The following is a 58,790-nucleotide window of genomic DNA, read 5'->3' as shown; positions in this document are numbered from 1 at the left end:
GGGACAAATGCATTCAGGCTGAGGCCCACCGATACAGGAAACGCTTGTGAGTGGACCAACAGGCTTGTTTAAGGTCAGAGGTTACACAAAAAGTCAGATTGGTTTAAACCGTGTCATTCGATAGACGCGAGAGGGAGTTTGAATGCCTCTCAGTGGGAAACCCTAAGCGGCTGCCCGAGATGTTTGTTTTCGGTATTAGCGGGAGGTTAAACATGACAGGCAGACGGAGAGCGCCGGAGATGAAATCCAAGGGTGTTAGAATGCAGTCGATCTCACCCCCCATGTCGCCGCAACCCAAACAAACAGGGCTGACTCACCAGCACCTTTAGACACCCAGCCACGGGTCGGATCGCGAGACGCTCACCGCTGATCAGAAGCACATGAGCGGACGACAACCTCTCCTGAAACTGTGGAAAAGATTTCACAGATTATTACAGCGATCAGGTGTCATCCCATGTAATCGCAGCTCCCCTGCGCTGTCTCCTTTCATTTGAGCGTCCTCCGTTCTTTCACAAGCTTTCACAAGCGTTTCCACGGTGGAGATGGAAGTCGCGCAGTCGCAGCCGCGTTGTTCCTCGTGTGACGGCCTGGTTTCAAGTCTTGATGACAAAGCATTTTTGACATGTTCCTTTTTATGAGCCTCAAAGGTTGAAGGGTGTTTTTCTTCTTTATATGTTTATTTTCCCCTCAGCCAGCAGGGAAACACATAACTCTTAACACTTTCATGTCTGTCAGTCTTTGCCCGTGAGCAACACAATTTCATCTTAATTGTTTAAAAACATTTCAGATAACAAAGTAAGAAGAAGGAATGCGGAGCACATTCATCAAGTCCAGCGCTGAAGGAAACCACAGGAAGAACGCTGACAGTGGCAGAGGACAAAAGAGTTACTCTGCTTTAGATTTTACACCACTGCTTGGTCAATATATGAAAAGACTCTGGTTGTAGTGGCAGACGACAGTGTGGTTATAAATACTGTATCTGATCTGTGAACATTTCAAGATCCTCTAGTCCTAAAAACTGTAAATGAATGTGCTTTATTATATAAATTAAATATGGATAAATGTGTTTTGAGATCACATAAATGCAGAGTAATCACGGACATATTTTTATCCCTCAAAAATATATTTATAAATAAATAAAAACAATCCTGTTTATCACGTCAGTTTCGAGTTTCCAAAGCAAGACTGTGCCTTAAAAGTAGTTCAGGATGTTTGCTTGCGTTTACACACAGTAGCTAACTGTGTTAAGGCAGACCTTCCATTGTACCTTATTTAATTTGATTTATAGTATGAAACTAATGCAATAAAGTTGTTGCAACAAATCTTGTTTGCAAAAACTTTTGTTCTTGTTAAATCAGGGTGGGGGCTGAAACTTGAAAACATCCCTTTATATATATAAAAAAACAAAACGTGTTAAAGCAATTTAAATGTAAACTTTAAAAGTACGGATGCAGGATTTCAGTTTTACCACTTATGTGCGTTAGATGGCAGTATTGAGTGACTGTACTCGGTCTAACTTTAAGTTTGGGGTGTTTGCTTTGAATTGCTAAGACATTCAGCCATAATCATATTCACATGTATATGGTTTATTTACAGCCTGGTGTTATTCTCTTGCACAAACTACAATCGAAAGTGACCTGGTCCACCATCATGTGGTAAAGAGTGGTATTACAGGTTTTGTTTTGTTGGAGTGAATTACCACTCTCACAGGATTTGGTTGATGTCCCTGCAGCACAGCTTAAGTGTCTGATCACACCCATTTTATTGGTTTTCCTACACTGTTTCTTATTTCAATAAATAGTTTTGATTAATGCTGAAAGACGATTTTACAAATTGTTTCTTAACTCAGAAACACATTTGTCAATCCACATTTATTACCCATGGTTCACACAAGCAAAATTCTCCACAAAAAAGTGGAAATAAATCCACACAACGAGAAGTTTTCTAAATTGAAGGCCTTGTTTACACAATGTTTTCACGTGAAAATGGAAACATCGCTACTGCACACATGTACCACGATGGTAGTAAATAGCTGCTCTTCACATGAGCGAGTAGATGGACGATAAACAACAATGGTGGCCTTCAGTGTGTCATGACTCCCGGTCCATATTCTCCCAGGACTTGATAGTTGACAGTCACCTTGATAACAAACCAACTTCATTGTTCTAGTGTGCTTTTGTGTGTGGTTTCATTACAAAAACAACATTAAATCATTTTCAGCGTTTCGAGGTAAACAGAGATTGCCGTGTAAATGCGATATAAAACGATTGTGAAATAAAAATTCAAAAATGATGCGTTTTCAAGAACGCCCATGTAATGAGAAGGGATGATCATGTTTTCAACATGGACAAGTCACCACATCTTACAGAATCTGAAGCACTTTTGTGTCACATTCACAGTCAATTGCAAGGCTGCAGCAAACAACATGTTCCCAGCAACGAAGGAAATGAAAATTACCGTACTGAACAGTTTTAGAATATATTAACTTTAGCCCAATCTGGAGGCTGTATCCTGTGGAAAAATGCATTTGAAAGCTGATGATGTCAGTTTTGGCTCAACAAGGCTCTTCTAATTGAAGAGGCGCTTCTGCAAAATGCAGCCCAGAAAAGTGTCATTCAAGACAATGAAGGAGCCAACAATTGCATCCTCACTTATAACTATTCACTCAATAAGCATGAGCCATTCGATAAAAAAGAGGAAAGGGAAACATATCATAGTGAGGGGAAAAAATGTCTTCTTCTATAGCAGAGATGTACATTTCAAGAAATTATTGGATGATTTATGGCAATTAGAGCGAGTCGTTTAACTTGAAGAGACAACTGAATGTCTGTTCACTAAGGCCCTTTAATGTTGCTGAAAAGTGGAACTTTTTTACAATGTTTCAACTTTACATTTAAACAGGGGAAAAATGCAACTTTTTGAAAACTCTCAGGCTGTCTTCATGTAGATGACGGAAATGTTGCTACTGGACCTGCGTACTATAGCTGTAGTAAATAGTTATTCTACACATACGTGACCAGTTGGACAATAACGACAATGACGGCCTCCAGAGTGTCACGACTCGGTAGTTTTAAAGTTGTTAAGTGCATGAGGTATTGTTAACATGCCATTGTTAATGTTTACAGAATATTGTTCTCTAAATGTGTGTGTGGTTTCATTACAAAAACAAATAACAGCATCCTGCAGGTAAACTTCATTGTTTTCAATGTTTCATCTGTTCCCAAGGAAACGGACATCATTTTCAAAATGTTGCCGTGTAAAGGCGACATTTTTCCGAAACAAAAATGCAGAAATTATGACTTTTCCCTTGAAACATCATGCAAAAAAGGTGTTTAGTTTATTTAAATACATTTCTTAAAATACGTTTACTTACGTAGAACTATGGAATTTATATTTGGTATGAACTAATCTATATGTTTGTACTCAGTCGAGTATCTCGTGGGAAGATGCCACTCAAAAGAAGGGCACAAAAGTTTCCTCCAACTATGAGACCTAAAAGGTTCCATAGCTTCCTTCGTTTGGTTATCTTCAATAAGCAGTGCAGAATAAGATCCAGCCCCTGAACCGAGACTCAGGCTCAGCTGTAAGGACTTTGGGTTCCTAAAGGAGTATCAGGGGTTGATTGTGGCGCGCTGAGCAATCCTCAGGACTCATGTACTCTAATCTTGATTGATATTTTCAAGGTAACTCAAAAAGAAAGTTTGGCAGAAGTTGAAGCCAGTTACAAACTGGAAGGTTGCTGTTGGTGACAATGATGTCATGAAACAATGTTTTTAGTCCAACGTTAAGAACTAAAAACGGAGAGGTCGGAAGGTCTCTGAACAAAACATGTCAGTATCCTGCGCTTGTGTTTGTCTCAGACTTTAACAAGCCAGAGATGGCTAGAAAAAAAACTAAAACCTTTGGCTCTTTCTTAAAGGAACAATTGTGATGCTAAATTCCACTCTGGCCTACAAAAGTACGGCGCCTTCTCTGCGGCGCTCTTTTGGATCTCACATGGCTTCATTTTAATCTAAAACTTTCCCTATTAGGATTTAATGGACATCTTGAGATGCCGTGAAGGCAGAGGGTTGACCTGTTTGTGACACCGGATGAAAAGTAGAATTGAAAAGTTTTAAATTCTCAGAGGGATCACGAGTTTTTATCAAAGTTCATAAGCCCAGCCTGTTGTTCTCATGCTGTTCGACTCTGGATGGAGCTGCTAGAGCGACACTTCGACCAACTTCCTTCCAAAAAAGACTTGGAGGAACGTTTGGATGAAGCGAGCCTCTGTGTCTGAGTCTTCTTGTGAAGGCCTGGAAGTAATCCACCCCCTCTTCAATCAGAGAGAGAGAAAAAAGAAAATGTGGAGGAAAATTATGAAGCCGACACGTCCCAAATGTGCATCACTTCCCTTCTGCAGCCCGTTCAACCCCCGGAGGGACATTTAAAACTCACATCTCAGGATGAAGGAGACTTTTCAGCTTGTGAAAATATTTTAGAGGTAAATACAAAAGCATCTTGATTGAACAGCTGATAAGAAAAAAGAATTGGCATTCTGGGAAATGTCCAATGAATGAAAAAGACCAAAAGCTTTCTTCCACTCTTTGAGAAAGAGAAGGAAATGAAACATAAAGAATAGACGGATCAGTGCGGGATTAATGGATCCCGAGTATGTGGACCTCCCCAGAGCTGGAGATTTGATTCTCCTCCATCCACCCGGGCCTCTTTTCATCCCTCAATCCACATTTAAACCTCCCTTCATCCCTTGATCTCATATTCTTCTTCTCCTGCCGCCTGTCATCGCTCCCACTTCGCCGCAACCTGTTCCCTTCTTGCGGCCCGCCGTCCTCTCAAGAAAGACATTGATTAGCCGGGGACTAACTGCACTGTCACCGAGGGACTCATGAGGGTTCCATCAGTCAATTGTTGTCGTATATTTATATCTCTGAAGATTAAAAATGAGAGGTGGGGTTGGAGAAGAGAAGGAGTCCTGGATCTCATATTGGGTAAATTACCTTCCTCCCACTGATACTGCAGTACTTTCAGCACACAGATGGTCCGTTGGATTGAGTCAGACTGAAACAAGATAGAGAATGAGGCACGTGCCTGTAGCTTGATACTATCTGTACATCCTGAAGCAGGAGGAGTGGCCCCTTTCTCTCACAGTGGGAACAACTGGACATGACACCTTGTTCATGGTGGGACACGCTGCTCTCACATGTTGATGGATTGTTACTGAGATCTGAGCTGGTGCAGGCTGGATGGAGCCAGAGCTGCCCAGCACCTCTGAAGGGGGAGGGTTTCCTTTGGTTACAGCGCCACACTGTGACAGCAGCACAGAGCTACAGTGTCAGCTTCAGCGGTCAAAATATTGTGTTTATATGGGGCAATTTTGAGAAACTAAAGGGACTTGTTACAATCATGTAATGGGTTCAATGTGTTCATAAAAGAGGATACAATGAGATGTAATTGTTTTAAACTCAAAATGTATTCACAATCAAGTAAAATGACTAATGCAGTCCAGATTGACCTTAAATCGGCCAAGATGACAACTTTAAAATCTATATTTTTCAATAATCCTAAAAGTTGTAACTTTTTTTTATTATTATTATTCATTAATTTTGTGCATGTCACATTTCAAACATTTTATGCATACACACACACACGAGAGAGAGAGAGAGAGAGAGAGAGAGAGAGAGAGAGAGAGAGAGAGAGAGAGAGAGAGAGAGAGAGAGATCATATTAACATGCAGGGGATTAACATGCCTGAAAAGGGGGAGGATGAAGTAAACTTATCAAGTTCTACTCCCTTCTCCAATAGTTAATTGTTTTATTTTCTAAGGATCATTATCATAATTATCAGCATGTTGAAATGCAAAAGATAAAATATTTCATGAAAAAGAGAAGCAATGTTCATCATTCCAGCATGGAGTTTTATTAATTTCACCCTCCAATTGAGACTTTGATTCTCATGTTACTCACTGCTGAGATTGTGTATAATATAATGATATTTGGCCTGTTTTATTTTTTCATTCTTTTCAATTAGCTTTTATTTTTTAATGTATGTGTGTATGTAATGGAACAGTGTTTTCATTTAGTGCTTACCCTATAAAGCACGTTGTGCTACTTTTTTTGTAGAAAAAGTGTAGTAAAAATCTTTTCTCTGCCAAAATTGTTTTTTTTTTATTAGTAATTATGAATGTCAGACAGTGTGTTATTTTGTGTGCTATTTCCATTCAGTGTGTTCTAGATTCTTATTTCTATTCTTCCATCCCATAAAAACTGTTGTTTTTGTTTAGGTGCAGAACAGGTGGTTAAAACATGTTAGTGCACATTATACTATGTGTTATTGTGACAAATAAAGGACTTGACTTGATTAACTGCTGTATCAGGAATTGGCTTGGGTCTGTAGGTTATGATCTCCAGTAAAGACATTAGAGCTTTCAATTAAGTGTGTCTTACGCTTTGTAATGTCATCTCAGAGGCCAGAGAAGACTTTGACTCTCCCGCAATAGAGCATACAAAACACATTTTGTAAAAGTAAGACATTTCACCAATAAATGCAGTTTTACATAAGTTTGATCAAAGCCACACATCTTTAAAATGTTAAAACAAGCCAAAGCCATATTTACCATTGTGTAGAAGCTCCCTTTTCTTTTTAACGACTGCAGATAAATGTTTTCATTTGCTGAAAAGTGTTAAATTTAGCAACCAGAGTTAAAAGAGTCTAAAGTGAGGCCATGGTGTTGGGATATAATTAATTCCAAATGTATTCATTTCAAGGCAGAGACAAACTCAACAACTCCACATGAGCAAGTGGAGGAGACGCTAGAAAGGAAAAACTCCCCGTTAACAGGAAGAAACATGCAGAACCAGAATCAGAAGAGGAGACCTTCTGCTGTTCACGTTGCCTCATCCAGCAGTTTTAACTTATACAGCAGCTTCACTAGAAGTTGATCCTGAACGAGCCCTAAATGTAAACTTTAGTAAACAAAAGTCTTAAGTTTAACCTTAAAAGCAGAGGTGTTGGCCTCCCTTTCTACTTTTGTTTGGAATTTTGTTTTTGTTTGTTATTATGTTTGTTGAGGTATGTGAAACTTTTCCACATACACTGTGTCTGTGTGTATAGGAGCAGATGTTGTTTAAAAGCCTTTGCATCAAGTTTCTTTCAAGAGTTACTAATGTAACTTTGATTCATTGCTGTTTTTTCAAACTGTGTTCTCCTATTAAACCAGAAGCTTCTCCCTTATTCACTTTGCAGAACACGGTGCCTGTGTCTTCCAACAATTCATTTAAACCTTTGTGTGATCTGATCACAGGAGGGTTCTTCATGTTTCCTCAATCTTTTTAAATAAGTTTGAAGAACGTTCAATGTTGGATTACATGTGGATTAAACTTACATTTACAAACACAAATTTCCAAAATGTTCCTGAGCCCATGTTCCTCTAAAATGCTTTTATTTTTTTGTATATATGTATTTTTTTTCTTACCATTGATTTAATTGTTCCATTGATTTAATTGTTTAAAATAATAAATAATTGAACAATTTAATTGTTCCCAATTAACCTCAATATTTAAATATCCCAGTGTTCATTAATATCTTTACTTTTCCTATTCGAGTTGCCACTGTAATAATTTTTCTCCATGTGCCATTGAAATACAATTGAAAATGACCTCATATATTTATAACATACTCAAATCTTTCACTTTTAATTGATTGTAAATCATCAGTTAAGAGTTGCTGTATCGTAAACTGTTGCAACATTTTCTGTTACTGAAGTTGTTCTTGAATCTATTTACTTGTGATTTCAACTTTATACATTTGTTGATATTTATTGGTATTTTTTCACAATTTTAATTCAATTTCAATTTCTCTATTGTATAGTCACATCCTGAAATCCTTAAATCAGTGTTGAAATCTGCGGTGTGGACACAAGAGTCACTTCAAACTGGAAATGTAAAAAAGCTGCAGGAAATAAATTACAGGTGACTTTAAACACACCAATGAGCCAAGTTTGTCTTTGGAGTTTGTAAGGAAGCAGAATTACCTGGAAAAATCAAACTTTCACACCGGCAGAACATGCACATTTCACAAAGTAAATCTCAGTTCAGTTGGAACCACAATATGAAGGGATTTTTGATGTGGAAAAATCGATAGAACCGCTAGAAAATACACATTTCAATCCAAGCACCTATCCATCCACTACACCTGTTTTTACCCAGTGAGGGTCAAAGGAAGGTTTTTTCCTGTCTGAGCTCACATGGAGTGAAAGGTAAATGAAACCTGAGGAGCATCGAACACACAGACGCTATATCTCACACCTTCCACTAGCCTCCTCTCATCAGTTACATAACATGGTCCCCTGGTACATGGACTGATGAGCATGGACTGTTGTTTGCAGTCTCAAAGTATTTTGCATGGTCGGTGATACTCAGACATCAAGAAGCTTGAACACTGGGGTGCATTCAATTGGTGCATTCAAAACTAACCTGTAAGATGGAGTAGTAGGAGGTCGGAGCGCCACGTGAGCCGGAGCGCCACGTGGATTGCCCATTTCTCCAGACCACCAACGTGACATTTCAAATGATTTTATCAGTGGTTCTAAACCTGAAGTCTGGGAACCCCTGGAGGGGCACTCGAAATTACAGGGAGAGATCCAAGGGATTTACTGCTCTGATTTAATCAAAACAAGATTTTCCCATGTCAAACAACAACATAATAAGACACTTTACTCTTACCTAAAGAGCAGACATGTTAAGCTTTCCACCACTCTTCACTTGTAAGGTGAGTGTGGATGAAGTTTTAGGAAAGCACAGTTCAAAAAAGGGGCTTCAGAGCCTTTCATAGAGGCAATCTGAAAGGGGTTCAGATGTTTTACTTGGCTTCAGCAGCCACTGACTTTCCCAGGAGGCCGTGGAAGTGAGGACAGACACTAGAGGGCAGTCGATGCCCGTGAATAAAGCTGCTCCGCTCAGGGTCTGTGACACCTCACCAGGCTGTCTGTTGCCTCAAGCGCCGCGTTCAAACTGAATTACACTGTGAAATGGGATTACGTGTCAAGCAATGCAATGATTGAGCACAATTGTTGGGAGTTTGGCAGAAGAGTGGAATGGGAGAAAAAAAAAGAGACACACACAAACACGCGTTCCTATTTGTCACACTGATGTGAGGCGTTTGGAAAAAAACTAACAAAAAAAACCAACATTAAGATAACTCGATCCAGGATGTCAAACGATGGGTATCTTGCATTCACAATGCTTTCTTTCTTATCCCCCCCAATGAGTAAGCTCCCGAGAGAGTATACGGACTGAGTTATGACCCTATAATTGTGTGTGTGTGTGTGTGTGTGTGTGTGTGTGTGTGTGTGTGTGTGTGTGTGTGTGTGTGTGTGTGTGTGTGTGTGTGTGTGTGTGTGTGTGTGTGTGTGTGTGTGTGTGTGTGTGTGTGTGTGTGTGTGTGTGTGTGTGTGTGTGTGTGTGTGAAAATGAATGTGCTCCGTTTTAAAGAGGAGTTTTATTATTGGTTGCTGTTTCTTCAGATTGTGGGCAGGGGAGTGGATTCTCCCTTTATGGTTTGCTGTTTTTCTCTCCCACAGAGCTCTCTCATGGCCGGGGTAACTGAGGAGGCTGGCTCAAATTATACAGAGACACGTTTCGGCGTTTGGAGTAATCTAATAAGAAAAAGAAAGAGAGGGAGAGAAAAGGAGATCAAGCAGCCTCCTAAGTCGATGAGCTCATTCCCACCTTTCATCAGCATCTCCTGCATCGTAATGAGCTGCAGATCTGTATGTGTGCATGCAGGCAGGAAGCAGACGGTTGGGGAAAGCAGTCAACTTGGAGAATTTCCTGCGCCTGAACACTTTGATGTCTTAGTCACGCTGGACCGGGCTGATGGGACCTCCTTGTGACCTTCTTAGCCCTGATCCTGCACCCCTAGAGGTCAGAGCCCTCCTCAGCATGGGACAATTAACACCTGAACCCAGATCAATTAACCCTCTCCCTGCAGCTCCAGCAGATAAACACTGCATGCATTATTAGCTGGTGCAAGAAGACAAGACACGCGAGTCAAAGGGTTTAAGTGTGTTGATCAAACAGGAAACAACAGTGGTACAAAGGGCTGTGACCTGTCAAAGGAGACACGTTGTACAGACAGGCTCCCTGCTTCCGGTGCTTTCTGCTGTAAAGACAGAGGAGAACAGAATGTGAGGGGAGCTCATCTATAAGTCTAATTAAGCACAAATTGAGCTGTTGGGAGCTGGGGGACCTGCCTGGTGATATCCTGCATTTCAAGTCCATTAACCTGCTCCTAATGAACTGTGCATTATTGGGGGGAACGTCTTTATTAATCACACCTTGCAGGAGCGATGGTCACCAGTAGTCACTGTGGACGTCGATACTCTTCAGAAGGACTGCGGATGGTTGACCTGTGGGGAGAGAAGAAAAAATACAATCTTGCTATATAATGTGACCATGGGCAAAAATATAAGTGATGGGGGGGGGGTTTGTGGACCCTCTGTCTTAAAAATAACACAATGCAGAATCATCCAGATTGGGTAATAACGTTACCCAACCACATCTGTTATAACTGCCTATGGATCAGTGGAAGTGTGTCCATCCATCCATCCATCCATCCAGGAGCAACTTAGTATCACCAATTAATCTTTCTTTTTTTTACCTAGTATGACACAAAGGTGGAGTAAATAGAAAACTCACAGACATAGGGAGAACATGCAAACTCTATACAGACTCAAACGGGATGTGAGGTTGGAACACTCACGACAACCCTACTATGTGCCCACATGTAGCTTTTATTTATAGATGTATTATTTCTTAAATACTGATTAAGCAACTTATTTTATTTAGTTCACCAGAATAAGATCTAAAATGAGATTTGTTTCATTTTTGTATCAATTTAGTTCACTCAAATTATCACAAAAATTTAGAATCACACACTTTTTTTAGATTTACTTCTTAAATATTATTAAATCTATTGTATGTGTATTGATGGTGTAATTTTTGTTCATGATCTGTGGAACAAACCTGATTTTCATGTCTGCAGCTTCTATTATCTCAGGTAGGGTCATAGAGCTGATCAATAGGTAGATAACACATTTTTGGACACCTCAAAATGACAAGATAAATGATAAATCTGACGGATTTCCTTCAAGAAAATTGTTCTTCAGAGGTTCTTCCACAAAAAAATGAATCTCCACATTTCCTGCTATGTGACACTGGAGCTGTTTTTTGTTGTTAGTGTGAAAACGCATCCAAAGGTTTACTCAAATCCACTAAGATAGTGATATTTAATGTCAGCGTGGCTGGTGAGAAAATGCCCACAAAGTTGTCAGTCAGTGACGCTGATGTCCAGAGACTTTGGTAAAGGAGAGGCAAAAGCGCCCATAGAAGCGGAAATAGACTTTAATTGTTTCTTATGTGATTGCAAGGCAGATGATTGAGATCAGAGAATTAAACTAAAGAGAGAATGAGTGAGATGCTGGACTAGTGAAGAGAGATGAAAGCAGAGGGTGAGTGGAAAGAAAACGGGTGGGGGAGGAAAAAGAGGGGGGACAGGCACCCCCACAGAGAGAGAGAGAGAGAGAGAGAGAGAGAGAGAGAGAGAGAGAGAGAGAGAGAGAGAGAGAGAGAAAGAGAGAGAGACGGCGGGAGGGGGAGGGGGGAGGGAGGGAGGGAGGGAGGGAGAGAGAGAGAGCGAGAACTGTTAAAACGTCTGTTTGCGCTTTCCAGTCTCAGCAACACTCAGTTTGTGCAGGAGGCTGCAGCTCCATCCCTCCTGGATCTCCACTGGCACCAGATATGATCTGCCCGCTTCCCTCTGAGCTGCATGGGATCTCTAAATCACTCTGCGTGGATGCTAACAAGCCCGATGGATTTCTCACTCCACCTTTAATCTGACTCTGAAAGCAGGGGATTGGTGAAAGACAGACAGGACAGAAAAGAGGCACTCAAGTGCTTTCCAGCGGTGTTTTCTGTTTCTTTTCTTTCTTTTTTTTTTTTTTTTTTTTTTAGTGGGGGAGGAGGTTTGTGGAAAAACCTGCCTTTGGAGATGGGACCGCGCGTCAGTCGACTGGGAGCCGGTGCGTCCTCTTGAACGAGGAAAAAAGCTCATCTTTGGGAGCTTTCTTTTTTCTTTTTTCTTTCCCCCTAGTTTTTACTTATTTTAATTTCCACCCGGGGAGGGGGAGCCAGGGCTTTTACGCGCCGGAATGATGCGTCCCAACCGCGGTTTCATCCTGCTCCTCCTCAACGGAACCGCTTGTTTGGTAAGAAGAACAAAAAAAGTGTGTGTGTGGGGGAAGTCACACTGACTGTCTTTATGCATGATTTACCTTAAACCACCCTGCGTTAACGTCTGCTTTCTGCACAAATAAAACTTCCAAACTCGTTGATACAAGTACACAAATAAGAGGGGGGGAAAAAATGCGCGTAAACGTGAGTGAATTGTTATTGAGAGTCGAGGTGATGCTGATCATAATGATGCGCTCCTGGCAGAGATCAGCGCCGCTTCGTTCCTTCAGATGTGTGTGCAGGTGTTTCCATCATTAACCCGGTATCTCTGCGCTCTGGCTGCGCCGGGTTCAGGTGCGCCGCCACCGCTTCCTCCCTCCCACGGGGACGCGCGGAGAGCGCACCGTGCAAAGCGCACCGAGCCGAGCACACCGTGGCCCCCGTCGCCTCCGGTGCTCACCAGAATGTTTCGTTCGTGCATCACTTAACATGCGTTAAGTGATCACATAAAAGTGATCAAAAGTTTGTTCCGTGCAAATGGCAAAAGATGAATGAGATTAAAATAAGTTGTATTCATTTGACATTTGTTAATTCATCGAGCTTTTAGAAACCTTTCATACATACAATATATTTTTATTCTCACATTCATTTAAAGACATTTTTTTAAAGTCTAAACTCTGTACAAAAAAAAACATTTGTGTCAAATCCACATATCAGTGTAAAATCTAATTATTTCCATAGGAAGATAGATCTAAAGTGAATGAAATCTCTCATTACCAATAATTTTTTTTTTTTTTTTTTTTATAAATGCTTCAACATCTTCCTTAGGACCCTCACTGACCTTTAACACCAGCAGGTCTCGTTCTAACAACACTTCTTCCAGGATTATATAACCTTACAATCAAATCTGGCATCAACCCCCTCTTGCCCCTTCTCTCTCTCTTTTCGTGTGCAGCTTTGCTAAAAAGCAGCATTTTAATGAGAAGTGGAATTATGAGAAAACTTGAAAAACATCCGTGTCGGCTGTGTGCGGCCCGGAGACTGAACCAGCTCCAAACAGGGAGCCACGAGTGAATGAAATATTCAAAGAAAGGCTTTTTCACACAGCCGGTCGTGACGGTATCTCTTCAAGTGTGACCTTGTGGTTTTTCTCTTCCATTACATTAAGGTATTATTCACGTTCCGAGCGCAAAGTAATGACCCTTTTGGCAGTTGGGCGAGTGAAAGACAGCAGTTGTAAATGAATAAATACACACATGCACATGCTCTTACAACAGAGCTCTCGTTTCATCTGTGAAAAGGGAGGAGACCACACGCTGTCTTAAAATACGGGGGATGAGTGTCTTTTCAGCCGTTGTGTAAGTAGATACAGGAGGAAGGATAATAGGCTTAACGCTCACTTGTTGGCTCGGGTCTGAGAGCATTTGTGTGAGCTGCAGGGCTGCAGCCGATCGCAACCCAGAAGTTCTGTGGCTAATAGTGAAATTAATTGGGACTTTCTCTCTTCTTCTTTAGTACCATGTAGTATCTACGAAAAACCATACATGACACCCCTCAGCAGGGGATCCTGGGTAATTCATTAGCCCTGTGACATTGATAAAATATGGAGCAATTAATAAATGAAGTTACTTTTTATTATGCAGCAGAGCAGAGCGATTAATGGCCTTATAAGCCCACTACGCATTAAAAATTCGATTTGGCTGATTTTCTGTTGTAATAGCTCTGCAATTCTCCGAGAGGGTTTAATCTCCTGGGACCTTTCGCAAATGGCTACTAATACAGATGACTATTAACACAAGGTGCCACTCTGGTTGTTGTTTATGTGATGAATGATGTGTTTCAAATGTTAATTATTCGGCGGATTTGAATAGAGCACTATGAATAATATAGAAACCATCTCGGGTTGTGTAATTGACTGCTTGAGAAATTGTGTTTATTTTTGGCCGACGTTGGAGTTATTTTTCATCAGCGAGGCTCGGCGAGGCTGACTGGATTTGTTTCACCAAGCTCAACAGCCAGCGTGCAAATATCAAGGGAGTCATCTGTGGAATATTTAGGGAGGTGGAGTAAATATTAAATGTCCTTTCGGTGTCCTTGGGATTTTTAGTTATAGGAAGGAAGGATCCAGTGCAAAATAGTATTAAAAATCACGACTGCTTTCAATATTCTTCTCTTGCTTTCTAATTGAGATAATTATAGTTCATAAGACACTGGAGAAAATAAGAGAAAATGCACTCGTTCATCAGTTTTTTACATTCCTTGTCAACTATTCTACAAACTTCAACATGGACCTAATGTAAAACAACAACACTTGCCAATTTTACACCCAAACCTGTTAATAAAAGCTATTTTGCACGAGTATTCCTCCATTGGGCCGGTGATGAAGCCAGGAAACTGTTCTGGCTCTATATTGGAAGTCATAATCTTTGTCACGGTATACCCGATCTCCAGGCAGATTCAGATTATGTCACATTGTAAATAGGCAGGCAGACAGGTGTAAAGACGGAGGAGAGAAAAGGAAATGAAAGAAGGTGTAGATAAAGTGCGAAAAAAATAAATAAAAGGAAGAAGGCTGGTGGGGGGAACTAAAGTATCTGCCTTAAAGGTGTGTGCACCTCATTGACAGTCATCACGGATTCTTTCTTCTTGTCGCTGAAAAAAAGAATAAGAAGAAACACGATTATGCACATGTGAATTCATCTGCAGCACAAGGTTGACAATCTGAAATGGCCCCGCACCGACAAGCCATTCAAATCTAAGAGGTGTGAGGTTAACTTGAGTTGGGCTCTTCGCTCCCTCAAATAACCCAAATAACTACCGTTGAAAGAATGAAGTGCCCTCGAATGGGGCATCAAGCTCCACTGCTCCACTGACCTGTAGATTTTCCTCCGCCCCAGCAATTATTTCAAGACCACTCAACTTCTTTTTTTCCTTCTTTGTTTTGATTCAGCAGGCCAAGTTAAATCGATTCAAATAACAAAAATCATGAACGTTAAGTGTACCTGTGCTGATAAGGACACAAGCGTGTCTCCATTTTAATACAATTCAGCAACGTAAACCATTGTGTGGTGCAGATCGGCCCTTCATGCGTGCTCTTGTCGAGCTTGTGGATGCTCTTTCTAGAAAACGATGGCCTCGGGTAGCCTTCCAGTGGCCGTGAGAGGCAGAGGCGCTTTATGCTGTGTTTGATTGCTTTCTGTACAGACGCAGACGTTGGCCATCATGCTGGATGTCTGCGTTTCACCTCCGTAGCTGAGCACAGAAACACTCCCTTTTTTTTTTGCAGATAGAATTTTCCATGACCACTTTTATACATATTCCAAGGTCAGCGGCACATGCCACTTCCCTCCCATGTGCATGTGGATATTTTAGAATACAGTAGCACGCAGGAATGCCTTGAAGAATTTGCAGCGCGAAATTAGAAACTAAAGTTTTGTCTTCGCTCAACTTTCACCATCGTCCTCTGCTTGACTTTGCCATCAGCAAGGAAACACTTATTTAACACAGCACATCAATTAAGAACAAATTATGCTTTTACATTTAAAGTTTCACACTCACAAATTCCTTCACACAACAAAGAGTGGATTCTGCGCCACGGTGTGCACACCTGACTTGCCTGAAGTAACACAAGACAGCACACGCACACAATCACACACACACACACACATTAACTTCTGTTGCAATATATATATGGCTTTCCCATTGATATAATCCATTTTCAACCCTTAAACCTGAATCAGTACTAACTCTCACCTCAGTTTGATTGTGATCTCAAACCAACTGAAATCAAACAATGACTAGTTAGAAGACAAAAAGACATGACACGCTGTCTTTGTGAGATTCCAAGCATTAACAGCTTAATTAGTCAATCGAAATGCACATTTAATTACTTTGATGCAAGGATAATTGAGACAAATCTAAGATTATAATAAAACTGTAAGGTCAACAACAGCTGCAAATTACCCAGTTCAAATGTCTCTGAGTAGAATTAAAACATGTATTCACCTGTGTCCCTAAAAGTACATCATAATTATGAAAAATGTGGCCCACAAGTTATATTGGACCCACTTGATGTAGTGTATGTACCTTTGGAGTTTTGTAATCAAGAAAAAATAAAAATAAATTTGAAATACAAAACCATACTTACGCAGGCTTGAGGCATCATTTCTCTGCCCCAGTGTCTGGAAATAATCTGGAGCCTGACCCTTCATCAAATCGTTACCTCAACTGTAAACTCACATCTCCCCCATATATAACAAAACCTTCTTGACCGGTGTAGAGTTGAGTATTTCAGGCCATACAAGGTGGGTTTAACCCAACAACACCACTTGTGTGACAGGTTTTAGGTAAAAGAAATTACAGAAAGTCAAGACAGGTAGACATGTAATGCTGAGGCCCTGTTTACACAATGATTCAAGTAAAGACGCATTGTTGGTAGGTCATTGATCACACATATACAGTAGTCTGCGCCAAGTTGTCAGTCCCCACAAACAAGAGAATCAAAGAGAGAAAGACTTGTCTGTAAGATCATGTGAGGCTAAATCTACCCACACTGGACACCCCCCCCCCCGCGTTTTGACCTGTCACACACCCTCAGATTCATGTTTCTTTGTTACCCGTTCCCCCTCATGGGGTCGCTGGCCTTGTCCACCCAGATATGTCCCTGACTGAGCAGAAATACCACCTTAATCCCAGGCAAACAAATAGAAAAATAACCTGTGATGCTGCAGTCTGATAGAGCAGATACAGTATAACCCGCAGACACCGATGCGAGGCGGCAGCAGCAGACTGAAAACTTTTTTTCTCCCCTCTGGCTTTCTCATCTTTTTGTGTCATCTTGTTGCGATCTGCATGTCAGATATGATAAACACCACCCTGCCTCCTGTCCCCCTGCATGATTAACATAGAAACTCATTCATAATTTCTCCTCTACATGCGGGTGGAGCAGCTGACTGTACTGACGACTTCTGCCCTGCTAAGTCTCTCCAGAGGTAACGTAAAAGATCATGAGGTGGTGATATGAAAGATACAATTATCCTGTTATTACATTTTTAACATCAGCAGAACACTATGTACCGTCTTAATTAGCTGTCATTTTAAGGAACGAAACTCATTTGCCATATTTCCCAAACATCTCTCCAGTTAAATAGCTAAAACATCACATAAGACTTGAATAATGAACTGAGTCAGATGTCTGAATAGGTCGTTATGAATGAAGTTTCATTCAGTATTGAGAGGGCACATTTCATTTTATAAGGGAAACCAAAGCTGTAATTGCTTTGACAGGTCTATGCCATTGGTGTGAGACTGTAATGTTGAGCTGATAAGTTCAAATGAAAACCATGAGTCACTGATTCCAGCTCGGATGTCCAAAAAATTGACAATAATTGTTAGAATTTTTTTTAAGAAAAGATTGAGTTACCGGTATTTGAATGTAAGTTGTACCTAAAAGGCACATTTGACGAATTCAGCAGTCTCATCCGGTCTTAGAGGGGGATTCACTCATTCACACACATCAATGGTGGCAGCTGCCACGTGAGGTGCTCGCACAAGCTTGGCAGGGTTGAGTGTCTTACACAAGGACACTTGGACACATGAACAGAATGAGATGAGATCCAATCACCACCCTTGTGACTGGAACAACAACCCTTCCAACCGAGCCAGAGAGCCGAGACTGGAACTACGTCCCTGGGATAAAAAGATAATTACCGCTTTGTCATTTTGTAAAACCCCGAAAGCACTTACAGCAGTACATATACAAATGGATTTATTTTTAAAGCTCAAATCTCTCGTGGCCTTGATGGGGGCTGCGTTGTGTATCTGATTGACAGAATCAACTAATATTAGTTCTTTCGCCTACTATATGTACTGCCGTCTTTCATAAAGCACACTCATGTTTAGCCATTGTGTAGCCGTTTCTCTTTATTGTTGGTGTTCAGCCGTTCTTATGGGCAGCTGCAATATTAGTTTATTACGTTTATTACAAACAGTACACTGCCTTGCTTGCCACTTCTACTAGACCAGCATTGATAAAGAAAATAGAGGCTATAATAATCTAGCATAATTTCAGGTCCAAATGCAATGCAATATGGGAGATGATCCGTCAACAAAGAAAAAAAGAAAAAAAAAAAGAGCTTTCGAAGACCTTCAGGAACAATTGCAAGACCTAAAGAGGAGAATACAAGAAATGTTTGGATGATAAAGCCACAAATAAAAGTTGTTGGGAGCCACCTGACCTGAAGAAAAGCCTCCCACACAGTAACAGCATCTCTGCTCCACTCATTCACACCTTTTAAAAACAGACGCACCCATGAACACAATACGTGAATCTATCAGCTTTAACTCCTCCCAGTATTTTACGATATAAATATGTAACATTTACCCAATGTTTCATATTCATGAAGGACAAGAAGATAAATCAATGATGTGTGTTAATTTGCATGTCTGTCATCCTCAATGAGTCTCAGATCAGCTTCCACACGTGTGCATCTAATATTAAACTCATACCTGCAAACCTTTAATACTAAAGGTGTCAAAGATAAAGCCTACGTGCTAAATGTGGCCCACAAGAGGCTCCAATCCAGCCTGCCAAACCTCCAAGTAAAATGTGACAATTTCAAAGGAAACATTGACTTTTTACAAATTTCTTAAGAGTATCAGACACAACACAACACTGAGAACTGAGCTGAGATGTCCATCCTGCTGACATGGTTTTTTTTTTAATGTCACCGTGTTTTACATCCAAAATTTCATTAAACCTGGCTTTATGTTGAGATTCTCATCATTTTGAGTCGTAATTGTTTGGTTTTGTGAAAATATAGACATTATCATCATGTATTCTCTGCTCCACAGCAAAGTAAAACTTCAAACTTTAAACCTAAAGATTATTATGACACTATACAACCGGTCTGACCCAGTCAAGATGAACTTGGCTTGCATGCGGCCCTGAACTAAAACGAGTTTGCTTTAATTCCAAAGGGCCATAGTGACTTTTTGGGCCCGTCCAATTTAGAAATGCAGTATTTGCATTCAAGTGCAAATAGTTCTTTACAGAGGTATTTCATTAAAATCTGAACATTTTTCAAGTATAAAGGTGTTAACCAGACTTAGCCTGAAGTGAATAAAGATCTGAGAGTTTCAGGTCTATTAAAGGATTAAATGTATAAATACAAGAAGCCCCTATAAAATGAAAACTATTGAGAGCTCTTTGCGTGTACAAAACCACAACAGTGGTCGAGTGCTGTCCGTCAGACTGCTGCAGGGAGAGGAGCCGCCCAGACGGGTCACAAGTGCCACACATTTGCTGGCTGATGCTTTTATTTTTTAGATGTGAAAATGTGCAGTCTTTCTTCTATGGTTCCAGTAGAATCTGTGCTCTTTCCTTCTGTAGACTTGGTAGGATAAAATGAGCAGATAAATGAATGTTATTTTGAAGGTAAAATGCAGCTGTATCTTGAAATGTATGTGATGCTGCTGCCACTAGTTTTCCCAAAGTAATAAAATAGAAATTGCTCTGTTTAGCATTTTGCTGGATGTTAAATTTAGTGTCAAAAGGCCATCAACCACTTCACTGGGGTTCTTTTATGGAGAATACAATCAGAAGAGAGGGTTTGCACAGTTAATTGTGTGACTGTTGTTTACCGTTCTTAAATGTGATGAGTATGAACGTAATTGGCCGGCCGGTGTCGGTGTAACACTGTGATTTATCCCCTCCTCTTCATTTGAATCTGCTTTGCTCTGAAGTTTATCTTCCGCATTTGTTTCATCTCGACAATAAACCCCGCAATGAGCAATCTCAGACACAATATATAAACATGAGGAAGCTTCAGATGAGAATAACCAGACAATCTTCTCTTGCCCGTGGGATAAAACAGCTTGAGTAATGCACAACCATAGCCTGAATGACCCCAGCAGGGCCACCTATCACCCCCGGCTCCCAGCAGCCGGGAGTCCGGCTGAAATCATGCTCCCTGACACGATGCAGACAGCAGTTCGTAGCTGAGCAGCGAGCTGTCCTGAGACAGAATACGTTCGTCTGCTCAAAGGCGACACAATTTACTGTGGCATCGCTCTCCGTCTGCAGGGGGAGAGCAGGAGCCGGCCCTGGGAGGGAGGATCTGCGGGCTTGTCGGCTGGTTTTGAATAGTGAAGGGTGGATTACAGTGCACAGCTTGAAGAAAAATGACTTGCGGCCTCGGGTAGATGGAGTGGGAGGAACTCCCCAGGGAGCCGGATAAAGACGCGCTTGACTTTCACATAAAGGAATGACTAAGGATGGGAAAAATCCATAACATACATTTTAATTTTACAGAGCTTCTGCCGAACCTCACTTAAAAAAAAAAGAAGAAAAAAAGTCAGTTTTCTGTACACTACAGCACAAATGCAAAATGTCAATAGAGAGTGAAGTGTTGAGTTTCATCACATCAACACTAATAGAAAAAGACGACGTGGGAACGGGGGATGTTGGTTTATTTGCACGGGGAACACGGGGCTGTCAAAGTGGTTTACCACTTAAAGAAACTTAAAGTTTCCTCGCCGCCGCGGACTCTGATGTTCACGCTGACCTAACCACAGCGTGACCGGAGCCGCTGGAAGCCACGGCAGAATACAAGCAGCACATTTCTATTCTGGATCCTCACACAGTCTGTAAACAGTCTGTTGTGCATGAATGAACGTTGAGGGTGCAGTTCACCAGCAGGCTGTTGCCCGGCGACGCTACACTGATTTTCAGGGTCAGAGTGGTGCAAATGTCCAGACGAGGCCTGCTGAGGGTCTTTACAGGGGTTTCCAATTAAAGTCATGCCCAGCCACAGGGATGGGGCCATTTTGGCTGAGTACAATGAATGGAGGATGGGAACTCTTTTTTTTTTTCTTTCAGAGCACATTGATTCCAGAATTGAAGAGAGAATGTATCGCGGTGGAATATAGGACAGCAATTATTTCAACTTTTATTGCCCAGCTTGAGCTGTCATCCAAGCTCCATTTTGCAGTTACCTCTGTGGCGTTTCTTATGTAGACAGAAATTTGCGGAGATCAAATTCAAAATCATGACAGGCCTTGCTAGGTTTTGGTGACTGCAGCTCGTGGTCCAAGAAAATAGGTGATAAACAACAAGCAGCTTTTTGAAAGGCACAGGATTTTTGGTTTATTGTTACCGCGAGGTGTTGTTGCCACTCGGTGGCGTCTCCATGAGATAGATCATTTTATTTCAGGATTCCAAATTTAAGTCATGTTGTTGGTTCCCAATGCTGAATTCACAGCTCTGAGTTAAGTTCTCAACAATAATGTGTGATTAAAGAAAGGCAACATAGAAAATGTTTTTTATACGACAACCTTTTTAAGTGAAAATGGAAAACTATCATTGTATCTTCAGTGTCTGTTTACATGGCAATGGTGCTCGGAGCCACTGAAAATGAAACCGTGAAAACAGCTCCCAAGGTGGAACCTTTCGCAAATGCTCCGACTCCGTCTCCATGGAAACGTGGACACTTTTCTGAAATGCTGCTACTGTTCATGCACACCACACCCATAGTAAATAGTTCCAAACACTCTAGTCGATGGACAGTATGAACAATGGCGGCCTCCACAGTGTTAAGATTCCCAATCCATATTCTCCTGTGACTTAGGAGTTTTATAGTTGATAGTCACTGCCAGAACAATCCCACTTCAGTCTGTCCATGCAAATGTTTGTGTACTCCCATGTTTAATGTTTATAGAGCATTGTTCCATGTAAACAGACATTGTTTTCAAAACATTGCCATGTAACTTTTCTGAAATGACTATGGTGCGTTTTCAGTTGGAGCTTACAACGGGGGAATTCACAATGAAAGAAAGTTAAAATATTGTTAGCAATCTTTTATGTTCCTATGAATTCTGGTTTATAACTGAACTCTGCTGTGGTGGACTTTTCCCACTGTGTGCACAGACTGAATAAACCTTCCATCAGGGGTGTAAGACATAAGGCCCGTGGGCCAAACCAACAAGCAAATTGTAAAAATGTCAATTTTCTCAACACAATACTGAGACTTATGATATCATCGATGCTGTTATGAAAACAAGCAAACTAGCATTAGCTTCAGGGTGTTTCAGGGTGAGTTTGTATGCAACAGCTATTGGAGAAGTAATTTTTTCACTGAATTTTAGAAGGTTTTATGTTGAGCTTGTAGTCTTTTTCTGTAATTATTTGGTTTTATGAAATAGACATTTTCATAACAGAACTAAAATGTGTTTACTCGTTACTTGTAACTCCGCCGCATTACATCCACCTGTGGGATCCAAAGCAGCCATTTAATTCTCCTATGGGGCGATTGGTGTCTGGTCAGTGCAATACCACTAAATCTGTTCATTAAAATATTAGAGCTGAATGAATTACTAACAATCCACCTCTTCGTTACTACAGGTTCAATTAATTATATCTAGCTATTGTTTGCTCCTTGGGATTCACTGGTTATAATTAGCACTGGTGTAATTTAGAATTAGCCACAATGCTGATTTTCTTATTTTCTTTAACATGTCAGATGGAATTAGAGTAATATGCACAACTGATTTGTGATATTGAATGATATAGAAATTCCCCATTGCTGCATACGGTGACATTTCAACTGGAGTTCCTCCAGCTGTGCAGGACTAAGGCTCGTACCTGTTGTGTCCTGACGAGTGTCAAATGTCTCACAAGCAAGCACTCGCGATCACATTTCACCTCACTGCTCACATTTTCTTTTAATGTGTTTAAACACCAGAAAAAGTCCCAATTCAGCAGGAAGGCTGCTGAGGCCATGTGAACCTCAGACTTCTGAACTGCCTCTAACGTGAAATTATAACAACTTTGGAAAGTTTGAAGTTTGAAATGCACGCACCCTGAACGCCGCACTGAACGCTGCATTTCACACCCTGCACCACCAATCCATCAACCTGCACCCTCTGTCCTCCACGCTGGATCCACAGCCATAACTTCAAAGTACTCACAAGATCTGTCTTCTCCGTCTTTAAATGTTAATGGTTAATCAGTGTACCAACACACTCTCGGCCCGCACACAGCTGTCTCACTAATGAACAAATACCTTTTAGTGCTACTTTAAGAGTAACCTGAGGCCATTGGCACTGTCACACACAGTCGGGATCTGCACAGTCTCATTTGCCAATTAGCACCTCTGCACTGAACTTAATTAGCTGCCTTGCTCAAAAGCATATTCATAGTTATTGTGCAGAAAAGAAGAAAAGATATTTTTAATTGAAGAATTAAAACAGGCTGATTCTCCAGTGTTTCTGTTGAACATTAAACAAAATGAAGGGCCAGTGTTTCATGTCAGATGACATTGAAAACAAGGCTTTTATGTGTGGACTTTTATGAGACGATTGCAGTGTCTTTTCAGCATTTACCAGGCGGGTATGAACGCTGGAGCTTTAATCAGCCCGTGCTTTGCTCCCCTGCTCCCCCGGGAGAAAGGAGCAGGGAGAAACCGTCCCCTGCTGCCGCGTTCCGTCCTCCTCGCACTGCCAACTTGTCGATATCTTATAATGTAAAAATTTGATAGCCAATTCAGAGCCCAGCTTCATTCTGAGCATACAAAATGAGCCGGAGTCCACGGGGAGAAACACGACTGAACCTGTCCAAAATGAGCTGGGGGGGAAAAAGGGGGTGGAGGATGCAGAAAGACCGAACGGAGGTTAAAATGAAAAGACTCAGTGTGGCGAGTTTGTTCACCTACTGCAGATCTAAGCTCTGGCGACTCCCGAGTAGCTCAAGTAAATTATTCATCAAGAGTCAAATGGCTTGTTTCTTGTGAAATTACCTTTCTCTGCCTCCCTCTTCTTTTGGATCTACACTAGCCAGAAGAATAATTAGTTATGTCACAGCCATTTTCAGACTTTATTCATCTAACAGAAGAATCTCCTGCAGTGAGCATATTACATGTGGAGAGGAGAAAAGAAGACCAAAGGGGGAGAGGAAGAAGAAAAGAATGAAGCATTGATGGACACTTAAGAAATCTGAGCTGCTTGGGTCTTTAATTAAAAATTGATGTCATATTAGAGATGAAGATTTCAGCTCAACAGCCGCAGGGAAGAGGAGTGCTTATTGAACTTGTCAGCTCCCCAGGACAAGCATGCTTTAAACCCTGTTGGGCGGCTCAGAAGGCAAATTCCCCGTATCATCCAATCAGTTGACTTTACTCCCGCTAATGCTTCCATTTGAGGGGAGCGAGAGACAGAACAATTAGTTAAACACAAGCTGCATGTTATAAAATTGTCACGTTTCAGCTAAAATTAGCTCGATAGTCTCAAAGTGCTGCGAGAAAAGATAATAATTGACTTTTTCTACCTGCAGAGGCAAATGTTTGGCTGAGCGGGAGAAACAAAGCAGCAGTGATGACAATGCTGTCACCATTGAGCTACTATGGTGAATTATTCCCTGCTCAAAATGCTCCAGACACAGAACAGCATTAGCATTCATTTGAGGTTCTGTCTGTATTCAGATATTGTAGGTTCCTTCTATCTCTTGTTTTGATTTTTCTACACAATCCTAAAGGATAGGTGAGGCTCTCGAGCTTCTGAAGGTTTCACTGTGTTCACTAGCTGGCTGCTAACTTTACTGTTAATACACAGCTCGATGAACAGTGCGTGCACAGTAGCTGTTCATATCAAACCACTGTGCTGCGCATAAAACTCAGACAGATTGCTTGTGTCATTCAAATGGACACAACAATTATCTATCATAATGTTGCTGCAATTAGCTGAAGACACTGCTCAAAGTACTGCAGCAAAAGATAATATCAGACTTTCTCTTCCAGCAGTGTTTAATTTTGAGCGTCTGGGGCAAACAAAAGGAAGCAGCGAGAAGCACCTTCAGCTCAATAGGGAAGAAATCCACGTTCAAAATTCTACACACACAGAACAGAAGCATTTGAATTATCTCTGCATTTTATATATTGAAACGAGAAATGTTCTTTTTTCTGAGCATAATAGCTATTATACAAAGAAAATAATTCTAAACATTTTACATTTCTGTTAACATTGGCATAAAATTAATTTGAAAAGTGCATGCTCTGCATCATGAATCTTGTATTCTGCTCCCTGGACATAAACCTGCACCATGAATCAGGCACCGCCAATCCAGCACCTTGACCCACTCATCAATAAACACATCATCAAAGTGATCAGAAGAGTTGTTTTTGGCAACTGTTAATGGTTTCTAGGTTTTCCAACTCATTGTGGGTGAACACACAGCTGTCTGTCCATCCTTTCACCCTATATTGTTATTGTATGTGGTGACAACCTGCTATATAAGCAGTCTTGTGTATAACTTACACGGAAAAATGTATAGCAGTTCTCTTAAAATTAGTGGCATTACTACTATTCCAGTGTTAGTAACTCACCCCAATGGCTAAACTACTGAGAGGGTTGATGAAATTACGTTGGGGATAGTTGTTCCTTTTGTCTTGCATCAGAGCAGTTGGACATCTGCTGTCTCTTTCTGCCCTGCTCACCAAGTAAAACAATGGGAGAACACAGACATTCTTATCGACAGTAGAGCCACTTCTGCGGTCTATGTGTGTCTACGTTTCTTAAAAGTTGTGTTTTCTCTGTTTCCACAGAGACCCTTTCAAAGAGTTCCACATTGGGAGTCATTTTCAAAAACTTTCAGCATTTTCAGCAAACTTTGAACATAGATCTGTAAACCGTCGTGTAAAGGACCTCTAGGTGCAGTAGCAGCGGCAGATTTTTTTTTTTTTCCTGCTGCTTTAAGGGAGTTTGATCTTTCAGTGATGGTGCTGGTGAGTTTCGGAATGTCTCATTTATTTTCTACTGTAATGCAGAGATTTTGCGCACACCACACCACGCACGTAACAGTCACACATACAGTAAAAGCTCTGCTGTTTAAAACAATATTATGCGACATAATATGCAAGATATTACTAAGACAAAGTGATAAAGATGGAAGGTTTACAAGCCTGCCACTTAAACACACCACTGAATGTAAACCTTAACACAAGAATGTCACTGACTGAGCCTCAACAGCAGCAGGAAGCAAAACACACAACATGTTGATGAATGAATGTTGACTGGAATGATGAATGGATGGATGGATGGATGGATGGATGGATGGATAATACATAACATTGTGTCATGAATCAAATCACAGGCTCTCGTGTGAAAGGTATAGATAGATAGATAGATAGATAGATAGATAGATAGATAGATAGATAGATAGATAGATAGATAGATAGATAGATAGATAGATAGATAGATAGATAGATAGATAGATAGATATTGAAGTACTTGTCTGCATGAGATATTTAATGTGATGTGACATAAATGTATTAAGAAAAAAAGGTTGCAGACGTTATATAAACAGTCATTTAATTCTCAGAGCACCTGTTGAGTGACTGAGACACTAATTGTTTTGGGACCCAGGAATCTTCAATGTGCCGTCTACAGCTTCTGGTAGGACATCTGCAGCACTTAAAACAAGTTAAGTTGGACTGTGTAGACTCACCTGCAGTTTAATTTTGGAGCAATACTTCCGTAACAAACTGGTCTGTCACCGATCCCTTGACTCTGACATGGATTTTAGCGAAGCCGCCCCCAAACTCTGTGCTGCATTATGGCAATGGCGTGGTCCTGTCACCAGGGGAAAGGGGTTCAAGCCGTGTATACCTGTCACTGTAACCGGCTGATTAATGCCTGTGGAGCGGGCAGGCTGGTGCGGATGGCTCTCCAGCCTTTGCTTCCAGCTGGGAGAGAGGCCTGCGGCCTGTGCTCACCGAGGCTGAGTGACTCACAGTTACCACAGCCACCTCTCATCCTCTCCAGCCGTTTCACTGACTCACTTAGCGCACATGACAAATGACAAAATCAGCCTAAACCTCCGCCCCCTCCCTCAGACCCGATTGCCCATCGCCCACACTTTGCCTTCAGTACTTAAAGTAGGGATGCATCTTGCCAAGCTTCATGAAACAAAGCAAAGTAAGTTCTCTGAGAAAGTTATTCGCTCTTTCAGAGCAACATTACTCTGTGTTAGGACATATTGAAAGAGTGCACTCAGGCTTGTGGTGCAGCTTCCTGCTGCAGGAAATAAGGGGAACGTTTGCTTCATGTTCACACTGTCTCTTTGTCTTTTTCCATATTGTTTTATCCAACTCAGGACTGGGCAACTGAATCAGATTGTCACCTGCGGGCAATTTCAATAACCAATTAACTTCATATGCATGTTTTTGAACTGTGGCAAAAAAAAGATTCCAGAGACGCTCAATGTGAGGCTTCAGATTTGACCTCAATAACAAACCAAAAGATACCAGCAAGGGACAGACTGACTTTATTGTGTTGGAAGTTTTACCACTTGAGAACTCGAGCTGGCTTGTGAATAGAAAATTCTTAGTCGATACAACCACATTTCCTTCATCAACATCCTTCTTCTTTGTTGGTTCTAGATTTGTGTCGATACTGGTATTGGTATTTGGAATCAGAGGTTCACGTTGGCGCATGGTTTTTGCATATCATTTGTGTATGAAATATGAATCATACTTCATGGCATAATCATGTTGGTACTCGGTATCAACAAATAGCTAAAGGTTAGTACTTGTACCCGTCCTTTAAAAAAGTGGTATCCGTGCATCCCTGCTGCTTTCACAATTCATTTGAGCGCCATCACAGTTTGCTTGGTTGAATTTAAGAGACCCTCAAGTGGTCTCAGCCAACTTGTATGGTACACAAGAAGGTTTTTACACTTTTATCCAATACTAATTCGAGAATCCCCAGTTCGCCTCACCTAACAATCATAAATGGATTTCATTTATTTGGCCAATGCAGATGCCTTAATTCATCCATTTGGAGCAACTTTGACATGTGGTCAGCTGGACAATATAACCTTTAACATTCAAATAGAGAGACAACTGCAGCCGCCCTGCAGGTGGATGCTGGTGTGATTACAGAATACCTGCTCATGGGACTTTTTCCTGAATCCGTGTCCTCCCTACCTAAACCTCCACAAACAAGTGTTGTACCTCATTGTTGTGTTTGTTTTGTTTAAACAGAGTCATCCAACAACTTGTGACTCATCAAAGCAATTCTCTTTGGTTATAACTACAATCCTTGGAAACTGAAACATTTTGCAGGTCGTTGTTTTTTTTTTTTTTTTATATGAAAGCTGGTGGACAATGATGAATAATCAACGTCATGGCATATAAAATCAGTGGTGGACTGTTGCTGAGGCAACAGTTTCACACCTAAATGTGAGAATATTCCCCCCAGAATGGAAACGTTGCATTAACTTTTCACTGTTGCGTAGACAAGACTGAGTTGCTGTGTTATTTTACACCCTTTCAATTTGCTAACAACGCATAAGTCAAATTTGTGAGTGTGCAGATAGTTAGATGTTACACATCATGTACTTCCTCAGTTAAATGTGGGGAAAGAGCTGAAACAGTCTGCAGTTTTTCAGAATGAGCAGTAAAAACAGTGCTTAGATCAATTAATGACTAAAATTGTGATATAAATGATAGATTATGTAAAAAAAAAAAAAAAGAAGTAACATTTTGCTTGTATAACTGTTGTTGAATGCATGGCTGTTCAGATAACGGCAGGCAGCTCTGGCTCTTTTTTTTTCTTTTTTCTTTTTCTTTTTTTCCCCCAGAGCCACATTAAGCTCATTGTAACATTTGTCTTTGACAATGATGCTGTACACTGAATCTGACACCTCCAGTGGTGCCAGACACTTAAATCCTCTGTTCAACAATAGCACAGCACTCACTTCATGTCTTCTCCTGCAGCCCAGCCTCTCCACCCATCTAATGAAAACTGTGCAACGAGGAAAAAAAGGGGGTGGGAAGACATGCCTTGCTTAATGTGTAAACCACAACAAAGCCTCGTGCAATATGTTTTTCCGTTTTTTTCGCACCATCAGAGAATTAGTAGTGAACCTGATAGGAATCATAAATCCAAGGGGCAGTTTCACAGAAATTAAGAGTGACATATTATTCCAGAAACCTAAAGGGGCTTTTTGTAGGACACCGCAGGGACTCTTAAGTGCTGTCTGGGGAGGCAGGCAGAGTGCTACCCTCTGTGCCCAGCAGCCAGCAGCTCATCAAGGACAAGAAATCAAACACAAACCAGCCCTTCAATAGGAGCCATAGGGATTGGCCCATTTGTCATCAAAGTCATCCGGTCAGGCCTCGACTCACCCATCAGAAAAAAAAAGAAGAAGTTTGAAACTATTAAAATCAATAACTCTTCAGCTTCCTCGACTTTATTTTTTTCATTATTAATGAGTTTGGGTTCTAAAAGAAGCTATCAGGACTATCTGATTCAAGAGGAAGTAGTCCTTGTCAAAGCTGTTAACGGCCCCCGATGGGGACGCTGAAGGATCTGAGCGGCAGTGTAGCGTGGCAGCAGACAGGTAAGTCGAGCAGAGGGCGTCTGGCCTGTAACACCACCATGGGAATAAAGCCAGATTAAAGCGAGAAGGGGAGTCCTCTCATCTGAGTCCAAACACAAGAACCACAACTGCATCAGCGGGAATCCTTTCAAGACAGTTGAAATGCGATACACGTTGTTATGAAAGGAAATACGTGTTTTTAGGGAGACAGAAAATCAATATCGCTGACTGACTGCGCGGCAAGTGAACAAATCTGAGCGAGCTGGAAAAACCTGCATAAAACGGAATAAAAATGAGTCAGACTTAATAATCCTGACTAAGCCTGTATAAGGAAGCCCTGGCAGTCAAGACAGTAGATGGATCAGAGCACAGACAGGGATGCATGCATAATGCATCATTGTAAAATCTCTGCGGACAGAGCGCATGCCGCAAGCACACACACACACACTCACACACACACACACACACCCACTCACACACGCACGCACGCATACACATGCGTCTACCCCAGCGTTCACCCATTGTTTGCATTTACCACAGCTTGAAATATACAACTAATGTAAATGTGGGCGTGAGTGTGTATGTGTATGTGTGGGTCCTTGATTTTCCCTCATGGTGGGGTGCTTAATGTCTTAACTTGTGGGAACCAAAATGCAGATTTGCATATGAACACACGCTAAAATTACAATTAGGTACAAGTCGGGATTAAGGTTAGGCACTTTGTTGTGAAGGCTTACCTTCAGGGAATGTAATAATTAAATGAACGTGTCCCTCAAGTGCAGTATGCGCAGGAAAAACATGTGTGTTTTTATTTTACTCATTTGTGGTGCACACTTTTGAAAGCCAACCTTCAGGACTCTGAATTTCTTTACTGTAATAGACACAGGTGTAGTTTCAGAGTTCAGGTTGTAATACGTTCAAGGTGAGGGTGAACCACTTAGTTGTGATGATTACAGTTACAGAATACATATTGTCAATGAGTGGGCTGCACAAGTTAGGCTGTCCAAGTGTTGTGGGCATTTCATTGTTTGGAGCTGATTTACTGAAATCATGCATAACACATGCAAAATTGCATGTTTATGTAAATTATTAGCTCTTTCAGTGCTTTGGCAGTTGATTATTAGGAAAAAATAACATGACTGACATCATGCTCAAACAGAAGTCAAATGAGGGTTTTGCATGCATTAGTTTGTTTACATGAGAACGATTTGCTGTTTGTTTGCGTTCAACATGAAGTGATTAATGGAGCGCTGAGCCCCCACAAGCAGGAAATTTTGAAGTTGGATAGCTTATAGGACAACGTTATTGAGTATATCAAAGCATTGCAGTGATTAAATGAATTTGGAAGTCAATCAGTTGATCTGTGACAAAGTCAAGTTTGAGGTACAGCTACAACAACAGCAGCATCTCTGCAGCATTCGAAACCAATCAGCTTCAACTTTTCAAACGTTTAAGAGACACTATTAAAACAATACAAGTGCTGTTAGAGGTGGTGAAGCACATTGTTTGTTGTGCATTATTGTATTAGCGTAAAGTCCTTCCAGCATTTTCAGGATCTGGACACATGGATATTTCATATTGATGAAGACAAACACATTAAATGGATGATGTGTGTTAAATATATATATGAATTAGATTTTATTAGATTTTTAATTTCTCACATTCAAATAAAAGTATGGCAGTGAAATGCAGCTGTATATCATGTTAGAAGATCATGTTTGTGCCCATTTGTCTATGTGAAAAGCTTTAATGAGGGACTACGGTATGAAATGTTAGTGCTCTTCACACAGGTGGAGAAAATGCATAATGATTTGTGCCCACGTAGGGATCCACACGTGGACTGAGGTCAAAGTCAGAATTGGACCCGTTCAGACCCGTGTATTGGGTGAAACGATCACAAGTGTCGAGCTCTAAAGAGAAGTGTGAGGAGGTACCAAAGTCACTGGCATTGCAGGAAAATACGTCATATATACAACGTCATCAGTGAGTGTATGTGTGTGTGTGTGTGTGTGTGTGCGTGCGTGCGTGCGTGCGTGCGTGTGTGTGTGCGTGTGTGTGTGTGTGTGTGTGTGTGTGTGTGTGTGTGTGTGTGTGTGTGTGTGTGTGTGTGTGTGTGTTGGGGGGGGGTATCTTTATTACGCAGGATTTGATGTTCTTGTGTGAAATCAAGTGCCTTCATTGGAACTCATTGAAACTTCTTCTGGCAAAGTCATATTTTAAGATTGGGGTTGGGGGTAAAGTCAGGCAAAGGTCTGGACTTCGGTAATTAGTAGTTACTGCTGGGTTTAGCGTGAGCCCACAGAAAGAGAATAATCCCCGATGGTGTGAAAGTTCAATGTGCGTGGGTTTGTCTGTGTTCCTGTTCTTCTTGACCAAACTGGTCCTCAAGATGACTTATGCCTCTGTAGTGACAGAAATGTCTTTTTTAGGGTTTGTCAGAATCTGGGTGAATAGTACATACTGTTGAGTTTATTTTGTGTCAACACGATATTCAACATATGTGTATATGCATGTGTTTTTAATTACTCCTAAATCACAGCAACACAATAACACTGGATTCGTTCATGTCACATTAGGTGGAAACTACCTGTTAATAGATCATTACTGGTGAATAATTACCCATTACTTTGCACTCGCATTCTTGCAGTCTTCACAAAGCCACTGCTGAGCACAGCAGCACTATCTTATCTCCCCTCCTCTTCTTCCCCTCCTCTCAATTGATGTTAACATCTGACAGCTTTGTGTGTGTGCCGATACACTTTTTTTTCTTTAATTAAAACACTGGAAGTCCTAATTGGACATTACACTTTATTCTGGGCCCTCCTGCCTGCCCACCTACCCCCCCTCAAACACTTTGATCCTCCGACCAAATGTTTCAAGGCAATAATAGTTTCTTCCCTGCACTCAGGCTCACACTGCAGTGCTTAAGAAGCAAAAAGCTCACTTTAAAACAAGAAACACACTGTAGTCTACTTTTCAGTTCGACTTTGTTCTTTTAAGACTTTTATATAAGAACAATTTCTTTTTCTCGTTTGGATGACTTCCTAATTTAGTCCCTGTGAAAATGAGCCCGTTTGAGTGAGTTAGTAACTTGGACAAAGTGGGCAGCATGAAGTTATTCTATAGCTGCTCACATAAATGATCACTTTTTGTGCATCCAGACACTTTAAAAGCACATAAATCAACCTCCAACCTGTGGTGTCAGAGAAGCAACCTTACAAAGCATTTCTTAATGCCAGGGCTTCATTGTTTTACAGCCTTTGTTGAAAATTGTGCACCCTCACAAATATTGATTCTCCTGCTCAGGACCACAGGAGTAACACACGTCTTGTGAATTTGGTTTTGGAGTGGATTTTCTCCTTGAATCTGTTCTTTGATCCCTCCGGCGTTACCGCTGGCTTAAAGGAGGCATATGAACCTATTACTTGCGAGTTTAGGGAATTACATCGGCTCTGTGAAAACTCGACGTAAAGGAGTATTTTCTCTTGCAGTCGAGGTAAACAAAGCAATGTAATAATAGCAATACCTGCTAAATTTCTTCCATTTATTTATATATATATATAACATTGATAGAATGTCACAGTTAACACCAGTGGAGGTATGAACAGTAAATTAAATATCGATTAAGTCTTTAATTTGGTTTCTGTCCATGTTTCGTTCGAGCTTGCTAATGACTGCTTACTTTCTTTCTCTGCTTTCTTCTCTGATCCCCTCCTTCGCCCTCTCACTCCAGGTGGTGCTGGGTCAGGAAGACGACTCGTCCAACCCGAAAAGCTCCTCAGATGACCCCTCCAAGACGGTGGGCCTCCTGAGCGGCCAGGCCCCCCTGTCACCCCTGAGCCGCTGGATGCTGCACAGCAAAAGCAGAGCCGCCAACTCCACCGCCTTGGAGCTGCCGTACCGCTCCCCTGTCCCCTTCTCCAAACAGGAGTTTTCTAAACAGGAATTCTGGGAGATGCTGGGCAGTGATCTGCTAAAGCCCGACACCTCCAGTTCCAGAGTCAAACGCCGGCCCATTGTTAAAACCGGCAAATTCAAGAAGATGTTCGGCTGGGGAGACTTCTATTCTAATATTAAAACGGTGAGGCTCAACCTCCTGATCACTGGCAAGATTGTGGATCACGGTAACGGCACGTTCAGCGTCTACTTCCGCCACAACTCAACGGGCCAGGGCAACATCTCGGTCAGCCTGGTGCCCCCCGTCAAAGCAGTGGAGTTTGATCTGGAGCGCCAGAGCGTGGTCTACCCCAAGGACTCAAAGATCTTCAATTGCCGCGTGGATTATGAGAAGGTGGACCGCAGCAAGCGCACCTCTCTGTGCAACTACGACCCCTCTAAGACCTGCTTCCAGGAGCAGATCCAGAGTCACGTGTCCTGGATTTGCTCCAAACCTTTCAAGGTCATCTGTATCTACATCTCCTTCTATAGTACAGACTACCGTCTGGTGCAAAAGGTTTGCCCGGACTACAACTATCATAACGAGATGCCCTACCTGCCCTCAGGTTAGATGACTTGTGGAGGAGGGCAGAGGAGAGGCTGGAGGAGAGAGGACAAGGGAGTGAGTGGGAGTGACTGCAATATATAAAGAGGAAACCCGGGCTGTGAAGTGCTCCGAATGCACACACCTTAAAAGAAAAAAGAAAAAAAGAAAAACCCTTTCTGTAGCCTGACTATTGTAAGATATAAAACGTATATGCAAAGCCACAAAAACTACAGTATGCAGAGAATGAGGCATTTGGAAATGCTTACCTGCAGCATTTGTCAACTGGACTAGTGGTGAAACTCAAACAGCGCCAACATGCACATTCTTACCTCAATCTAGTTTCTAAATGCCAACCCGTCGCCAGCTACTGTTCGCCTCCATCAAGTCATCCATTAATGTTGTCTGAATGTCCTTTAATCACCCTTTATGAAACTGCTCTTCTACAAAGTTACAAGGCAGAGTTTCAAGTTGGAAAAAATGTGCGTATTAAGTGCTGCGACTTGACGAGAGCCAAGTGCAAAATCCAGACTTTATAGCAAACATCATACAGTGTTTAACAGCACACACTGTGAAAAACAATCACAGCTTAAAGCACACCACATGGAACAGAAAAGATTGTTTTTCTTACAAAGGGCGGATGAATGTAAAGTGCAACCAACCATCCGATCGCACAGGTTACACTCAATCTTTTTAAAGGGCATTTCTTTATGTGAAGTGAAGTCCATCACCCAACCCCTGATGTAACCGTCCCGCTATGTCCTTGAGTGTTTACTGGCCAAATCTAATCACAATATCCCCTTCAGATGTGTTGCCTCCACTACAATCAAAGAGAAATAATATGATAGATAAAAACATCTGCAAAGAAAAAGAAATTGACCAACAAAGATTCAGGGCCAGGGCTTAAGACAAGTTCAGTGTGAGGAAAATAACTAGATTGAGCATGGAGATAGAATCCCCCCCCCACACACACACACCCTTAAGAGAGCGAGAGAGTAAGGTGGGGGAGACGGAGAGGTTCTGTGAGCTCTCTTTTAATTAAAGTGGAGAAGGAGACGCAGAGTATGTGGCGCCTTCTATTGTCCCCTCTGCGTGAAAAAGATTACATTTTGTTGCCGTCAGGATTCCTGATTTCATGCCTTGATAACTTTGACTGTGTGAGGGAGATTGCTCTCTCCCGACAAATACTGTGTTCACTAAAGTCGGCCTGTTATCTTGAATAAATGAAAATATTATCATAATAATTACATATAATTTAATCTCCTTTAGAGCTAATTAAGGTTTCAACGAGAGGGCAGAATGTATTCCTAAAAATCAAGTCGGTGAGTGAGAGGATAAGAAGACGATCGCTGGGATGGTCGTGATTGCGAGTGGAGCCAGCAGCCAAAGCTCAGCCTGGAGTTAACTGCTCTCATTAAGATAAATGGCCACTGGCTGGCCCGTCTCATGTTGCTCTGGCAAACAATATCAATGGAGGGCAGCGTACAATGAGGCTATGAATTAGCTGGTCTGACATGTTGTCTGCGGAGAGGTTACTAGTGTCCTGTTTATGGGGACGCAATGACTTCGTGCTCCACTAACGATGAACAGCCACGAGACAGGTGTGGAGAGTCATTAAACAGTGATATCAGGTAACAGGTTTGATGCTAATGTACTGTGACATCAATGATATAGCTCAGATCTGCGCCGATGCACACTTGGCCTCAGCTGCATAGCAATGTCCCAGGTGGACTTGAGCAGCAGTCACCATGAAACCATGCTTGTGTGCGCGCGTGTGTGTGTGTGTGTGTGTGGGGGGGGGGGTGTTGAGAGGAAAAGAGTCACAAGGCTAAATATAGTAACAAACAAAGACCTGTAAATCTGCACATCAAAGCTTGTGGTTTTTAATTTGCTCCTAAAGAGGGGGGTAGCTCCTCTCCGAATGAAACAAAATCAACTTGTGGCCCAAAGCAAGTGGCAGCGGTGCACAAACATGTCTGCAAGGGACGAATAGCTTACACCACCTGCGACCATGCTAAATGCTGCTCATCTGTCGGAGTCAAACCTCCGTCATCTTCTTGCTCCTGTAGCATGTGATTGTTTCATCTATCACACTCAGTTTAGATGTGCTCTGCTCCCCTGCTGCCTGACACACACACACACACACACACACACACACACACACACACACACACACACACACACACACACACACACACCTGACAACCAAATAGGGTTGCGCAATACCTTTAAATTGTCCCGCCAGCCAGATCACCCCAGCATTCATCGAGGGGAAGCTGGCACATCTTTGCTGTTAGTTTTTTTTGTTTTTTTCCAAGAGTAAAAACACAAGTCAGACATATTTGCAAAGCAATAAACTGTGAAGCACAAGCTGAACAGCTGTCCAATCCCATTTGACAGAGTCCGACAGCTGTAAATGAATAAGGTGAGATCAGATGGAGGCAGCACATAAGAACTCCCATCTTTAGGGGCTGCAGATGTTATTTAGGGCCTGTTCACACAACAACGATTTCAAATGAAAACCAAAATCTTTTGTTGTGCTTTGGGTGTTCAGTTACATGACAACGATGCTCGGAGCCACTGAAAATGCAACTTATTGAGGACGGCTCTCAAGTTGGAACTTTTCAAAAGTGTACGTTTGGCCTAGTAAATAGTTCTTCTGCACATGGGCAAATAGAATGGTAGCCTCCAGAGTTCTCCCAGTTCAAATTATACTGGGAATTGATAATTGAGAGTTATTGCAAACCAACTTGGTCGTCTGTCCATCCGAGTGTACGTGTACTTGCCATTAATGTTTGTAGTATTTTTCTCTGCACACGTCTATGTGTGGTTTCATTACAAAAACAACAAACAGTGCAAACTTGTGGACTAGCATGCTAACATTACCATTTTCATAATGTTGCTGTGTAAACACAAAACTTCTCTGAAATTAATATACAAGACAGCATGCGTTTTCATTTGAAACGGTGTGTAAACATGGCCTTACTATTGAATATCCTGAGCTTTACACACATACTATGCTGCAAATGTTTTAGCCTATTATGTTCCAGATGAATGTCTCAACCGTGCACATGTTCTGCTGCACACTCACTGTGCACTCAACATCATGCACTTTCTGCATAGTTTGTTTAGTCTCCATTTGGCTGTAGAACTGTTAAAATAAAGAGTCTCAATAGCAAGCAGGCACATTAAATGGCCCCATATCTGCCTCTTCCTACTCATGTACTTTGAATTCACAGGTTCATTACCTACCACTTTAAATTCTCAAGGAGATAAACTATGAAATTGGAAAAATACAAAGCCAAAAGCAGCCCAATATGAACAACCAGTAGGGTACTGAGCCAGTCGTTGATGGCTGATATATTCCCCCCTAATCTTACCAGCTGATCCCTTACACAAGTGGTTCACAATCAAGACCACCTCACTCGCGACTTTCCCCAAGAGGCTGCCATCAATCAGACTGCAAACTACAGGGGAGCATGTAAAGACGGGCTGATTTCAGCCACATCACAGTAGGAGTTTGAAAGCATACGTAGAGAGTCCCAGCGGAACACACAATATAGGTTTGGCAGCAGCTCAAACTTAACACCTGACACTTGTTTGAAAGCTCTTCTCTCTGCACTGCTGGATAGAATACAACGTTTCCCGTGTTTAAAATTCATCAGCCGCCATGAATGTACCACAGCCGTCTGCTCTGTTTCATACATCCCCTCATCTTTCAGCTCTCTTTCTCTCTCTGTCTCTCTCTCTCTCTCTTTCTCTTTCTCCCCCCTTTTTGCTCTTGTGCTCTTGTGCTCCATGTGCCCTGCTGTCTTCACATTTTTATCATTTTCCGGCGTGTGACTTGGCTTACTGGTCTCGGGCCCCCTCACCTCTTTCCACTGCCCTTACCCTGGAGTTGAACCCTACTGTGGGTAGTTCCTCATTTGCAGCCCCTTCCCGCCCTCCTGCACGCAGTGCTGAGCTGAGCTGGCTAATCTCCGTGAGCTTAACATCGAGCCGACCGAACATCAGCAATGAGAACTCCCCTCTTTCCATCTCTTCTTCTCTCTGTATCTATATCCCATCAAACAAATGTGTGTGCGCACACACACAGTCTTAAGATGTGCTGGTTTTAGGTATTCTCCTCCCTCCTGTTCAAAGCATCTTACATAAGCCCCTTGGATTGTGACGACGGGAAATCTCCTCGAGAGCAAACAGAGTGCCCAACACAGACATGCCCCAGTAACCGTGGTACTCCGCTCCCCTCTCGTCCTCCCGCGCTGAAGGGCATCGGGAGAGAAGTTGGATACTCACACGTGACGGAGTCAAAGTTGGACAACGTGGGCCTACAGCTTTGCACTATGTAGAAAAGACACATGTTGGGCTACCTACAGAGAAGAAGCCTCTCGTTCTGCTCCTTACTGATCTTCTCAGATTCACAGCAATACTCTCACCTTGACTCCGCCCCCTCTCTGCCTCTCTGGGCGAGTTTCAAAAAAGAAAAGAAGAAGAAAAAAAAACAGGCTGCTGTATTTCGTTTGAGAGACAGTTGTGTTGCTGTGAGGTGGACCATGTTGTTACAGCAGCAGCCTTACCGTTGGCTCATCTGGAGTTAACAGACGCGTGGATATTTGGCCTTACAGACTGCAACACAACGCTGGTCCATATTAACAAAATAGACTGTCAAACATAAATATACACATATATATATATACATACATATATATATATATATATATATATATATATATATATATATATATATATATATATATATATATATATATATATATATATATATATATATATATATATATATATATATATATATATATATATATATATATATATATATATATATATAATTCAAGCTAAGAGTCCTCAGATCTGAATAAAGTTGTATTTAAATGTGGCTCATGCTGTGAAGGTTGTCTGTTTTACCTTTTATTCCTCATTTTTATTTTTCCATGTCATGTGAAAGATATACTGTATGAATGACAACATGGCATTTAACTGTGTTTTTTCAACATTCAAGGAAAAGTATTTAATAAAGTACACAAAAGTACTTAATCCATTTCAGCTGGTGAAGAAACAAGCTCCCTTCTTACAGTATATCTGGTTGTGTGTAGGAAGAGTGTGTCAACAGTGCTGAAGTCTCTGTTTCTCTTGTATTTGCATACCCTTACTGTGTGCCGACGGCAACGAGGAGATGTGACGAAAATTTTTGCTGAGGGCTCTTGCAGATATACGTGCAGAGAGAGAAACAGAAGGAGGTGGGGGATGTAAAATGGGGTTGAGCGAGAAAGGAAGAGGGAGGAAGGAAATGTTTCAACCGGAGTAATGCATAAACACAACTTCATCCCCTAATTAGCCTCCTCTTTCTTCGCCCTCCCCACTTTATCATTCTGGGTTTCTTTTGTTATGCATCGTCGTGCCGCTCGCTCACTTTTAAAATGCAGCTGACATCAAATTCATTCTCCTTCTTAATTAAATCCCAGACAACTACTAACGAGGGGACGGGTTCAAACATTCAGCTCACGACAACCCTTTAAACACCATCGATTAAGGCATGGCTCGCGGCGAAGCCAGGGCCTCCAACCCGCCCCCCCTGAAACACACACACACACACACACACACACACACACAAACCCGTTGTTCCCATAAAAGAGAGCCGCCTGCCTCGGGATAACCTTGCCAGAGATGATGAAAGGGAAGCAAATAAGTCAACACGGAGACAGAAGAAGTGGAATCTTATTCTGAAGAAAAGCTGAATTGAGGTTAACGTGGAGGCTGAGACAGCGGCATACCGGGTCAGACATCTGCAAGACGTGTGTGAACAAAAAGGCTGTAATACCAAGGCAAAAAAAAATGTTTGGACTTCCAAATCCTTATGTCCGGCTCCTAACAAAGTCTCTCGGTTGTCTATAAAAGAGAAAACAAATTGAAGGTGCTCGCTTCTCAGAGAAGAAAGGGCATTTCAGGATGAGTAATAGGAAACTGGACCACAGTCAGTCCAGAAAATTACTGGTCATGGCATAATGAGGTGGGAGAAGGCATGTTGAGCTTGAAATGATAAACAGACATTGAGGAAAATAACCTTGAATTATGAAAACGTGTGTCAAGGAAGAAAGAAAACAGATGAAACATGTAATAGGAGAAGTTGAGAATGCGTGAGCACACAGGAGATAATGCCAACTCCTCGTTACCACTTTGTTGTGAATAACAATGCAATCAAGTTTCCAATTTCATCTTGTAGGAAGATTATTATGAGCCTTTTTCCTTTATGACATGTTACAGCAAAAAGTGTAGTGTTGCTCCACAGCAAGAGATTGCACTCTGCAACATCATTCCTCACTAACAGTGTTGACAAAGCCCAAGCTGAACCAGGATGCCCTCATTTCTTCACACTTTCAAATCTTCAATAGAGATTAAACCGGTTATACCAGTTTGTTGACATACAGAACCAGAGTCACACTGAAATTTGATTAAAAATCTGATTTCATCAGCCATCTGTTACTAATATAATGCAGGCTTCTTCCTGACAACACTCACATTAAATCAGTCTGTAAACAGGAGAACAGGGATAAGCTTCTGAGTATAATTTTGGTTTTTAATCTATTTTTGTAGATTACTTTTGAATATAAATCTCTTCTCGAATTGGATTTGTGTGTGGGGTCAGCCTGCAAAACTACTTGAGTTTTATATGAGTTTGGTATTTTACACATATTTGTGTGTCATTCATGGTGTATAATTTCACAATTGTGATGCTCCTCCATGGTCCTGATCACATTAGATTTATAAAAAAAAAAAAAAAAGTTTTAGATTTGGTTTGTCTAGATCAGCATGTTTTGAGAGATTTAAGACCAGAGGCAGAACTTGAAGGGGACAGAGATGTCTGTGCTTCTTTGCTCTCTATACTGCAATCCCATACAGACCAAATGGGAAAAAAGATGGATGATGGATGGATGGATGGATTAAAACCAGACAAAGATGAGGCTAGCATGGTTACCTCCAGCAGATTATGCCAACGTTTTAATATAGTTTTAATACAGTTCCAGAGTCAATAATGAGGACAAACAGGAGGAGCCAGACTACAAGGACAGACATAAAACATGATGCTATGACAAGAGGCCTGGCATTTATTTTGCTATTAAGTAAAAAAATAATAAAGGCAGAAAATTCAAAAGGAGGAAATATGAGCAACAACATCCTGGATTATCCAGAGTTTTGTATGGATTAGATTCAGTTAAACAAAATGACAGAAATTCAAAACAAGCATGGATAATAATTTTTTATAGTGTTCATTAGAATTTCTAAATCAAAGATAGTGCTAGGAGGTCATGTGGAAAGAGCTACAGTATGCAGAATACAAGTTGTGATCGCATATCCTTAAGCATCGAGTCAGACAAATCACAATAATTAATAAAAAGGCAGATTTGTCTTTGAAAACCATACAAATGACATTAAGGAGAGTGGTCCAGAGGACATCGTTACTTAGATCAGAAAAATATTAATAACTCTGTGTGTCATCTGCATAAAACTTGAACGTAATACAGATGATAACGTGTCCAAATAGTAGCATATATATTCAAAGAGGCCCTATGAATTTGCCTTGAGGTACATCACCAGTAAAACATTCTACAATGGAACTAAAGTAATGAATAGCGACACTAAATGTCCCAATTCAGAGACATAAGCAAAACTAATTATATAAAGCATTACAGTTGCCCACATATTGTCAAACCACCTGAGAATTCATGGTCATTTAAAAAATGTATGAGCAGTGGTAATTTCTCCATTGTACGTGTTAACAAAAGATCTGCCAGAGGGAAATGGCGTTTCCACTGCCTGTCACATCTTGTGTTTGCCTGGTTGAGGTGTCTATAGTTCTCTGTTGCTTCAAAACTAAAACAAACCTCCCTGAAGATCTGGAAGCAGATCATGATCAATTACTCAGGGGTTCTTGTTCTGCTTAAATAACACACCCCAAGGTTCAAAAGTAAGCATTTTTGCTTCCACAAATGAATCAAAAAAACAAAAAATCTGTCACACGACAGTTCATTTTAATCAAACCAAACCTGACAACTGGAACCAAACTGTAAATCTGTTTCCAGTTTTCACATAAGAAAATGTATCCCTCAGTAAAGATAAACTGTAGCCGTTTAATGAAAGCACATCAACATTCTTTGTGCATGTTGGTATAATCATATGAGAAATGTGGTCCACTTTGGCATCAATGTAATCTGTTTCCACATTATGTTGGACACCAGGACTGCAGATCTTATAGAACCTGATTAAGGCTTTTGTTACCTGGATACCAACTCCATCTAGATGCAATTTATTATCATACTTAAGCCTGCTACGCTCAATGAATTCAAATACACTTGGTATTGTTTGACTACCCAGCTTGCATGTTTTGGTGGTCATGGTCACGCTTTTACTACAGGCAAAAAATGTAAATCTACACACTGCCCACATACATACACACCAGTGGAGGAAACCACACACATACTGTATACACTCAAAGCCATTCCGTGCACCTGCATCCTAATAGCCTCTGCGCCTTGCCATGCCAATCACAGAACCCCCGACGAGAGTGGACAAGCAGGTGGGCCAGGTTGAAGCATCATGGACGACAGGTTACATCAGACAAGGACAAATACAAGATCAGCATCTAAACAGTCCCCTTTGTTTCATGAGTGCTACAACCCCTGTCATTCCACACAGAGTGGACTTTGAATGCGGGGCACACATGCTCAACACAGGCCAGGAAAGACACTGGAAAATTATAGAGCAGCAAAGGGGTTGAGGAAAGTGTCGGAGGTGAGTGGAGGAACAGTGGAGGCTGTGTGAGCTTGTTGTAAAAAAGAAAGCACAGATGGCCTAGGGCTACAACATGGTGGAAAGTGGAAAAGAATAACTGAATAAACTAATTAGAAGGGTGGAATTTCACACACACACACACCTCCATCAAGTCAACAGTCCTTTCCTCCACTTGAAAAATATGTTTTGACTTTAAATTGTTCTTAAACTTTAAGATGGAAATACTATAATCGAAAAGCAGGTTTTTCTGTTTTAACACTCGGCCGCGCCTGATAACACAATCACAAGGCTGTGGAGTTTGGATTTGCAGTGGGTGATGGCAAATAGCTTCACACATCCACGCCAATGTGGAAACTCAAGCTGTGCGCCTATGTCACAGGCATTGTGGCGGTATTAGCTGGAGGCCTTCGAGAAGACATAAGGGCCATGATCTCTGTATTAGCCTGAAAAGAGGGACATTTCCACTTAACTAAAGGAAGCAGCAGAGAGGAAGGGGTTGATTTAAATTCAGTGACAAGGCTTTAAATACCAGCCAGGGATCACAGTTGTGCCCTTTGGCAAAGTAATTATTCACTCCCTTAAAAGACGATCAGGTGCGGTTGCGTGGTCGGTGCACGCGCAATTGCTGTTGGCGAGAACCGTGTCAGCATCTGTCTGTGTCTGTGTGTGTTTGAGTGAACCGGGAGGCAGCAGGGGAGGTGTGAAATGCTACAGTTTTTCCTCTTTTCATGTAGCTGAGAAGTGTTTATGCCAAAGTCTTCAGAGGAGAGAGCATGAGGGTGTTCAACTGAGGGCTTATATCAGGCATTAAACGTGAATGGGAAGAAAGTGGGAAAAACAAAACAAAAAACAAAAAAACACGAGCCGGTAAAGGTTAGCTTTTCACCTCTCCATCATTGTCTCTTTCCGGCTTGTTGTCTTCCCCTGTCCATTTTTTCTTTTCTTTTTGAATTTCATAGCCTTCAACCCGAGGCAGCAGGGATCTCGAGGGGGCGGAGCTCCCTCCTGCTGAGGAGAAGGCAGAGACCAAACCCCGGGGTTGATGGGATGAGACTCTCATTGGAAAACTGTCCTTCAAAAACTACAGGCTGATGGATTTTTGTTCACATCTTTCCAAACACCCTCCTCTGTGCTCTGTGCCTGGCAGCGTTCCATCTTGCTCAAGCTCTCTCAATTGCCCCTAAGTTACGAGTTGCCCCAAAAGACACACAAACACATGTTTCGGCAGGTTTGTTTCTGCTGACGGTTCGATTCTGATTACTGTGAGGCTATTCCTTCATAAAGCCGGCACAGAGCTGGGAGCCTCCTCAGTATCTTTTGGGATCCTCTTTGAAGAAACCAACCTCCACAGAAATACACACACACGTTCATTCAGCACAACGTTTAAGGGTCCAATCATTGACATAATACTGTTACTATTGCCGAACCTCAACATTCACAATCTTCAGATCAAATGAAATGTAAGCTTGTATTCACCTCCTGTTTTATCCAACATTGTGTCATGGGCCAATTCCAGCTGACACTGGGCTAAAGGAAATGGAATCACTGGACAGGTTGCCAGTCCATCACAGAGTTAATGAACCGCACCCTAATGAAGGAGAAGCAACCACACAAATAAAAAATTCAATAGGGTCTTTTCACTTTTAAAGCCAGACTGAACACCATCACAACAAACGTTGTGGAATCGAGCCAACAAGGTAAGGTAAAGAGGTTTGTGCTAGTTGTTTATTGCATAATGTGCAATGTGTTGTACAATGGCGTTGTTTATGAAATTATGAAATTTAAAGCTTATTCTTTATAAAAAGAAAACACAACCTCAGGAAGCCAAAGACCAAGGTGAGGGCAGGACTGAGCCAAAATGACTTGAGTTACACAGAACAGCCACAAAACTCTACACAAAACACGAACTCTGTAGAGCGCATACCTTCACCAATACCACATTTGTTTGCAGATCTGAGCTTGCATCACTAGAATATTAGCCATTAGCTCATATCAATGCTACTACTGTCAGATAGCAACATCACAGTGTGAAACACTGAGCAGGGGCACACAGATAAACCACCACCCGAGTCAATCGGCTCACACCGGTATTTCTGGTTACTTGCCGAACCGAGATATTAGCTCTGAGCTCTGGAGTGACGTTAGTAGTGTGCTTGCGGGTGGCTAATGGCAACTTTGGCCATTTCTAATCATTGATTATTGGTGGAAATTTATCCTCAAACCTGATAATGGAAGTTGCATTTTGTGCATGAATTCTCGAAAGACAATTTAGCCAAGATGCTACTGGTTTATGTCGGAAAATGCCTTTCTTCACCTGGCTCTCCAAAACTTTCATTTCCAGACTCTTTAATGAGATAATTTTTGTGTTGCACCCCTTTTTAGATCATTTAATCTTTTGTGAATCTCTTGTGCTTACCTTTTCTTTTCTCAGCTTTTAGTTTATGACATATCATCTCCTACATGTGTCCAACTCCAGGGTATCATGCACTCCGTCCAATCACTCCATGTTCTATGCAAGTAAAGGAACACAGAAACGACACCGTTTCCAGCAGATTGTTCTTGGTTAAACAGGGTCTAAGATGTATATTCACACGAGCATGCAATTTAGCATGTTTTATACAAAATCTTAGTATACTATAATGTTGGCATTCTCTGTGGTGTTGGGATTTACATTTGGTTATCAGCATTAAACTACTGTAAGTAATTTGTTATTGAAAGTGATAAATCACTGAATATATCCAAGATTAATTATTTAATTAATTATTGAAATAACTTTGAGATTTATTAATGTATAATCATGGGGCATGACCGGTGAATCCGGAAATAAACTCATTCCCAAACATTCAGTCTCAGTTGAAATAATTTACAAAATTTAGTTAGTTTAACAATACTCAAATAAAAAGGAAGGTGTGAGATTCGAGCACAGAGTGTTACAACCCAGCAAATGTTACGATAAATACACATAAATATATTTATTCATAAATTTGAATTTCACAAACCAATACTACAAACAACAACCAAAAAGCCAGCAGCTCTGTGTGTGTGTGTGTGTGTGTGTGTGTGTGTGTGTGTGTGTGTGTGTGTGTGTGTGTGTGTGTGTGTGTGTGTGTGTGTGTGTGTGTGTGTGTGTGTGTGTGGCTGTTTGAGAGAACGGATTGCAATGCCATTGACCGACCACCGGATGGTGGCTAAGTCAGTGTTGACTCAACCAAGATGCAGCTTTGGTGGGGTCATGGTAGTTGCTTAGCAATGAGGTAACAAGATGGCAATGTGTGCATGAGCAAGAGTTGGTTGCTCTGATGACAGAAAGATCTGTTTTGAGGTAACGTGCACGCTTGAACATGCAGTGAGACTCAGAGTGGCCGTACAGGAGGTATCCGACAGAAAAATGTAGTGGTTTGGTGACGCAGCGGTTGGTCAAGTATGCGATCAGTGGTCACGTGACCATATGGACCGGACTGGCAGAAAGCAAGTCTGGAACTGGTGAGTGTCATGTGTAAGCCAGTCGCGTTTTATGGGTAGGGGAGAAGCAGGCACTGCCACCCGCACATAGGGTCAGTTCGAGGGGTGGGGGGGTGGGGGGGTTGTACCTGAGTCTGACCTCCTGGACAACCGCTGCGTTTGGTCCGTTTTGGCCACTAAGTGGCACAAGCATGCATCTGATGACGGTTCCACATCCACGCCTGAGTGTTTTAATTGATCCCAAGCATGAGGGCCACAGCCCCTTCTGGGTTCCACCAAAACTCGGATCTGGTCTGGTTTCCCTTTCTTGTGAGAGAAACATGTTAATGACCTCTTTGAGTTTCAGGCTCCAACAGTGGGCAGCAGAGTAAGAATATCATTGTCCAGGGAAACATGTTTTCACATTTTTTCAACAAACTTGAAACTTGATGAATTATGATGGAATCTTTCTTACCCAGGTAATCCACCATTAAAGAAAAAAACCCATCTCTTTCGCACAAATAAATACATTGCAACCATTAAATATATGGAAAAGGAATGTTTGTTGGCCAAAATGCAGTCCTTATAGCATTAAGGGAAGGTGTAAAATATTGCAATATATTAAGTAAAAGTAAAACAATGCCTCACACACATACACTCAGCTTGTGGTGTCTGTTGATCAACATAATAAATTCATCAGCCCCCAAAGCATTGTGGGGTCCTGCACTGTGGTCCCCACAAGGTCGTGCGGACCCCATAACGGCAGCTAAATATGAACACACACATAAAATAATTTCCCTCCTCAGGCTTGTCATGGGAGCGTGTTGGGCTCACATCATTATCGGCTCTCCAGCACGAGTTCATCACAAACCCAACGATGTGCAGACTCAGCTGCAGACAACACACAGCACCCTAATCAGTCTTCATTTGCCTCCTTCTCTGTGTTATATATTACCTCGCGCCATCTTACTCGAAGAAAAACAAGGACATCTCGAGTGAGGATTTATTTGGTCTTTTCTGAATGGTTGAATTTTCACTCCAAAAAAAAAAAAAGTGGTAAAGTGAAGCGTGTAGCTGGGCCGGTGTCCTGCTGGGCCCCAGGCACTCGCCGAAACCCGCACAGAGCCGCGGGCAGTGGAAAAACAGCTACCTAACAGCAGCTCATCTCCCTGCTGACACTCGCTGCAACTGCCACACGAACAAACGCTGCACAAGGAGAGCTCGCTTCCACAACGGTGACGGACAAACAGTTAGCTCACTTCAGGAGTCCTCCTCCAAAAACCCATCAACAAATCCTCAAAGAGGGTTTCTTTTTTACTTTTTTCACATGAAATGGAAAAGTTTTGTCATGATCCCTCTGTAAAATGTCTGAATAAACTTCTTCCTGCAAAGACCTTCTTTCATTGCGCCGAACAAATTCAAATTGGTGGCTGGGCTCTCTTTTACTACTCAGTAAAAAAAGAAAAGAGGAGGCTGTGCTGCAGAGCAGGATCATTGCAGGGAGGTAATTGGAAGACTAGACTTTTATGTGACCTCTCAATGACAATGGAGGGTCAAGCAGTAAGTCGCAGTCTGACATTTTAACAAATTAAGAGGGAATCAAAGCCTGGTGTTGATTAATTATTTCATATATAGTGTTGGAATGTCTCAAATGCTGGTCAGAAAGGGCAACTATTTAACAGTGTTTCTGCAGCTCCTCCAGTGTGAATGATCTGAAAGCAGCAGTGGGAGAATTATTCATATCCTTTACAGAGGTAAAAGCACCAGAATGAGGAGGTATTAAATCGTCTAAAAAAAAATCCCTGCTCCGAGGCCTATTTAAACACGCATTAATAGATTTTTGTCCACTTAGAGATAATGCAGTAAGTTGTAGACATAACACCAACAAATCACTACTCTAAGTTAGTATCCCGGTTGTTAATAATATCAGAGGGAGCTTGTGTTGTGATAGCAGTTGGCTTGTTTAAACCTCTCGGAGACGGGGAGCAAAGTATTTCATCAGAGCTCTGTCTATACCAGAAGTCTACAACCCTTGTAACCAAAAGATATGCTTCTGCCTACTTTCAGGAAACTTGTCTGGAGTTCTAAATCACATTTAACTTTCAAATTGCAGACGGCTGTGTATCTAATATGCTTTATATTGGAGTTTGTGATTCGTTTAAAATTAAGAATAGGCACTAGAATAGAGTTTGATGATGATTTAGACTTTTTGTGCTTTTTGTGCTCTTTGATTCTTCGCGTTATCTTCGTCTTCAGTTTCAGGTTTGTTTGACTGACACTGTAAGTCTCTGCTACTGTAGGTTTTTTGCTCGTGCCAGAAATGTTCCATATGCTATTATCAGTTTTTATACCAACTGCAGCAATGACCAAGAATCAAAACAGTGAACAGCATTTGTTTATAAAGCTGAAAAAACCGCTACTATTACACCGCATGGCGAACTGAGTCCATCAGTGAATAGACATAAAAGCTCTGTTATTTTAGAGTAATAATCATAATAACATGGAGAAAAGAAGTAAAATGGCTCACCGTTGTGAATTCTGAAGTCATAACCTGCACAGTTCCTTGCAAAGACGCTCTCACAAAGAGTTAATGAGACAGACTGATGTTGTGTTCACAGTTGACAGGTTTGGTTTGATTAAAATGAACTCTGGTGGAATTGCTGTCTTGATTTCTTTGTACCAGTGTGCACATTGCAATCTGAACCCTGGTGGATTAAGATAAGCATAATAAAACCTTTTGAGGAGTCTCCAATTCTAAACAATCTCTGGTGCAGATTGAAGCCTGAACATAGCAAAGAGCTATAAACCAACCAAACTACAGGATCAGCCATCAGCTAATTGTGGTAAATCTTCATTGTTGTGTGAAGCAGACGGTTGTCCATTTTATATTTTATATATATCTGTCTAATCGAGAATATGGTTGGGAGGTGCTGGAATCAAACAAACTTAACATTCTGCATCAGTGGCCAGTTTATTATCGGGTTAAAACATCTCACCCACTTTCACCACTGCAGCCAATTTAGAGTCACCAATTAATGTAACAAGCATGTCTTTGGACTGTGAGTAGAAGTCAGAATATCCAGAGAAAATCCACACGGGCAGAGAGAGAATATGCGATCTATACAGAGAAAGATCCCATTAGCCAGAAGGTTTGACTCAGTAACCTTCACTGGAGGAATTCCTGCCACTCTTCTTACCTGTTATCAGCAATCTTCAGCTCCAATGTGGAAGCCACAACAATACTATTAGTCTACTTAACCCAGCAAATGCTGTTGTATTGAAAGGTATGAAAACTCTGCAGGACATGCTTCATAAATACACCAGGAATGCCCTTTTGGTTCCGATACTGAAAATACTACAACTCTAAAAGTGCCGACTATGCCATAGGAGACCACTGTGCTGTTACTTTAATAATGTATGTACAATTGATTCGTGATTGAAGCTCTTAAATGCTGAACATATGGAACCTCCATGAATCAACTGATCAACTTCAAACAGGCTAGTTTACAGACGTGGAAAGCAACATATTTTTTTTTACTTGCATTACTGTAATTGAGTATTGGATTTGTGCAGTTGTATTTTTTTTTAAGTCATTTTAAAACTTTTACTTCAATTTGAGTATGTTTTCATAAGACTTTCCTTTACTTAGTCGACATTTAATCATCATATTAATGGATTAAGAGAACTGTGCTCTGGATGTACTGATTTGTCAAGCAACATGGAACATTATAATGCCTGGGAATAAACTTGAAATGCTGTTGTCTCTCCTCTCTGAGAGCTCCTGAAATTGTGCTGACTTGCTCCTTTCAGTGATAGATGTCTGCATTCAAGAAATATTTTCCTGCTCATTTCCTGTGGAATAACGTCACTTTCATATCTTGTATTTTGTCTTGACGCTCCCACTTGGAACAAATTGAGGTTCTGGGCTCAAATTAGTTCACAAACATGGAAATTTTCAGAACGACTTCACAACTTCATCCACCATCCTGGGCCTGAAATTAAAGCACGACCTCAACAAGCAAAGTTCCCAATGTTAGCTCGCAAGTATTGCCACTGGGGAGTGAGAGCTCGCCAGAGAGCTGTTGTGTTTTGCTTTACCTTTGCCATGATATGTCGACCTTCACCTTAAAGATTTTACCATGCAATGTAACTTCTATTTTGGCTATTAGATAATTGGATTATTGAGGTTGCATGGGCCAGGGGATTCTAATTCATCGCTGGATGCCTCCTGCATTATGATGATTAATAGCTGAAACTGCAGAGTCTTCTTATTGGCTTCAGGTTGTCTTTTGAGACACGGACATACATATAACACCACCTCAGATATTTTGTACCATGAGATCTCTTGTTCACGGTCACTTTTTGAAGAGCTAATTTATGAGCGGACCCTCTCCTACATATATATTACACACACACATGTCCACGCACACACATGCACAGACAAGATGGTAGCCATTAGATTGAGGCAATTCCTTTCACATTGAGGGATTTCTTTCTGTATCAAACAAGTCAGCCGATTGGATATGACCAGGGTCAATGCTCCAGATGAAATAGCAAGCCTCTCCTCTGCCACTAAATTCACTTTCCAACTGTCCCTGCCTTGCCACTGTCCTTGACTCCTCTTGACCCCTCCACCTTGGGGGGAATTGAGTTATTCGGCAGTGCAGCCATCACCCTGCGGTCATAACTTTAAAGGTTGACCTTAAAGCCTCTTGCAAACATGGTAGTCAGAGAGTAGGCTTATTGATGGAGGCTCTTTAACATGGTCCCTTTGTCTCTGCCGAAGGCGTTTGGGAAATAAATCAACTTTACCAGCACCTTCTTAATCTTCTTCCTATATCGTTACAAACAGCAAGAGCTTATGCTCACTTGGGGTCAGGGGCAAAGGGCCTCCATGGTCATTGTATCTACAAGCACTGACTTGTCATGTTGGAAAAGTGTTGTGCAGCCTGATACACAGTTCACAAGAATGTCTGATGGGGTTGGAAGGTGATCGGCTCTGCCGTGACTCCATCCATCACCAAAGTGCAGCAGATTGGGTCACATCTGATGAGAGTAAATAGAACAGAATACAAACATGTACAAGAATCCAAGCCCATAGAAAGAAAGTCACACGTCAAAACACTTGCAGGGGGCTGATAAGGCGGCGGCGGAGTGTGGGCGGAGATTTACGAAGGAAAAAAGAGAGGGTGATTGCAGGAGGGAGGTGTGTGTGGGTGACGCGGGGGGAGGGTGGCACTGGACGAGGGCGGGGAAGTGGATGTTTTATGAGGCCCTTAACATTTACTTCCCCAGCGTTTCAATCCGCCGTGTCTATTAAGGACGGCTGCTCCTCCTACGTGTTCCCCATCCATCAAAGAGCGCGAGACGCCAGGCCCCACACTGACAGACAGCTCGATATGATGGAGAGAGAGAAAGCTGGCATGAGGCAGTGGAGGGAGGGGGAGAGGGAGCAGAAATACAGAGAAATGAGGGAGGAAGAGAAATGAAGTAAAGGAGGGTCACAAAAGTGGAGAATGGCTGAAAAGGTAGGCAAAGAAAGAAGATTTGCCGAAAAAAAAAAAAGCTTTCATGTACAAACAAAATAGTCGAAGATGAGCTCCCGCTCAAAGAGCTGAAACAGCATTTTGTCTCAGAATGCGCTTTGTTCAAGGTGGGCTACTATCAGGAATTTTGTGACTCTGCATAATAAAACCCATGCGGCGAGCAGCTAAGTCAAACCAGTCATAAATAAAAACAAGAAGCAGAGAAAGTAGATGAGGTTTCCATTCCCGGTGACAGAGTGTTTGAGACGTGAGCGGGTCACAGAGCTGTCCAGCTTTGTTTGGGGCTTTAGTAATACATATTGCCCCTACAGGTCACTGCTATTAATTACAAAACTCAGCCACCTACCCTTCCATTAATCTAAATTTAGAGTCCAGACGAAGCTCTTGCTTGATGTTGCCATTGCAAAAGCACTGTGCCAACCAACCAATCACATAATAGATTTTCTGCCCTCTGGCCGACCGAAGACAAGGTCCACTATCTGCAAACTAATCATAGCCACAGTCTGACACTTTCAACCTGCTGGCAGCCAAGGTCAGCCAACCAGTGACCACCACCACCGCACAAATTAGAGGCGGGAATCGCTGCAGATCGTAGCGGGAGACCGCACAAAGCCGCGGACTCGGAACACCTGAAATGTGTAAAAAGACCCGGCTCGTTAATGAATACGTGGAGTTAATGATCATAGCAGTGATGAACAGCTGGTTTGTGTTGCCGTTCATCTGCTTTCAGCCTTTTATCTTAATTAACAGCACACATATGTGCGGCGATGTTCTCACTTTGAGACTGGCGCTCCGCGGCGGATGCACGTAGGTCAGACAAGGAAATGTGGGGAATTTGTTTTACAGCAGATAAACAAGGAGAGACGGGAGAACGAGAGGGTAAATGAGACAGAGATGAAGAGAGGGGAGAAGAGGAGGAGAGGGAAGTTGCTGAGACAGAAAGAGAGAGGGGGAGAAGGGTTGGGTGGGGTGGGGTGGGGGACGGTTGCACCATCCTGTAACCTTGTGTTCCCCCGGCCATGCTGCCCCTGGGCCGCTGTACCCCCCTCCAGCAATTAATCATCTGATACAGAGCTTACTCAACCGACAACCAGCTCCCCCACATCCTAATTAAGCCAGGAGAGAAGAGAGCGGGGAGAGAAAGGAGAGGCAAAGACAAAACAGTAAGTACAAGACAGTACATAAAGAAAAAACGATGGTCACTGGTAACAGGGGGGCAAGAAGAAAGAGGAAGTACAATGTAAGGGAGCAGCCAGGAGCAATTGTGAAAGAAGTAAAAGGGAAGAAATCCAAAACTCAAGGCCAGTTCCTATGGAATGTTACTGAACATAATGAAGAACCTGTGCCAGCCGGCGTCAAAGACCATCTATCTACCAGACTGGCATAGCAGGAACCATGCTGGTGCCAAGGTTATTCTACAGAGCTCAGACTATGTGTGCATGCGTGCGTGTGTGCGTGCGTGTGTTGTAAAATTAGAGAAACAGAGTGTGCAGGCATCTATTTTAGGTCTGGGTGTGTGTTGAAGGTAAAACGGTGCACGATGTGTGTAAGCATGAGTACAGCTATGCGTGGACGCTTCATTTTTATTAAGTCTTTTCATCTTTGGTCCAGGATGCTGGGCGAGCACTTGATGTCTCCTATTCTTCTTCTTTTCTTCTTCTTCTTCTTCTTCCTGGCGGAGACACACTTGCGTCGTCCCGGCCACCTGCCAGCCAATTAGCTGAGCGGGCAGAAGCAGCTGCCCAGTAGCAGGTGGACGTCCGTCCCAACATCCCTACCACCTGCTAATGCTAATGGCTATGATCTCAGGGACCACTGGCCTGGGTCACCCTGGGGAGGTAGGTCAACTGTGGATAGAAATCACAATGGAAAGAATGTGAAGCCTTCCAGAGGCACTGTGCCTGTTTGGAAACCTGCTTGTTGTGTAAATCTGCTCCAAATTCAACATTGTCAGAACATTTGTAGTGTCTGATTGAAGACAAGCTGATGTGCTCACAAAATGTTGCCAGACCTCTTTCGATTGGCTTTAAGTGAAGCCTCATTTGTGAATAACTTAGTTGACAGAGATATTATTCATAGCAAATTCTGATTTGAACCTAAATGATTTAGTTTACTCTCAGCAAAAATTAAACAAAACAAAACAAAACCAAAAAAACCGCAGGGAGTCTATACTCAAAGATGTGCTTTGGTCCCTGCAGAAGTAAGTATAGGTAGGTATCTCAATTTTCAGCCCAGAAATGACATTATTTAGAAACAGTTTATGCAAGATGACTGTTTAGTGAAAGTCCGCCCGTAGTATTTGGTCCTTGGGGGGTTGGATATAAGTTGGGTATGAGTCTTATACCCACGAATACCCTGGACAATACCACTGGAGGCAGGGCAGATCCACTATGCCAATAATGACAGATGACTGGCTTAAATCAAACCACTGGAATGCAGCGTTTCACAATAATCACAAGATGAGTACAGTGGCGGACACAAGAGCAAAAACTGAGGTAGGGAGCGAACGACCCCACTTCAGGAAACAAGAAGGAAAATAAGACAACACACAAACCAGACAGAACAAATACACCCACAAAGAAAAGTAAGTTTCTTTGTGTCTATCACTATACTCCTGGCAGATGTAAAATCTTTTTGTAAAAAAAGAGATGCAATATAGGCCTTAAAAGAAGTAACTATGAAAATAGGATTTGTACTCAATTAGACTTCCTCAGGAAAAAAAGCTTCCTGTTAAATGTAATGTGTTTAAGAGGAATAGGTAGGACTTAATGAAGATGTGCAATTTCAATTTTTAACACTTGCACTCTAGTGGCCACATGAGGCATCTGTTCCCATCCTTTTCAGATCATAAAGTATATTTTAATGACCAGATGTTGATTTTCATTTGTAATCACAGTGTTACATATGTCAACGTGTCAAACTCATGCATGTTTATTCATTAAAAGTAAAATTAAGACAAAAGTCTACAATTTGTTCTGTTTGATCATCAATTGAAATAGAAGTGCTCGGTCACAGTTTTGCCCTGATAGTAGTCAAGACAACATTTTCATGGTCCCTCACAATAATCAAAGTTGAGATTTGCGGGAGGACATCACAGTGGAACGAGTATCAACAAAGTTGTGGCCTCATCTCCAAGGTTAAAAAAGCTCCAGTACAGAGTGGAAAACATTTCTCACTTCACTGCTTCGACTTCAACTCCAGAAAAATACAGTATTGTGCATTCCTGAAGTTGCTGTATTCAACATAACTTATGACGTAGCTTGCACATTATAATGAATGGAGTGGACCTATATTGTTAGTTTCAAATTTGGGAAATTGAAACTGTTGAAATGACTAAACTGCTAAAGGGTATAAACGTCCATCTAAACTCTAGTATACAGCAAACAAGGAGGATTATCTCTTCATAGTTCTGTCTTCAACCATGAACCAACAAGATTAATGATTTCACTGAATGTTACAAAAACTGATTTTCTGTATTATTGGAATCCATAACTGGAACCCCTTCTTCTGGTACTGTTGATGACTACTAACTCTGACCGTGTCTTTTTAAATAGATTAATTTAACTGCATTCGTTTGTGGGACATAGTGAAAACAACCATGTCGACAGAGATTCTAGAGTGTGAGAGGCCATGTGACTGAAGACATGCTGCCATATGAGTGGAGAAACGCTATTAACGCCTCCTCTGTTATTTTTATGTTTAATTTTCATCTCTCTTATAATGGCATACAAGAGAGAAAGAGACACTTTTAGATCTATTTACTAATAGGTTTACTTTTCATCTATTGCTATAAATGTTGAACGAAAGAGCTGGTGTTTTACCTTTTTTCATCAACAAACAACACAAAAAGACAAAATAATATTTTGTGAGTGCTGCAGTCCAACGATCATTTATTGGTATTCTGCTGATAGTGTCTCATTTTTTATTAGTAATGGTCATATCAACAGAAGTTACTGTAGTAGGATTGACTTTATGTGTGCACGTCAAACTCATATGTATGATATATCAATCATTATTGGTTATGGTGCTCAGTGGGTCTATAATACAAAATAACCTTTTTATTTAAATTTTTTTATTTTATTCTTACAATGTATTTTTTCAAGGTTTCCAGGTTTATGTTTTAATGCTCACCTCACACTGTTCTCCAGAAAGACCTGGCATAAACTGTACAATTCATGAAGTGGATATGAGTTGTTCCATCAGCTCCACATGGACAAATGGTTCTGGATGATTTCTGGCGATCATGCAAAAAACTGAGAAATGCTCAGACCGATTTCCATCATCAAATCGTGGATCTTGGTCTAAACCCTTCACATTTTGCCTTATTCTGACTCTCCATACCTCAGCCTTTCTCTCTGCAGTTATTCCACTTCACCCTCCATCACTCCGCTCTGTGAATAATTAGCTCGGTCCACAGGTGGGGGCAGCGATGCGGCGGCTTGTTGCAATCCAACCCGAAATGGGTTTGGGCTCTTCTCCCTCTCGTAAAATGCTTCAACCCTTTTTCACTTTTATAGACGGAGTAGTAATATATGGCTTTATTTACGAGGACAGGGCCTGACAGATTTAATATTTTAATTCGGTTTTATGACCCGAACATAGGGCTGCACAGGACTCTTTACGAGCCACTGGCGAGGATGGACGGAGTGGCAGGGGACCACCAGGCGGGGACGGGCGGGTGCAAAGTGACAGGCGCAGCCATCGCTCATGTATCTCTGCCCGGATATCGTGCATATCTCCGCCTGCTCTAACCTCAGCTCACACCACTCCTCCCCCACACGTCTCTATTAGCCGTGTATCGCCACTCCCCCCCCCCCCCCCCCCCCCCCCCCCTCCCCTCACCCACAACTCCAACAAGGAGACGTGGCCATGAGGCAGACAGTGCAAGTCTAATAGAGGGAAGATTGATGGTTCAAACGATTCGGGGCTGGTACTGAGGGGAGATTCATGCTGCAGACAACTCAGAGCTATTGGTTTAGAGGCTGATGAATCAGAAGACACGGCCCTAAACTTTCCAGGCTATTCATGGCTTCAGCAATAGCCTGCCAATACTTTGAGAGTTCAGGGTTCAGACTACAGCCGCTGATATTGGAGCGAGGCATGGGAGGGTTGATTGATGAATGCAATGATTCAAACGCTTCTCTGTAGATTGGTGGTCATTTTAAAAGCAAGAGTCAAATGGTTTTTCACATTATATAAGAAAAAAAAAATCCCCACACCCATCTGGTACTATAAAAAGTTTGATTACTTTTAATGGAAATCAATAGGGTTTCAGCACTCGCTCTCGGAGAAAATTTTTTAATCAAGAGAAATTCATTATTTCACTGCACCATATACACACACCACCATCTTCTTTCTGAAAAAAAATGGAATCTAGAATAATAACTAGGATACGTGATTGCACAGGCACTCGTTTTTGTTTCAGTTTTACTGCCAATTAAAGCATCCATCAATGGACACAAAATTAACCGCCTCCCCGCGGTTGATTTAGTTAAACTTCCAAAACAGAAACTTCAAGAAAGAACTCAAAGCATCTTAAAAAAAAACAAAAAAACACACACACACACAGAAGCAGGCCTTCAAAGCTTTCGTGTCCGGTGGGATTCGAAGAGCTTCCCATGGGAACTAGCAAATGAGCGTCTACCCAGCCTCACCCCTCCAGCACAGAGCCGGGAGAACACAGTGATTATCGATCTGTCTGAGAGGCGAACAGCTCAACCAATCAATGGCTCTTTGAGTCCCTCAAGAATTGTGGGATAGAGGAACAATGTGTGTGTGTGTGTGTGTGTGTGTGTGTGTGTGTGTGTGTGTGTGTGTGTGTGTGTGTGTGTGTGTGTGTGTGTGTGTGGGCTGAAATGACGGTGCCAGAGTGAGTTCTGTCCAACACAAATCACCGGCTTAATTGACGGGCTTGAAATTGGTTTAAATGGTTGAGCGCCTCCAACCAGCAGCCCCGAAACGCCTCCTCCTGGGCACAGCGCCTCTTACAGGTATTAGTGTCATTATCCCCGTCGGGGGATGGAGGTGGAGAGTTGGTCAGGGGGAACAGCAGGATGGGACAACAGCGATCAAAACACTTCACAGTCACTTATTCATTTCACCCGCACTCAAACGCCGATGATGGATGAGTGTGTAAACATTTAGATTTTCCTGTCGACGTTACAGTCACCACACAGCCGAGGCCCAATCAAACACATCGTTCTGACAAATAAATTAGCTGTCTTTCCCAACAATTACAGAGATTGTGGCAGTCCACCACACTTTTCATGATTAACCTAAATTATCTTTATTTAATTGGTTTCTCTTGCTTTGGAAAACGTTGTTAAATCAAACCTTGAAACATAAGCACTATCAGATGAAAACGTTTGATTATACATTTTATATTTCTACATGGAGACCGTGTTCATGTGTCCTGAGGTCTGCCCGTCGTGGTCCTATTGATCTTACGTTTGGCTTTGCCCCCTCAGAGCTTGAGTCCATGAATGATTTGTTATTGATGCTATTATGTGGTGATTTCCTCCAAGAAATATTGATTCACTGTTAAGTATCAATACAATTGTGTTTTCTGTCATTGTTGAGCAACTGCTTTGTGCAGAAGGATTATAATAAAGTATAGAAAAGACCAATTTATTCACCGTAGGAGGCAAATCTTAGCATTCCTTCAAATAGAGAAATAATTTACAGTATATGAAATACAACATTGAGTAAATCAATATAGTACATAGATTGTAGACACTTGGTGGGAAATAAATACAATACGTACATAAGAGGAGGGCTTGAATAAAATTAAAAGGCTAATTATGAGGAGAGTCTTATTGCCACAGGAAGAATGAATGTCAGGTTGTGTACTTTAGTGGTTTGAGTCTGTTGCTTGAGGAGCTTCTGCTGTGAACCAGGACATCACAGAGGGGATGAGAGAC

General features: G+C 41.7%; 1 protein-coding gene across 1 annotated transcript; it reads left to right on the top strand.

The window, feature by feature from the left end:
* Positions 1-12,205: 12,205 nt before the first annotated feature.
* LOC308141942 (neurexophilin-1) lies at positions 12,206-34,105 on the top strand (the record flags this gene model as incomplete). Its single annotated transcript, XM_080512211.1, has 2 exons — positions 12,206-12,262; positions 33,332-34,105. 2 exons carry the CDS (start codon positions 12,206-12,208, stop codon positions 34,103-34,105), a joined length of 831 nt encoding a protein of 276 aa, XP_080368337.1.
* Between the last annotated feature and the right edge of the window lie 24,685 nt (positions 34,106-58,790).

This window comes from Blennius ocellaris (genome assembly GCF_963422515.1).
Source record: "Blennius ocellaris genome assembly, chromosome: 16".
Lineage (NCBI taxonomy): Eukaryota > Metazoa > Chordata > Actinopteri > Blenniiformes > Blenniidae > Blennius > Blennius ocellaris.
The sequence above is the reverse complement of the archived record's forward strand: the minus strand, read 5'-3'. Positions and strand labels throughout refer to the sequence as shown.